At 41.2% G+C, this 51,153-nt stretch overlaps 1 protein-coding gene and 1 long non-coding RNA gene across 2 annotated transcripts; both read right to left on the bottom strand.

Annotated features, from left to right (window-relative positions):
- Positions 1–4,333: 4,333 nt before the first annotated feature.
- Positions 4,334–8,336, bottom strand: LOC127535182 (uncharacterized). Its single transcript, XR_007943846.1, has 2 exons — positions 8,235–8,336; positions 4,334–6,105 (listed from the first exon to the last, which is right to left on the bottom strand). It is a non-coding gene; the product is annotated as an uncharacterized LOC127535182 (long non-coding RNA).
- Positions 8,337–9,467: 1,131 nt separating this feature from the next.
- On the bottom strand, positions 9,468–44,977 carry kcng4a (potassium voltage-gated channel, subfamily G, member 4a). Its single transcript, XM_022210305.2, has 4 exons — positions 44,332–44,977; positions 41,313–42,019; positions 40,581–41,222; positions 9,468–11,212 (listed from the first exon to the last, which is right to left on the bottom strand). The coding sequence occupies exons 2-4, from the start codon at positions 41,418–41,420 to the stop codon at positions 10,334–10,336; spliced, it is 1,629 nt and encodes a 542-aa protein (XP_022065997.2). The 5' UTR covers positions 41,421–42,019; positions 44,332–44,977; the 3' UTR covers positions 9,468–10,333.
- Between the last annotated feature and the right edge of the window lie 6,176 nt (positions 44,978–51,153).

Genomic DNA, 51,153 nt, shown 5'->3' with positions numbered 1-51,153 from the left:
TCATTTCCACAACCAGGTAATTAACCCTCCTTTTGTCATCATTTACGGGCACTGGAAAATATTGTTCCCTCATCTTAAAAAAAAAAAAAAAATTCAGCAAAAAAAGCATTCCTCAAATTTCTAAAATAAAATTAAATAATCTTCAGGAAGAAAATTCCAAAAATTTGTGTGTTGTTACGACTGTTATGAAACTGCTGTGGCACTGAAATCTATCCATCCATCTATCCATCCGTCCATTAGTCCATCCATCCATCCATCTATCCATCCATCCATCTATCCATCCATCCACCCATCAGTCTGTCTGTCTATCTATCCATCCGTCCATCCATCTATCTATCCATCCATCCATCCATCCATCCGTCTATCCATCTATCCATCCATCCATCCATCCATCCACCCATCCACCCATCAGTCTGTCTGTCTATCTATCCATCCGTCCATCCATCCATCTATCTATCCATCCATCCATCCATCCATCCATCCGTCTATCCATCTATCCATCCATCCATCCATCCATCCATCTATCCATCCATCCATCCATCCATCTATCCATCTATCCATCTATCCATCTATCCATCCATCCATCCATCTCATACTGGTATGGTGCTTTAGAATAAAATAATCAAAAAATGATCACAAAGAACACATCAGACCCAAACTGAACAAAATAGCAATGACATAATAAATAATTCACTGAAAATCGTTCCTAAAAAGACGGTCAATGCATTCATTTAACTGGAAACCCCTGAGGCAGTTCATTCCATATTCTGTTCCTCTCTCTATCATCTTTATGTCTCAGAGTAAAACCTTCAGTTAGGAACAGGAATATGAGCTGAATGTTAAGGTAAGTAAAAGCTAGAAGAACAACTGGAGTCAGGACCTTATGGGCAGCAGGACTCAGCAGGTAGCCTCGATGTGTGAAAAGTAACAACATTTCTTCATTCCAATTAAAAATCTCAGCAGTTGAGCTTCAGATGAACTGAGATTTTTCCAGAGAGCAGAGAGAGAAGAACCACGGAGCAGTAATGGAAGGTGTGAAGAACGGTTTCCAGTTTGTTTGCTTTTTGGCAGAGCAGAAATCTTTGAAAAGCCTCAGAGATGCAGAAAAGCAGAAAATGAGAGTGAAACGTTGATTTGATGTGTTTTTCTAAGACGAAGCTGCAGATAAAAATAACAGCAAGATTCCTGCAGTTTTGAGCTACAGGCGTCGATGATGAGACGAGGCTGATGCACTGGTTTGACCTCCAGGATGGTTCAGTTTTTCGGGCTTTTGTTAGTGCAATGAGATTCAGTCACATCTGCTTTAGATGGGAGTTTTTGAGTCGTCTGTATTCTTATTGTGGCTGCAAGGGCCAAAGTTTAGCATAGAAACGGGTATTAAGCATGATGTAAACTGATTTCACTGATCTGTCCGACAGAACTACAACCTCTACAGGCACTGACAAAGATAAGTTTCATATCATTGAATGCATCACAGGACATTAGGCAGACTAACTGCTTTGTGATGATGCTTATTTTATCATTTTGAGTGGCTAAGAGAAAACATCTCCTTGAAAATTGGAAGAAAAATCAGCATTTTGACAGCAAAGGACGCATTTAAATCAAAAAGAGAACACAATGGAGGGAAAGCTCAAAGCTGTGGTCATGTTGTTTTTACAGTTTTTATGCCTCATCCACTCCTCCTGATGTACAGGCATTTTTTTTAACAGCAGTGATTGAATTGAATAGACTTTGTGATCTTTGTCAGACAACAGCTGAAGGCTACTGTTTATGTTGCAGGAGACAAATGAATGAGCTGCAAACATCAGCCTTCAGATTGAGTTAGAAGGTTTTTAACGTTGATCACACTGTGGCCTGCAGGCGACCAGCTGCACGTTTGGTGGAAAGTCGTTTTGCCACACAGTTGTTCAGTCGGAGCACATCAGGTGAAACTATGGAACTTTTTCCTCTTTGAACTGCTTTCTGTCACTATTTTTCTTCCTCGGGATGACGGGAGAGTTTTCTTTCTCCAGAAAAAACGAAGGCACACACTTTTAAACCGCTCATTATTTCCAAATCACAACAACTGGCACAAGGTCTGCACAAAAAAATGACTCTTCACTCGTCCTTAGAAAAACACAAAGACACAGCGGCTCTCTCCTCTTAATCCTTGATCAGTTCGTCTTTGAAGAACACTGAAAGTCAAGTGCTGGCTTCACTATGAAAATTACAGTACTTCTTCCAGCTCAGACAGCCAGTGCCACTTAGCCGTATCTGCAGAGCTGCCATTAGTATATAAATATAGGATGAAAGCAGAGCTGGCTATGAATATTAAATAGTTTCCTCCCTCTCCTGCTTCCAGTGGCTTCTTCTTGTCTTTCGGGGCTTTGGGTTGTTGCAGACTGATGGGATTCCACAGCGTGAAACAACATAAAATCAGACCGGCCTGCAAAAGATCACTCAGCTCACTAACTGAGTTTGAACTGTGTGTGGAAGCAGCTGCAGGCTGCAGCAAGGTATGCAGCACGCATCAGGAATTCTAAAAGAAGAGCTCCCATTGTGTTGGAAATACGCTTATTATTTGCCTTCCTGCATAAAATAAAACACTGACTCCAGATAGTGACCAAACGGTGGAGAAAGGGAATCAAACGTTTGACAGAACATTTCTGTATACGGAGTTGTATACGTATATCAGAGTTGTTCACATCCATCCTTGGCCCCATCGCCTGGACCTGAGTTACAGCAGGATTAGTCAGCCGTGCCCATATGAACCTCAGATGAAAGCTGTTTTGTTCTCCAGCACAGGCAAGCTGTCCAAGAGCACATTCTTATTTATTGACAGCATTGAGCTAGATGTAGTGCATGCAACATGAATTACTTATATTAAACACAAACACACAGAATTTCCCACTTTGACCACAATCCATCCATCCTCTATACACCGCTTTATCCTCACTAGGGTCATGGGGGGTGCTGGAGTCTATCACAGCTGACTCGGGTGAAGGCAGGGGACACCCTGGACAGGTCACCAGTCTGTCACAGGGCCACGCTGACCACAATGTTACACTTAAATAAATGGATGCTGGTAGGTTTGCTTACTGTCCCAGCACCAGACAAACCAGGTTTCAGTCTACATGAAGATGTAGCTACCATGCTGATGTGTGTCTTACACAACTTGACACTATAAAGCTGAGCTTTCCAGAGATGCTACTGACTAACTGGCCATGCTCTCCTGTTATAAAAAAGGCTGTCACACAAGCAGCCAACATAGAGTATCAGATTTTTTTAAGTGCACTGCTCAAAAGCTCCTCAATTGGAACAAATGAAAACTCTGGTTATGTTTTCTGACCAGTACTACTGTGGTAGGGGTCTTATTCTTATAAACATTTTTGGCCATTAGTGTGACTGCTTGGACCTCAGTAAACCAGCAGCACTATCTACTGCTGCATTTATGTTACTATTTTTGTGGCAGAAACAGCCGTAAACAAGCCTGCCCCATTGTCTTCTTCTTCACCTGCTTAGTTTGTTGAAACAACGTTAGACCAGGCGTAAACTAACCGTGACGTCAGCCGTTGGTTTCAACGCTAAGAAAATGAAGCCCGGATTTTGCTACTTCCTGGTCGCCGTTTTGGATTTTTTGGAGCCAGTGATGTAAAAAGCGTCATCAAACAGGCTGGACCAGAGAGCAACGAGGGGCAGGATTGGCTGAGGACTCTCTTATCCCGCCCACATTTTACCGCAGAGGCTTCTGTTGCTGTCCATCAAGTATAGCCACGCCCCCTGGCTCCGCCAACTTTAACGATTTATTTAAAATTCAGTATTGATTTATTTTAAGATCGGCCACCTGATCTCTCATTTTGACCATGAAAACTAACGGGGAAAAAATCCTGAGCTGTAGAACATCAGTCTATAAAATTTTATTTTTTCCAAAAATGAATTGGGGTCTATGGAGAAAAAGCTTTTTGGAGCCAACCCTAGCGGACGGCGTGATATTGCAAGTTTTTGACACTTCTGGGTGGGCTTCAATTCTGGAGCCAGATGCTACGTCCATCTTTATTTACAGTCTATGCGTTAGCCAATCTTTTTGACTTGTGACTCTGCACATTTGAGCTGGTGGAAAATCGCCTCTAATGAAGGGCACAAAGTGTAGCACAATCCAAGGTGGCGTACAACCGGAGAATGGAAACAAAACCGTGTTCTCGCACCACATGAGGACGTATTCATCCACCAGCTAGTTCCACGTAACGATGAAACACCGTAGGCCGTAAACCGACTTAACTTTTATTCTAATTCATTGACGTGCATTTTTAAGCTGCTTTGTTCCTTCTGAGGCCGCAGGAAACAAGGAGTTCCATTCACAACAAAATGATTTTTAATAAAAATGTAAAAACATGGGGCTGAGTCATTCAGTCACAACTCTCCCTCCGGCCGATGAGTTGCTGCAGTCGTGAGTGGAGAGAGGGAACATTCATCTGAGAGAAACTTTCTTTTTCTTGTCGTTTTTACTCATTTCTCTCGTACTGTTAGAAGTATTTGCCATGTTGTTTTTCTGTTTAGCGTCACGGCGGTAAGAGGGAGGATGATGATCCACACGACAGACGATCCATCTGGTGTTTCTGCTGAGTCTCCATCATCACCTTACTCCATCAAAACACCTCACACTCCACCACGTCAGTCTCCACGCTCCTCCGTCTTCGCCTCACCAGCAGCAAGCGAAGTTTATCTGCACAGCCTCCAAATCACAGTTGGAATCTCAAAGGGCTTCCTGACGCCCACGGTACGGAACAATGAATGCATGCGGCGACCTCTTTGACCTTTACACTCGAGATGAGCAAGAAATACTCCCACTAAGAACCTCAATTTCAAATCTGAGTAGGTGTGTTAGAGAGCGTTTAGCGTGTGCATGTGGAAGCAGGAAAAAAAGCCGGCGAGGGAGGAAGACATGGATTTACAAACTTTTGATTGATCTGTTTAGATGCTTCAACTTTCAGAATAAATTAGAGGGGGAATTTATTATGCGGTTATGTGGTGGTGTTCAGAAAAACAGTTTGAGCCGAGCAGGCATGTAAATGAGACAGAAAGAAAACAAAGAGGAGCAGCGGAGGAATTTGAGGAGAAAATAAGCACAAAGAAAGGCAGCAAAGGGGGAAAAAATAAAGACGCAGACTCTGTCCTCGTTCTGGTCGTGCAGAGAAAACTGTACGAGTCGTGCAATTTGTGTTCAGCAGGGGAGTGCAGATGTGTTTGGAAGCAGCAACGTATGTGATGAGCCTGCTGACAAGATCCAAAGCGAAGGCTGAAAGAAGGACCAGACAGGAGATCCATCCCAATGAAACCCACAGAAACACCCTCTGCTGTACCTGCCTGCCTGCACTCAAGCAATAAACGAGATTTTACGAGCAGCAGAGTGAAAACAACAAGCCTGTTTGTGTGCAAAAACCTAATCTGGTGTTTTAGGATCATGACTCTTCACAACAGTAAACATTAATTATCTCACTTACATTCTTCCTGGTGATATTTAAGCTTTTTTTTCTGTAATTTGGGAAACAGTTGCATCATTTTTCTTTCTTTTTTTGCTGCCAGGCTTAATAGAAAGGCTTAGTAAAAGAGGCTTAATAGCCTCATAATATCACCCTCATTTGTTTAGAGAGAGCGTTCAGACGAGGGCCTTAAAAACACTCAGCTCCATTTATTTCCAGCGGCTGCGGTTCGAGGACAGTCAATTAACAGCAGCAGGGCGAATCATTTATAAATTGTAAACGTAATGAGAGGTTTGTGTGGAAACGGTGACGTCCAGCCCTTTGACTGAATGAGCAGGATGGGTGTAGAACTTCTGAAGCAGGTATGATGTCTGCTGAAGATATGAGGAACCTGATATGTACTTATCTGATCCACAAAACCCCTGAAGTGTGAGAACAGAAGCATTGGGAACATATCGGCTGACAGGAGCTGTCATTCTTATTTGTTTTCCTGCCGTGTTGCTGACACACACAGTTTGAGTTTTTCTGTATGTTTGAAAGTCAGGATGCTGTCTTCAGTTTAAATCAGCCTCGTTGGTCTGGAGCAGGGGTGTCCAACATGAGGCCCGTGGTCCAAAAGTGGTCCTCCAGAGGGTCCAATCCGGCCCTCAAAGTGTAAAAATTACAGAGAAGACATTAACTGCAGATTGTAAATTAGTCAAACTATAAATTTAAAATTATTTGTTTTGATCAGGAAGTAAAATTCTAGATTGTTGTTCTTTTGTCATGATGTGTCTCATTTTTGTAATATTTTGTCTTGTTTTTGTTGTTTTTTTTGTCTGATTTTTTAAAATTTGTCTCATGTTTTTGTCATTTTGTTTCTCATTTTTTCATTGTCCCTAATTTTGTAATATTCTGTTTTGCTTTTGTTGTTTATTTCTTTTTTGTCTGACTTTTGTCCAATGTTTTTGTCATTTTGTTTCTCGTTTTTGTCGTTTTGTGTTTCCTTTTTGTTTCGCTTGTGTTTTTTGTCTGATTTTTGTCACTTCTTCTTTTTTGTTGTCTATTTTTGGATCATTTTGTTTCTGTTTTGTCATTGTTTGTCTCGTTTGTGTCATTTGTGTAATTTTTTAGTCCATTTTTTGTCACTTTGTAATTTTTTTGGCAAGTTTTTGTCTCTTTTTTATTGTTAGCTTCGTGTTGTTTGTCTTGTTTTTGTCATTTTGTGGCACGTTTGTGATATCTTGTCTTGTTTTTGTTGTTTTTTTGGACCTTTATGTAGACACTCGGATCTGGAAGTTGTAATGTGGAAATGATTAACTGAGACTGAACGTTGCTGAAACTGAATTTATTTTTCTTCGGAAATTTCAGGTTGTTCAATTTTTTTTTTTTTTTGCAAAAAGTTCCCTAAATGTGAACATTTTCAGAATGTGTTTTTTATTTTTTTTGCACTAAACCAAAGGAAACATTCGGACTTGTATTTTCCTGGTCTGGTTCACTGGAGATCACATTGGGCTGAATGTGGAACCTGATCTAAAATGAGTTTGACTCTCCTGGTCTGGAGGCTTCTTCTATTCTTGCTTTTCTTTTGTTACAGAGGAGATTTCTATCTTCTTCACATTTTACTGAGCATTTAGCATGTTTCCCTGTCTGTCATTTGTCAGAATGTGTTTTATTTAGCTCCTAAAAGTGTCCACTCTTGGTTTCTTTTTATTGCCCTGCTGTTTCATATTGACCTCCAGCCTGCTTTCTCTTTTTTCATTATAGTTCCATCTTCACATGTGCTCAGCTTTGCCATTTCTTCCATTTATTTGTGCACATTATTAACGTTGTGTCTTGTCTTTGCAGTAGTTTGTGCTTCGTCCTTCGTATTTCTGGATCTGGACCTACCAATCTTCTCTGTTGTCTCTTTATATCTGCTATCCTTTTCTCTTTCCCCTTTCTTCTAACCCTAGCTGACTCAATATAAATGGTTATTCCTCCACACTGGTGCAAATGTGCAAACTCATAAGAAATCTTTGGATTTGTAGGGTTTTCCATGCATATATTTGCAAGATTTAATTTGAATTAGAATCTGTAATTACTAAAACCGTGGTCTTATTTTAGTGTGGTAAATCTGTATTTTATATCACTTTCCAGGACTTTATAATATTTATTATGCTCAGGTAAATTAACACCATAAATCACACTGTAACATCTGAATTTAAAAACTTGATATTAAAACTGCAGTTTCTTTTCTGGAAAGCACTTTGGCTCAACAACTGTTTTAAATGAGATATATAAATTGTCTTGACTAAAACTTAAGTTTCACTTCATGACTGTCAGAATATTTTGAAAATTGAAAAATAAAATTTAAAAACAAAAACAAAAACATTTCCCAATTGATCGTTTGTGTTTTTGCCCCAATCCAACTCATTTAACACTTAGCATCTGCTGATACCATTTTTCGAGATGTTACACACATGAGGTGTTGTACCTTGTTGTACTTTCAGTTTAATATTACAGTAACCAGAGGAGGTGGGCAGTTCTGGGCAGAGAGCATTATGGGTTGTTATTCAGCACAGGGGCACCATGACAGAGTCTTCTGTGAGGCTTAATGACCTTCACTTTGTCAGACATCATCATGTATTTATGACTTTTCCAGCAATATCAGCACATAAAAAATAGCCACGTGTATATTCTCAGTTCATAAATGACTGACATTACAGCAGACAGTATATAAATTATTCAGTTTACAACAGTGGGGTTAAACTTCGGCTCGCTTGCTGGTACTGATTAGTTAAAAACTGCTGTTACCTCTGTGAGCTGCTCCCGGCTCTTCATAGAATACAAACATGAGAGAGGCATTAAATCCTGCAAGAAAGCACATAAGGATATTTTCACACAAAAAAAAAAAAAAAAAAATCAGAAGACTCCTTTAATAATAAAAAAGACGTCACAACAAAGCAAATATCTTTAAAATGTTATTCTCCTTTGATATTTCTGAGAATGTGAAGTAAAAACTGACTTGGGGTTCAGCTAGCTATTAGATATATAATGACCTGTAGCCTTTTTTTAAGTAGCAAAACATCAACAAAGCTACTGAGCCTGACTAATCCAAGCATCAGAACTGCTATAAGCTGACTTAATACCTGATGTGCATCTGTGCTGCTAATATGAGGATTCATTATCCTCATATTAGAGCTATGATCATTACTGTGGAATAAAATGCATATTTTTTTACTTAAGAGATCAGCATCTCTTTACGGTTTGAGTACACAGATGGATAATGAACTTAGCCGGTGTAATCCAGCACATCTAACCGTGCAACGCTGGATTGCGTCATTGGGACTGACACATTCAGGGCCATATGTTCCTCCATCGTGTTTATAAATCCTACTGCATCTATAGGCAGTGAAATTAGATGCCATGTGGGCAACACACAGGACAACTTTATTCCCAAAATATTTGCTCTGGACTTACTGGGATTCTGGGAAGAAAAAATAAATAAAAATCCAATTCAAAGCTCCTTCATGAAGTTGAGTTTTAGGCAGTGCCCAGCGGGGGGGTTTTAATCCCAACTTTAATCTAGATTACATCCACATCTGGCATGTCCCTGCACGCCTCACCATCCTTCTTGGACCCCATGCTGAGGCGGACTACTTTTCTCAGAAAAACTATGACTCAACCGGCATGGAGGCGATCCCAGGACTTAGAGGAATCGGTTTATCCCACACCTGAACATGAAACATTATGCAGAGCCTGTTTAGTTGCGCTGCATTACCGAACATCTCCGTCTTAAAACGTGGATTTGTGCAGAAACGTGGCTCCCGTCCAGTGTGCTGTAATTGTGTACATGAAAACAAGGAGGTGATGTAAGAAGGGGGATTGTGACAGAATTTACTGAATACTTATCTGTGAGGCTGGGACAGCTGCTTCTGCTCCTTCTCCTCTCAGAAACGTTCAGGACTCTGATTGAGCATCCCGGACAAGCCGAGGAGATTAGACCGTCATACCCGGAACAAACCAAAAACGCTGCAGCCCAGAGAATGGATTTCTCTCAGATTACGAGGAGAGCTTTTATTTGGAGCGTTGCAAAGTACATTTCATGGTTGTTAGCGTTCACTCTCTTTCACTCAGACTTCCTCCTTCGCTAAAACAAACACTAATGTTTTCTCTCCATCCTTTCATTTCCTCATTGGTTTAAAAAACAATTTGGATGACTCTGCAACATTTGAACACAGTTCACCTGGAGTTTATAGTAGAGATTAGAGAAAACATCGCTTCTGTAAGTTCGAGCATATAAATATACATGAGAGGGAGGTCGATATACGTTATATATAGGTCAAACTATGAGTTTGTTTCTATTTCTTCATGGCTTTAAGCTTCTCAAAAATAAAATAAGAGGAGCACTTCTTTGAATTCATGGCAGAAAAGTAGAGTATACCGTATGACACACATCTGAGATCATACAGGAGGCAACGTATTAAAAAGTAATGAGAACGAAACTAAAAGTTGCAGTCAGGCTTAGAAGTATTTTCACAGTGGAAGGAAGAGCAACTTTGGATTGAATATTGCATGTTTATGGAAGCAGCCTGTTACTAATATTGCTGCAGAGGCTTTCTGGTCCGGCAAAGTGGACCGTCCAATTTAAAGGGTTTAATGTCTTTCAGTTTCCGTGCAGTCTGCGATGTGCACACTTGTGCTCCTTATCAACACACTGAGGAGACACAGACATGCTTTTCATCCGATCTCTTTCTATCCAACACGGCACAGGTTCCTTCAGAACGTCATGGATCGTGAAGCCTTTGTTGCAATCGTCACTTTGCAGTACGTTTAACTGTATTTAACACAGAGATAAGTGGACTCACATCTTCTTGGAAGTTTAGGATTGAGTCAGTCAGTGAGAAAACTGTTCAAAAAGCTGCAGCTGGAAGGCTGTGGGTGTTGTTTCCTGCAGCCTCACCGCCTTTCCCCAGCAGAGCCAGAGACTCCAGAGAATGCACACTATCCTTATCCAGACGTAATCCCAGTCCAGGTGGAGCCGAGTCCTCCCTCCCTGCTTCACCTCCCGCCTCCTGCAGCTCCCCTGTAGCTGCAGCGGCCGCAGCAGCCGCGCATTCCTCTTTGAACAAGCGGTCGTGCTCCATCTTGAGCTCCTGGTAGGAGCGGGAGAACATGTGGAAGATGGAGGTAGCGGGGAAGGCCATGATGAGGATGCCGCTGAGGATGCTGCTCAGCGCCACTACCTGTCCCGGTATGGACCTCGGCACCATGTCGCCGTAGCCCACCGTTGTCATGGAGATAATGGCCCACCAGTAGGAGGCGGGGATGCTGCTGAAGTCATGGGCGCCCGTCAGCTCGCTCTCAGCCAAGTGGACCAGCGGGGAGAACAGAGTGACGGCCACACAGAGGAAAAGCAACAGAAGGCCGAACTCCCTGGTGCTGCGTCGCACCGTCAGCCCCAGCGTCTGCAGGCCCAGAGAGTGACGAGCCAGACGCATCACGTAGAGAATCCTCAACGCCCGCAGGATCCTCAGCACCAGGCCCAGCTTGTCTAAGTAGCCCTTACCTCCTCCTGGCCTCTCATGCGCCAAGTCCGGGTCCTCCTCTTTCACCACGAGGGAGACGTAGTAGGGCAGAATGGCCATGGCGTCGATGATGTTGAGCGGCCCGCGGAGAAACTCCAACTTGCTGCGGGCCTGAATGAAACGCAGGATGAACTCCAGGGAGAACCAGGCCACGCAAACCGTCTCTATGATGAACATGTTGTAGCATTTGGTGGAACACTCGCCCTGAGGGGGGGTGAGGAGGCAAAGGGGTTGGGGAGACGGGAGGAGGAAAGAAGATTGAGGATGAAACGAGCAGGGATGGACGGGGAGCAAGATGGATGGGAGGACGGGCACGGGGAGATGGAGAGAAGACAGAAATCCTGAGGTCAGATAATCGTCCTCAATCATTAATAAGTCATGAGTTACAGTCACTCAGCATGCTAAAACCACTGCAGCTGCACTCATAGATAACACAGAGACACAATCAATCAATTATTTCATTTGGGAAGACTTCAAAGATTAATTTAACACTCTGGGGTGTGGTGACAAAATGCAATCAGGCTTCCATGCCCTCTAACCACAGCATGAAGGAAAAGCGATGAAATGACAGAAACCTCTGTGGAAGAACGCTGAACACGGCTGGTAACTGTTTTTTTTAACGAACCACTAAATATATTCCACCTCCTCATATTTCCAGACACTGCATCTGCAATCATTTCATTTAATATTGAGTATGACACTGAAAACTGTACTGTAGCCAAAGAAAACTCAGTGTTGAAGCCGGGGGGGGACTACCTGATGAATCTATAATTAAGTTTGCAATGCTGTAACCAGAGACCACAGAATGCCAGCGACGTTCGGGGGCACGTAGTGATGACAGACGAAATAATATCTGGCATCGAGAAGGGAGCGGATATCGAGTTAATAGTAATTTCAACTTTAAGACGATGTGATTGAGGCGTCCACCAATGGGAGCGAGGGACGCTATGAGTTGACAAATGATGCCGTCGCTGAGGAAAAAACAGACAGCTTTGGTTTCCACCACAGTAAAATAAAAAAGCCGCTCATCTCTGCAGTTTATAACAAACCTAAAGTGCACTAAGAACTCATACATCACATCTGATGTTTGGAAAAGTTACTGTTTTGATCTATAAACTGTATAATGTGTCAAGCAGACAAAAGTAAATGTGGATTAACTGTCACTGTTGAAGCGTAGGCAGGACAGTTTTATTCTTAAATAACTGGGGTGGAAAATATACAGAAGGGTTACTGAGGCAAACAGAACGTTTTATACGAGCACAGCAGTGCAGTGGATCACTAACTGTTCTAATGTGAACCTCTGACATTTATCTTCTGATCTTGCTGGCTAGATTTAGGGAAAAACACAACTTTTCTTGTGGTTGAGATGAAATTACTCATCCGTTAAGGTTAGGGAACCGTTTGTAATCATGAAACAACTAGCTTGGAAAATCCAAACTGAATCTCCATGTAATCTCCTATCTCCATGTTAGGAGATACAGAAGAATCAGTTTGGCATTGGGCGAATTGAATCGCGTTTCCCTCCCGGTACAGTTTGGTACGACCAATCATAGCACGGGAGGCGGGAGTTAATGCTGCGTCATCTTCAGCGCCTGGATTACCCATAAAACACCTGCGCACCTCCCGTAACCAAACACAAACATTAACAAAGTTATTCCTAACACCGCTAATCATTCGGAAGGAGTCTTTTGTTGCGTAGCCTTTTCAAATATAAGCGTTGTACTTGAGAGTACCCCATGTATTCGCAGATTTTTGTGACAAAAACGGCAGTAATCATTCACCGCGACGCTTTCTCGGCTGCATGCCATTGTTGTTTGGACTACATGGACTTCAAGGTTGATTTGTTTGTGCGTCACGTCCGTGTTACGCTGATTGGTTCTTTCTCGTTCAAGCTGCATTCGTTAGCCCCTCCTTTTTGAAATCGTCTCCTATCATCACAATGCCAGACTGCCTTTATTTGTATTTATATTAATACATAAATAAAGTCAGTCTGGATTTTCCAGGCAATGAAACAACAACAAACACTTGGTAAAGGTTAGAGAACATTTGGGGACATGGTTAAAAAAACAACCAGAGTGGAGTCAGAAAATCAGAGACAGACAGAAATGACGGTCTCAGAGTCGAATCCAATAAGTGGTTGACCCTTCTACCAAAGCTGACCATCTTCATGATTCACCAGCATACAGGTTCTTATCAAGGTGTTGATCCACCTTGTTTCACCAGCTATTGATTGGAATTGATTCTCCAAGTGTCAGGAACTCTACTGAATGGACATAACACCATTTTTACAAAACATATTCCCACATTTGGTGTTTTAATGATGATGATGGACATGTCCATCATAGGGAGGGGGTCCAACAGCCGGCCCTCCACAGGGTCCAATCCGGCCCGCAGGACAACTTTGTAAAGTGTCGTTTGTCTCATTTTTGTCACTTTTTTTTTCGTTTTGATCATAAAGTAAAATACTCCATCATTCAGCTCCAGGTGACTAAATGTTGTGTTCCTTTGTAGACACTCTGTGATCTGGAAGTTTTAATGAGGAAATGATAAACTGAGGCTGAATGTTGATGAAACTGAGCTTATTTTTCTTCAGAAATTTCAGGTTGTTCATGATGTTTTAGAAAAAGATAATTCCTTAAATGTAAACATTTTCAGAATGTATCTTTTTTTTTGCACTAAAACAAAGGAAACATTTAGAGTTGTGGTTATTTTTTGTAGGTTATTATGCTGTGATCAAACTGGGCTGAATGTGGAACCTGGACTAAAATGAGTTTGACACTTCTGGTTGTAGGTGTTCATCCGGGTTGAGAAGGTGATAACAACCGACATGCATCGTTTTTGTACTGATCAAACCAAGAGCAGTGTTCTTATGGAACAGACCAGCATCACCAACACCGTGAAGGGGATCACTGAAAGCAACTTTGGATTGATTCTGAGGCATGAAGTGGGATGGACACACAGCAGAACAAAGTCACCAGATCCCTCAGTGAAGGTTCAGTTATTCATGTTTTTCCTGCACTTCCTGAAGCCAGCAGAGATCTTTGAATGCACACACGTGTTGCTATGAGCTGAAAGAACGAAAGCTGGTGTTTTTCTGGAGATGTCAGTTTCCTCAGGCGCCCTGGTCTCCACATTTGGATTTTCTGCCTGCAGGAACTGAGAAAAATGGAAGCAAGTAGTTAATTCCAGGCTCCAGAGTCCCCAAACAGACGCCACATGCACATCCTTAGACATTAAAAGTATTTCTCATCCTAAAGGATGTTCTTACATCAGAGTTTCTAACTTGCAACAGACAACACGCTGAATATTAGACCACATGACATTATGCTCATTATTAAGACGGACACAGTTTCTGTCGTCTTTCTGTCTCTTCTTTCATCAACCTCTCGCCGTTCCCTCCACTTTTTCTCGCTATTGGCGCTCTGCATTTGTCTCCCTGCACTGCGTCTCATCTGTTTCCCTTCCGTCTCATCCTTCTTTTCTGCTGCTGCCACCCTCTTCTTTCTCCTCCTGCCTCCATCTCCACCTTCTCATCACTCATTCCGTTTCCTCCTCCATCACCCTCTCCGGACTCCCTCCCCTCTCATCCTTCATCCTCCGCTTGGCCCTCACGCTGCCCTCTTTCCGCATTAAATTCCTCATTCGTTCACCGTTCCTCCGAGTGAAACCAACTCCCTCCACGGTCCCTCTTTGCGTGATGCATCCTTCACATACGTGTCCCATTTGTCCCGCCCTCATTCATCACTCGTGTCCTCTCTGCCTTTTCCACTGATTCTCATCCCCACTGTGACTCTTAGCCTCTCACTCCACTGCTGCTGACTGATGTGGATCTGCATAATGTGCAGTGTTGCTGTGCAGCGATGTGACGTTCTGCCTTTAAAATACATCCCACTCTGCAGCCGCTGCATCCACCGCTCACTGATACTGTACTGGCAGAAATTAAAATCTGCATCTGATCTATGAACAAAGACAGCCTTTCAGGGAAGCAGGAAGGAGAGTTTTAGTTCTTCCAAACTGCAGGACAAAAAGTTTTGACGCTCATGAAATCATCTGTCCAAGGATCTGAGAGAAGCAGATGGAAAAAGCACCTTTTTTCTGTTTTATGAACGTTATTTATTTAATCTTAGATTCTACAGCAGGGGAGTCAAACTCATTTTAGTCCAGGTTCCACATTCAGTCCAGTCTGATCTCCAGTAAAACCAGTAAAACCACAGCATAATAACCTATAAATAACCACAACTCCTCATGGTTCCTTTGTTTTAGTGCAAAAATGTTTACATTTATCTTTTTACGAAACATTATGAACAACATTTTCATCAACATTCAGCCTCAGTTTATCATTTCCACATCACAAGTGTCTACAAAGGAACACAACATTTAGTCACAGCTATCTGGAACTGAATGATGTAGGATTTTACTCTATGATAAAAACCACAAAAAAAGACAGAAAGAAACAAAAACAAGACAAAATATGGCAAAAAATGAGACGCAAAATAATAAAAAATGAGAAAAATGATACAAAACTAAAGAAAAACGAGACAAAAATTACAAAAGTGAGAAACAAAATTACAAAAAAGTCCACAGACAACACAAGCAAGACAAAAACACAAAACGGGGGCCGGATTGGACCCTCTGGAGGACCGCTTTTGGCCCGCGGGCCGCATGTTTGGCCCCCCTGCTGTACAGTATTCATGCTTCACATTCATTTTATGTAGCAGTGAGGTAGTAATCCTTTAATGAAGTTGTCTACAGCAGCATTCTGAGGCTTTAACTTTGGAAAAACATCCTGCTGCTCATTGAAGCTTTAGTGATTTTTTACAGAAAGAAAACCTCAAATCCAAAACTCCATGTTCTTCACGGCTACAACAATCCATTCTAGGCGTTTTACATCCTTTTAAACCCAATTTAAACACGCATTTGATCTTTGGAAACTATAGCATCTCCAGCAGTATTTAAATTCCAGCTCTGTGTGTGAATAATGTCTTAGTTTGACGCTCTTAAGTTCAGCAACAAAACTTTCTCAGTAAATCTTATACCGGTATCACAAAACTGAATGTGCAAAGTGCCAAAGTGTTTACTAAGAGGTTGAAAGTACCAAAATGACTACATCAAAATGTAAAGCCTTGCAAATAAAGCAGATGTCTGTCAGTGTGTAATTGCACCAAATGGACTTTAAATTGAAGGAAAGCTATTTATGTCCTTTGACAATAAAAGACCAGAAAATGCTCCATGAATGAGCAACAGTTTAAAGTACCTCTCCAGGCGCTCGTTAGACCGCTAAAAGCTCATGTCTGTGTATCAAAATTACACATTTAGAAGTTTATATTGCATTGAAAATAAACTCTTCCTGCCTTTAAACGGCTCAGATGTAACTCTCCATCGCTGCCTCTTTGAGAATCTGTGGATCTATGAAACCTTTAACTCTATCCAACACTCTGACACTCACAGCGGCTCTCTGATGATTCACATCAAAGTGTGTACAGCTGCTCTGAACACTGGAGGAATTAAGCCATGCATGTTCAAACCAGGAGCTGATTCTAAAGAACAACAATGGGACAGAAAGCCTCACCCTGCAGGTAGACAGGATTGGTTCCTTTAATTTATTACAGAAGACGGTGAGGTAGGAATGCTGAACCACGACACTGACGGCTTATTTCATTCAATAACTGTCCTCTAGCACACGAACGCACCATACAGAAATGTCAATAAAGGAAAAAACTTTCACTAAATGAACAATTGTGGAACTAGATTTGTTGTTTTGGTCGATACTTGACGGTTACATTGAAGAAGACGTCATGAAGCCAAACGTTCTCTTCTGCTTCAAGGAAAACATTTTTGTAGCCTCCTATGGTTTGAAGCTTGAGCCTCATGTCAAGAGTTTGTATTTTTACCATTTGGGAAGATGCTAATATTTACTTCTGTGAAACCATTTCTAGTTTAAGTGACTCCTGACTTCATGTTTGGGATAATGAATGTTGAAAACAAACTTTCCCCCTAAAATGGATCTTTGTTACAGGCTACAACTCTTCACTTGTGAGGTTAATTCTGTCCATCTTTGCACTCATGTGACACTCTGACATTTAACATTTCCTGTCTTGTGTATAAGGCTATGTCAGTTGATTTTTTTTTAGCCACTTGAGGGAAGTGCAAGAACACAAAACCACAACATTTAACATGTCGTTACCTTAGGAAGTTATGGTGAAAGTGTTATCAAAACTGATGCCTGCATGTGTTTCTGATAAACCTGACAAAAGACAGTAAGCTCAACATACTCATAGTTCAACTCTGTAGTGTCCGTTGTCTGTTCGTATAGCTACCTCGTTAGTGCTTTGCCGTGCTTTATGTGCTCGTTAGGCTGTGTGGTGGAACCAAGCAGCAACCATTGGGACCGACAAATTAAGCAGAAAAGCTGCAGCTTCTTCACTGGTCACTTGAGGCTTGGATTAAAAGGAAGTCAATCCCTACAGACCCCCATGTTCAAATGGAAGAAGTTTGCAGCAGAAGTAAACATGATTATAGGGCAACACATTAAAGGGTTTAGGTCTCCATAGATTATTTCACAAAAACTGTACAGGGGGTGACTTTTTACATAACTCACCCATTATAACGGCATTAACCCTGCAAGACCCAAATACAGAAAAAATAAATAAAACCAAAAAATAGATGATAATATTAATAATAAAAATAAAAACAATAATGGATGGTTGGATGGATGGATGGATGGATAGATAGATGGATAGACAGATGGATGGATAGATGGATGGATGGATGGATAGATAGATAGACTCAAATATAGAAAACAATATATTGATGCTATGAAACAGAAGCTTTATAGAGCTGAAGGATGGAAACTAAAGAAGATAACTGTCTGTGGTTCATGACATCTGTACCATTACAAATCCAGTAACATGCTTTTTATGAGCATAAAACATATCAGATATAACAGCTCTAAAAACTCATTCATCCATGCTTCTTTCAGATATCCTTAATATTGATTTCATGATTGTGTTTGGCGTTTTAGACCTGATAGATGTGAGTCCACAGCAGCAGCAGCAGCAACGTCCCACACAGTAAAAAAGGGGAACTATAATGGTTTCATCCCATGATTTCTCCAGAGGTCTGAAGCACGGACTGGGGGATGTTTGTTCCTCAAGCAGAGGACATTTACAAAAGGAAAAGACACGTTTGATAGTTTAAAGATGCTTTACCGCTTCGATAAATCTCTAACTAAATATCAACCTTTACGGCGCTCTTCTTTCTCCTCAATCTCACCTGCATTCCTCATGTTTTTTTCCTCTCTGATGTCCTCCTCTCTGTCTGTCCTGCATTCATCTCTTCCTCCACTGTGGATATGTTCTGTCTCACATACACTTTCTACCTGTCATTCCCACCTCTTCTCTCTCCTGCTGCTTTTAGGCCCATCAGAGCTTTGCAACTCTGTTCTCACCCTCTGCAGGAAAGGCCATTTGTTACTGCGAGAAGCTTTCCCCTTCTGTCTCTCTCTCCCTTTTTAAACACACACACACACTAATCTCCCACAACACCAGCCATCTCCCTGACCTTTTCTCCTCCGTACGACTCTCCGTGGAACTAATGTCAGTGACAGCACATTTCTACTCACCCTGCAGCTGTCTCACATGGGGCTGCACATTATCGTCTGTATTAACACATCTCAATGTCAAATTAAGACAAAGACCGCAGTGAGGGAGAGGAAGAAGCACAGCAGAAAGTACCGCATTATTATCAGGGTCTCTTGTCCAAGCACTGCTTGTTAGCTTAAATTTCTACATCAGGGGAGTCAAACTCATCTTAGTCCAGGTTCCACATTCAGCCCAGTTTGACCTCCAGTGGACCAAACCAGTAAAACCACAGCATAATAACCTATAAATGACCACAACTCCTAATGGTTCCTTTGTTTTAGTGCCAAAAAAGTACATTCTAAAGTACCTTTTTGCAAAAAAAATATGAACAACCTAAAATTTCTTCAGAAAAACAAGTTCAGTTTCAGCCTCAGTTTATCAATTACGACTTCCAGATCACAGAGTGTCTACAAAAAGGTCCACAAAAAGTCAAAATGCTACGAAAATGAGACACAAAATGACAAAAATGAAGCAAACAATATGAAACAAAACAAAAAACAGACAAAAAAATTGCTGAAAAAAAATTACAAAATGATAAAAAAATGGACAAAAAGATGACATAAAAATTACACATGACACAAACGAGACAAAAAACACAAAACAACAAAATTATCCACAAATCAACAAATAAAGCAAAAGATAAACAACAAAATCAGACAAAAAAACCACGAGCAAGACAAAAAGGAAACAAAATGACAAAAATGAGAAAAGAAACGACAAAAGCATGAGGCGAACGACAAAAATCAGACAAAAAACAACAACATAAACAAGGCAAAGTATCACAAAAATGAGACAAACAACGACAAAAGAACAATAAACAATCTGGTTCATTACTTTATGATCAAAACACTTTGAGGGCCGGATTGGACCCTCTGGAGGACCGCGTTTGGCCCGGGGGCCGCATGTTTGACACCCCTGATCTACAACAAAAATATGCAATATCGTGCAAAATGTTTGTGTAGATGAAACTTCAAGCCCCACAACTGAACATAAACTAAAGTATATGAAGACAAATGTGACAAACATACAAGTAGAACAGAAATCTGCAGATCTGTCACACATGAGGCGTCCTGACTCCACAGGACCTGAAAACTTCCCAACAGACGACTTATAGCGGTGTCCAGTTATAATTCTAATAAAATGAACTACTCTGCAGTGGATTCCGCCTTTTCCTAACAGAAATATTACACACACGCTGCAATACAATCTTCCATAATGGGACTGAAATGCCCCAAAAGGATTTTTCTACTCAGCAAAATGCAATTACGCTTAATTCAACTCACACCCTTCAATTTATGAAACAATTAGAAACTAATTATGTGTAATGAGGCTGGATCGAGATCTTTAGAAGAATGACTGCTTTGACAAAGGCGGCTGCAGATGGATAGTTTTTGAGAATTTGACATTAATAATAGTGTGGAGCTTAATATTTCTAAAGCAGGCTGACCTGAAATCCCAAACCTTTGCTGTGACCTTGACATTAGCGCTGATGTGAAGACGGTTTGCCATACTGCAGCCGATAGCGAATGATCCTCTCATTGACGAGCTAATGTTTGCTTTGGACTCTGCAGCACAGTTGAATGGTTTTCTGTCATCTCCCTGATTAAACATCTGGCTTTCGCTGCATAATTACGATAACGTGTTACGTGATGTTTGTGCTCCCGGTGAGGCAGATGGTCAGAAGAATTCATTTAGAGCGTTACGGTATCTTTGGCTGCCTCCCTCTGACAGCTTCACTACAGTATATGTGCTAAATAAATCACTCATTTTATAAATCTCTATTGCCATTGTGAAGAACTGCAGGCAGCGCTGTGCCAACACGGATGGATGTTTTGTTCTCGTTGAAGGTTTCCATCCAGCTGCTGGATGTGTCTCCTGCAGGCCACGCTGTGCTCCGTGGGTTTGAAGTGTAAATGTGTCTCTTTATTGTTGGACAAGAGAAAGCTTCTACAGCTGTGAATTATGAAGGTGGGTTTTTCTACACGGAGCTCCGGGTTACACTGCCTTCAGCTGCTAATTAGGACAACTTCTCCTGTGTGCAGATGCTACACGTATGCATGAATGATACGAAGACGTGTGCATTTCCAACCACAGTGTGATTATTCACTCTACTGCACCTTCCTTCCATTCTTAGGAACGCTCCCTGATCTGATGTTCTTCACATTTCATTCTATACCTCATCTATAGCTGACTCGTCATCTCTTTCTCTTTGGCTCGTCTCCCGCGATGATTCTGAATCCCAGCGGGATCAAGAGCACAAGAAAAGAAAATATTCTGCCCATCCATCAGCTTTATAACACAGCAGACCTTGAACAAACTTTAGACTGCAGAACACTTTCTCTGCACTGACCTCGGCCTCTATTTTCAAGCTAAAGCTCTGAAGAAGACGGATTGAGAGGAGGAGAGAAGGGGTGGATGAAGAACGACAGAGAGAGGAAGATACGGGGAAAGAATGAGGGGGTGTGGTTGAACAGCGCTGAACCTTAACCTGAAATACTGCACATGAAGCACCGTGTGCACCGGTCATGCCTTATTAAAGACCTTGTGTTATATGACACCTCCATCCGTCATGAGGCTGCTCTCCGGTTACCTCATAGCTGCATTTGCGGGCAAAATGCTCACAGGGGGGAAGAAATGCAGCGTGCTTCATGTGCTCTCATTAGTTTGCAAGAATCCTTGATACAGTATGATGATAAAAGAGCTGCAAACGGCCACCCGGTCTCCAGAGAAACACTGTCCAGAGACACTTCGCCGCTCACGCTGAGCACAATAACACGGACAGGGGTGTGAAAGCAGAGCTGCCACGGTTTATCTCCATATGAGGCGAGGCAGAGAGGCCCGCCGCCGAGAAAAAGCAACAGCTTGTTCACCCAAATGGAGAGAAATGAAAGAGGGAAGGTGGGCAGGATGGATAGAAGAGAGGACGGAGGAGAATAGATGAAAGGAGAGTGGGTGGATGAGTGGTGTAGAGGGACGGAGGAGAGGGGGAAGAGATGAGGTGACATCTGAAGCACGGGGATCCCTGAACGCCCCATACGTCTCCATTCTCCATCTGTCACACACACACACACACACACACACACACACACACACACACACACACACACACACACACACACACACACACACACACACGATTAACAAATTTGGTTTTCCAGCTTGTTAGGCTCCTCTGTTCCCAGGAGTGCTTTGTGCAAACGGTGTGCAGTGTTTAAGCCAGGGGTGTCCAACATGAGGCCCGTGGTCCAAAAGTGGTCCTCCAGAGGGTCCAATCCGGCCCTCAAAGTGGAAAAATTACAGAGAAGACATTAACTACAGATTGTAAATTAGTAAAACTATAAATTTAAAATCATTTCTAGACCATGACAAGTTGTTTGGATAATAAAGTAAAATACTAGATTGTTCTTTTGTCATTTTGCATCGCATTTGATAATATTTTGCCTCATTTATGTTGTTTGTTGTCTGACATTGTCTCGTATTTTGTCGTTTTGCGTCTCATTTTTGTTGTTTTGTGTTTGCTTTTTTGTCTCACTTGTGTTTTCGTTTTACTTTTCATTTTGTGATTTGCTTTATTCATTGTTTTGTGTATCATTTGTGTCATTTAGTTTTTTGTCACTTTTTTGTCATTCTGTTTCTCACGTTTGTCATTTTTGGTCTAATTTGTGCAAGTTTTTGTCTCTTTTTTGTTTTGTTTCGGGTCATTTGTCTCATTTTTTTGTCACTTTGTGTCTCATTTTTGTAATATTTTGTCCTGTATTTGTTGTTTTTTTTGTCTTTTTTAAAGTAGAATTCTGTATGGTTCAGGTCCAGGTGACTAAATGTTGTGTTCCTTTGTAGACACTCTGTGATCTGGAAGTTATAATGAGGGAATGATAAACTGAGGCTGAATGTTGATGAATTTTAATTCATTTTTCTTAAGAAATTTCGGGTTGTTTATGATGTTTTGTAATATCTTGTAATATATTTGGTCCCTCAAAATTTGAACATTTTCAGAATGTATTATTTTGCACTAAAACAAAGGAACCATTAGGAGTTGTGGTTATTTATAGGTTATTATGCTGTGGTTTTACTGGTCCGGTCCACTAGAGATGAAACCGGGCTGAATGTGGAAAACTGGACTAAGATGAGTTTGACTCTTCTGGTTTAAAACCTCAGAAGTGGCAGCACAAAAAAGAACCCGACTGCACAGACACACAAACCACACACACATGCACACGCTTACTATACAATCTGAGCAAAACTTCCATTTTCTCTCCAGAACACTACAAAAGTAATTCAGTGATTCTCACTCAGTATTTCAAAGTGTTTAGTGTCTCATCAGGCTGCAGGTACATCAGCAACCTGCTCACAAAACAGACACGCCAACGCACACACCAACACACTCCATCTACTGTTATTATCACAACCCTGTGTAAGCATATCTATCCTCGATCTGTTTGCAAGATACTGAATACATCCCATCAGGAAATTAGATTGAGAAGGAGATACCAAACACTCATTTACTGCCGTGTGCAGGCGTGCTGCTGACTGTGTGGGTTTGACTGCAGTTATGACGGCGTTTAGTGAAGCTGGTCTTTGATTTTTCACCAGCTGTGGGCAGATATGTGGGGAAACAGTGGTGGACACCTGCTGCTGTGTAAATAACCTCAGGGAATGCAGCATCTCTTGTGTTTGGATTAAATTAAGTGCGTGTTTTGTTTCTGCTTTCTTCGCCCGTGTCATTCCCCACCTGTCCAGCAGGTGTCCTCTGGGTGCCCTCTCGTTCCGCGTACCTGAGGTTCACCGTTAATCGGCTCTAATCTGCTTCTTGTCTCTCCAGCTGCTCCACATCACAAATGACTGTCTGAGAGTAAAAATAGAGCTGCTTGTTGGTTGCCAGACAGTCTGATTTAAAAACAGCTGCTTCACATCAGCATTTCAAATGGCACTGTTGCAGATAAATGAGCTCAAAATCTCCAAAATGGTGAACTCCCACCATGCTAATTAGCACTACTGACTTTATGATCAAATGACAAAAATCAGAAAAAAAGACAAAAAACCAACCGAAACCAGACAAAATATTACAAAAAGGAGACACAAAATGAAAAAGTGAGACACAAAACATCAAAAAAATGAGACAAAGGACACAAAACAAAAAAGAGGCAAAAAATTAGACAAAAAAGTTACAAGCGACAAAATAATGGACAAATAACAACAGCGAGACAAAAAATGACACAAATGACACAAACGAGACAAAAAATGAGAAAAGTGAGAAACAAAACAACAAAAAAATAGACAAACAACACAAATGAGACAAAAAAAACACAAAATGACACAAACGATACACAAAACAATGAATAAAGCAAAACACAGGACAAGGAAAAAACAAAACAACAAAAATGAGACACAAAAATATGAGAAATGACAAAAGTCAGACAACAAACAACAAAAATGAGGCAAAATATTATAAAATGAGATGCAAAATGACAAATGAACAATCCAGTATTTTACTTTATGATCAAAACAAGTTGTCATAATGTAGAAATGACTTTAAAGTTATAGTTTTACTAGTTTACAATCTGCAGTGAATGTCTTCTCTGTAATTTTTACACTTTGAGGGCCGGATTGGACCCTCTGGAGGACCACTTTTGGACCACGGGCCTCATGTTTGACACCACTGCGCTAAAGCGTCCAGACCAGTGAAATCTGTCACATTTAGCATCTCCACATAGGAGGAATGATAAGCAGACAGTAGCTGACGGAAAATGATTATTCCTGAATGAATTGCTGGTGACCTTGCGAGCTTCCTACTTCACATTACTGTTACTGACTGACTGAGCAGAATACACATCCTATAGTAAAAGCAGGCGGTCACAGAAAAGCATGCAGGGTTCCAGTAAATGTTTGTGAAGCTCTGACTTTGTTCCTTTCCCAGGATAAAGCAGCTGGTTGCAGATTGAGCTGCTACACAAAGTCCATGTGATTATTCCTGTGGGGCGCCGAGCACAGCGGGCGGACATGACACAGGATTTTTGAAGAATTATAACTTCCTGCTGTGTTTGGGTACTGTTGATGAAAAAGCAAATCAAATCACCTTCAAAGGCTGGCAGTGGCTGCTTCAATGACAGCTTGTTTCATGATGAAGCGTAAAGGCATTTTTTTTTCCAGCACATGTACATGACACGTGATCGCACAAACTTTGGGCTGCACATGTATGTTTGCAAAGCAGTCCACTTGTAACTTCTGAGGACTCATCGGATGAAATGTAAATTATTCATTCATCTGCAAACATGGATAAGATGAACTGGCCTGAACACTAGCATGTTGTAGTCCTGTAAGCTGTTAGCATTTAGCAGTTAGCATGGCATCTTCATTGGCTCCCGAAGCAACCCTGCGAGTGGCTACCAGACAAAGTGGTACTTTTTAATGTGAAAAGCAGGTTTTAATTTAAAGTCTGACTACAGCTGCTGAATTTGTCCACATTTTTACCCTGGAACTCTGAATCGTGGAAACATGTCAAGAAAGGCCCTCATTATACACTAAAACTGAGCTGGATGCTACATGTGAAGCATGATAAAATTGGGCAAAATTAGCTTTAATAATGAGATTTAAAGTCAGATTCTGTAAATCCAAACATTGACTCGCTGAATACATTCCAGCTTTCTACATGAAAATGATTGAATATCATTCAGCTTCAGTCTAATTTGTTTATCCTTTGGCACTGGCACGGTGACCCTGAGAACTCAATACACCGCGACTGAAGAAAACACACGTAAATGGAAAAAACACGACAAACAAACAGGAACATCTTTACCAATCTGACAGCACATGCTGCACGGAGACAAAAGGTGGCAAAGTGAGAAGAAAACAAAACCTAGAACAGAAATGGTGCAGAGTTAACGGTTAGGCTTTTGTTGTGTTTTCTGATGTTGCAGCTTTCTCTTTTTCAACTTCTGCTGTCAAATTAGTGAAGCTCTATTCTTAGTTTGCTTGTTTTGTCTCTTTTCCTGTGTTTTCTTAACTTGTAATGCACTCAGCTTTCAGGGCCGCCGTACATCTGCTCTGAACAAGCATGAAGTCTCCAGATACTCGGTGAGGATCACTCTCCAATCAGACAATGCAGTTCTTCAGCGTCTGCATTTCAAGAGCAAACACATGATAATGCCTCAAAGATGGATCAGTTTCTCCCAGTTCATCACTGAACAGCTCAATGCTACATAAATCCACATAAATATAACCAAACCTGGTTGTATTTATGAGGATATCATCAAACTTTCCATTGAGATTCACCATTTTGTGAGCATCTTGGTGGTAAACCTTGAAATACAGACGGTCCTCGACTTTTGTTAGAGTTGTGTTCCTACGGATCGATGTAAGCTGATTTACGTCGTAAGTCAGAACTCCGCTGAAAAAGTAAACAAAGCCATTACATGCATCACGATATCAATCAGTTCTTTGGAAAAGTCATGAATACCAACGACTTCCATACATTTATGAATCATTTTGCAAGAAGATAACAGAATATGTTGACCTGTTTTTACAACTTGAGCGTTTTATTCTGTCTAATTTCACGTCCATGGAGACGGCTTTCCTTTTCTTCCAAGCATCAGAAGAGTCAGACTTACGCTGGGAGCCATAATGAAGGTAAAAAGTTAGTGAATGCAGCACAATCCAAGGTGGAGTACAACCAGAGAATGGAAACAAAGCCGTCTGATAGAGCCACAGGACGATGTATTCATCCGCTTCGCTCGTCAACTAGTTCCAAGTCACTGGTTCTGACGTAACGACGAAACGCTGTAGGTTGAGGACGTCGTAAACCGAGGACCCCCTGTATATGACTTTTCTTGTAGACTTGTGTGACATTAGTTTGGGTCTGGTTTGTCTGATTTGTGGATAAACTTCAAGTTCAACCTGCTGGTCTTTGAACCATGAAGGATGCTCCTCTCTGGAAATCCAAAACATCAAAGAAAGAAGTATTCTCTTGTTCTTACAGAAGAACCATGAAGGATGCTTGACATTTCTGCCACTGTGGGCCACGTATCTCACATAATTATATAAAACATCAATACAAGAGCATCAAATGATGGAGAAACATCACAGATTCCAAATGTCTAGACAAGCAGAGTTTGAATATAACTTCCAAACTCCTCAGGGTCTAGCACATGGCACCACTCCACTGCACTGTGAAACCCTATCCTGGCTCTGGACGGGACACACACCTCGTACTCTAAACGGCACACACACCTCGTACTCTGGACGGCACACACACCTCGTACTCTGGATGGCACACACACCTCGTACTTAGCTGGTCTCTCAATAATCCCACTTGGCACCCATCCGACAAAGGGAATCCAGCTCACAGCCAGATGGGCCGTAATAGGCATGGAATCTGCTCTGCACTGATATGGTCCGAGAATGTACCCGAGGACAGGAGCAAACAGAGGACGCACGTGCACGCTCATCATTAGCGTATGTGCATCTAGTCTTATGTATTGTAATGCATGGAGCCTGGTGGTTAGCATTCAGTCACACATTTACAGATCCTCTTCTGGTTCGAGGGTGTTAAAGACGGCTATAGAGTTTAAAGTGTGAACTTGTCTTGGCAAGAACTGAGCATACATGTTGCTTTTTCATAGTTTTTTTTTATCACCTCCTCTGTTTTTATTTTATCTCGGTTCTAAAGATGTAATCTGAAGCTGCTCCAATCACGTCCATGTAACTGAGCAGAAGTGTAGATGAACTTAAAGAACCCCCTGGGGTTAATGTATAATTAACTTTTTGTATCATAATTGACATTTTTGCTTTTTTCAGGCCTAAAATCAACATGACCGCCTATAACCAAACACCACATGGCACTTTAGAGAAAGATTATCCTAAATATTATATATACAACTGAGGAAAATTGAAATTGAAAGTTATTTCTAAAGATACTTTGGCAGACCTGTTGACTACTTTATATTAAATAAGTCAGAAAGCCTTGGAGTCTGGCCAGTTTTGTTTTTTTTTCAGAGGAAATGACATCATGTGGAGCAGGTCATGTGATCTGAAATTGACACACTTCCTGGAGAGGTGTTTTTGGAATGGGGAACTTAGTGGAAAGGGATTTAATGTTATTTTTGATATAAAATTTGATATATTTCCAAAAAAAGAAACATCTGTCATGATTATTTCAACCTAATAAAGAGAACACGGTCAAAACTACTTCTGAATCAGCTCATTTTATTATTGTTTATGTCAGGACCCCCCACCCCCCCCACCCCCACCTCTCTCTCTGGTGCAGCTGTTCTACACAGCTGCCGGCCATTACTAATTACTGTCGGTAGAGCACACCTGACAATCATCCACACAATAAAAGCCGGACTCAGACTCCACACCTTGCCAGATCGTTAACTCTGCATCTTGCATTAATCCTGTCTTCCCTGTTTAGGTCACCGACCCAGCTGCCCTGTTTCCTCAGCCCAGCTTGCCCTCTGTAGTCCTGGATTCCCCTCCTGACCAGATCCTTTCTTCCCCCCCAGACTCAATCCCCCCTCCTGCTTCTGGATCCCTGGCCAGACCCTGGAAGTCCCTGTCCTCCGAGACCCAGCCTTGGTAACATCCCGCCTGCTGGAACCAAGCTTCCCTGCCTGCTCTCCGTCGCACCTACCCACTACCAAAGACGCCAGCTGGACCGCAGCCCCCCGCCTCCCCTCCGTCACTCTGCCCAGTTAACGTAGATTCCTTAGTCAGTCTTAGATCACCTCCCCATTCACTCCTTGTTTAATTTACTGTATAATAAATCCACTTTCATTCCCAGCCTGTGTGTTCTCTGCTCAGTTTAGCTCATTAGAAGGTGGTTGGTATTAAATTCAGACGATTATTTAGTTGACATTTTAGTGATATCCACTTATTTTTATTTAGTGATTGTTTCCATAATAAATAATTATGGAATCGGCAATGATGTGATCACAATTAACATAAAAACATTAGTTTTTACTTTTAAGAAAAATGTATGCAGATATATCCCATGGACTTCAAAAATCCCTCAGCTATATATTAACTGCCCTCATGTTTTTGTTTTTATTTTCATTTTTTAAATTTTGTTAGCATGTCCATTTTTTGTGTGTGTGTGTTTGCAGCAATGATTGACCATTTTCACCTTAAAACCTCTGAGGTTTTAGACTAAACAAACTGAAATCCTGTGAAGTTGGTGGGTCTTTCTGCATCATTATTCTTCTTCAGAGTCACATTCTGGTTCAAACATATGTCTGAATCACTAAAATATTACAACTGTGCAGTGAAAAGCTGGTTTACAGTGTTCCAGCTAAATCCTTTTAAAGCAGGAGCTGATGATTTTCAGGGGAAAGAAACTTCTAAATGTGCAACTTTGACACACAGAGATGAGTTTTGAGGAGTTAAATCGAGAGGACTTTAAGAAATACCCCAGTATTATCATCTTTTTCCATCCTCCTCCTCTCCATCCAGAGGCTCTTGGGAAGTCTTATTTATTTTCCTTGACTTATAGTCTCTCCGACTGACTGCCAACCTCAGCGTCACCCCGCCGAGGCTCCAGAGTTTACAGACACTGACACCTATTTATGCTCCCTTCTCGTTCATTTAATGGAGGCTGAAATTATGAAGAGGGGGGCAGATAAAAACATTTTGCAGAAAGAATGCATTCAGTGCCCCTGCTGTTAAACAGTCAAACAGACTTATGATGGATGACGGTGCTTTGTCTGCAGGATTTCAGAGAACACAGAAACTGAATCATTTTAAGCCTCGCCATCTCCTGTTACAGAACGTGACTCATATCTCAGGTGTGGAAGCAAATTATGTAAAATAAAATGACATGCTGGGGAGGACCTCAGTTTTATTATGCTAACACAAAATAAAAGTCATATCAGACTGTGCTGCTCGGAGCTGCAGAGGAAATTCATTCCAGGCAGTCAAAAAATGTTAGATACCAAAATCCAACTCCCCCTCACAGACACAGAAAAAAAATACTTTTGTTGATTCACATAATGGAATTCTGCACAGTTCAGAAGCAGGAGATGTTCATGCGTAATCGGAAATTCTTGTGAGATTTTATCGCAGCCAAAACTCCTCGTCCTGTCCAAACGCTTCTCAGTGGAGCTGGACTTCAGTGTAAAACGCCAGATAAGGACACAAACTCACACAACAGCCTGTTTTTAGTTCCTGGCAGTTGGAGAGCAAACCTATCAAAGCAAAAGCTGAAATCTTCTGGGGTTACTTCTTTTCTGAGTTCTACTGTTTCATTTGCTGCATGTAGAAAAGCCTGAATTTTGACCCTAGTCGTCCTACAGCTGTATATTCTGTTAGATGAGTGGTAGTTCTCTGTGATATTATACCAAAATATGAGCTCATCAGCTGTCAGAAAGGAGGCATGTTTCTTGAAAGAAGCCGTGTGATTGCATTAATAATGAATAACTCAAAAGCCCTGTCTGTGAAACTACTTTTTAACTCTTCTAATGTCTATTGTCTCAGGTACCTGGAACTCATATAGTATTTTACTTTATGATTAAAAAAACAAGAAAAGTCAGACAAAAAAACAGAACAAAATAACAACGACAACAAACTATTACAAAAACAAGACACAAAACGACAAATAATGAGAAAAACGTCACGAAACAAAAGCGAAAAAATAAGACAAAAATCGAGAAACAAAATGACGAAAAATAGACTGACAACTCAAGTGAGACAAAAAACAAGAAACAAAACAATGAATAAAGTAAAAGACAATGACAAAAATAAGACATAAAACACAAGCGAGACAAAAAGGAGACACCAAACGACAAAAATGAGAAACAAAACAACAAAAACGTGAGACAAATGACAAAAGTCAGACAAAAAACAACAAAACCAAGACAAAACATTACAAAAATGACACAAAATGACAAAAGCAAGAAACAAAATGACAAAAAATGAGATAACCGACATGAGAGAAAACAAAAAAGAGACAAGTTACAAAGCAACAAAAAATGGATACAAATGAGACAAAAATGACAAAAGCAAGAAACAAAACAACAAAAACAACACACAAAACAATGAATAAAGCAAAACACAAAATGACAAAAATGAAACAAAAACACAAGCTGGAAAGAAAGGAATACAAAACAACAAAAACGTGAAACAAACCATAAAAGTCAGACAGAAAGAAACAAAAAACAACAAGAACATGAGACGCAAAATGAAAAAAGAGCAATACAGAATTTTACTTTATGATCCAAACAACTTGTCATGGTCTAGAAATTACATTAAATTTATAGTTTTATTAATTTACAATCTGCAGTTAATGTCTTCTCTGTAATTTTTACACTTTTTACACCAGATTAGACCCTCTAGTTTTGGTTCCTGTGCTCAAACATAGAAACAACGGCATAAACGAGATAAAATATGACGATGAAGAAGGTATACTGACAGTACATGTGTATTCCTCACACTCTCCTTCTTACATCATCTCTCCTAAGACAAACTTTTGAAGAGCTCCTCCAGGAGGGCAAAGACAGAGTGAGGCAGGAAGACAAAGACCTTCACCACTGGTTCAGTCTTCCTCCTCTCTTTCTCGTATCTTCTCCTCTTCCTTCTCATCCAGACTCCTCCGTTTCCTCCCCTCCTCTCTAAAACGCCTTATCGTCCTTCAGATGTCACGAGCCACATTATCAGCGTCTCTGTTTATTGTCTCCTCATAGAAAAAGAAATCATACGCTGCCTCCCCTCTCTATAATCAAAGCCCACGGCAGGTTCTGTGGTTCAGTAAGATTATTGACAAGCCTCTGCTCAAAAACAAGCAGATAGTCAATCAAAAAAAAACTCTCAGCCTGATGCTAAAGTCTCACAGTCTGCCGTCTTCCTCCCTCGTTCTGTTCCCATCTCTCCAGATACTCGTGATTGATGCCTCGGGACGTCATTATTGAACAGCAAATCCCACTTCAATTTATGGCATTAAAGACATAAAACGGCCACTTCAATTACTCCCCGGGCCAGAATATGACTGAATTAGGAAAAGGAGAGCAAATCTGATGAGGCTGTCTGAAAATACTCCCGTCACCCGGCGAGGATATTAAAGACATGAATCCAAGAGACACTCGCTGGGAGTAAAACACTTTGATGTATACGCCAGGAAATGAATGAAAATGAATGCAGAGGAAAAAGTCTGCTAAGGAAAGTTTGAGTGAGAAAGTCTTTGGTGGATGTTTGACATTTGAAGAACAACAAGATGTAAACTCAGGCGGTTATCAGCGTGTGCTCAGATCTGCTGCTTTCCAGAGAGAGTTAAATTAAAAACACTGCACACACCCTGTTCCCTCCAATTTGAACACTGTGGCCAGAGATTTGACTAAAGGAGATTAGCGGGGTCAGTGAAAGGTGAGGACAGCCGTCTGGGTAGAAAATGATCTTCTGAACTCAGCAATCCCCCCCCAAATAACTGGGAATGTTCTGGAATGGTCGACTCAAAGCGTGGTATAGATGGGGAAAAATACAGAGAAAATACGTGATTCCAGTACAGGAGGATGTTAATTATTTAGGACCAAAGGCCAGAATAATAAAGGTTTCTGCTCTTGACTTACTGATGTCAGACTAAGACACAGATGAGATTGGAGTTTTTGTTATTGAAAAAAGATCAATTGAGAACCAATCTTGCTTCCTCAGTCTCCACAGAATATTGGTGTCAGACTCATCCTAAATCATCTATCCATTATCTATACACCGTTTAATCCACATCAGGGTCATGGGGGGGCTGCAGTCTATCCCAGCTGACTGATATATGTATGTATATCCAAAATCTTGTAAAATCTTACACCATATGTAGATGAAATAAGAATATAATTAGATCATTAGATCACAACTGATTTTGGACTCTTCAGGTCCATAACAGTCTTGGTATTTGGTGGTATATTTTCAATAATAATATTTAGATTTAGATTCAGTATGTTTAAGAAGTCATCTTTCTGGAGACACCTAGCTTAATGGCATTATGGAGGATGTTTTTTTGTTTAATTTGTCTGATTCACATAAAATGAATATACTGACCTTTAGTGGACTTGTATGTATGGTCTCTAAAAGAATAAAATAAAATAAAATAAAATAACTGTGGACATGGCAGGACCTGAAAAACATCAGCCAATCAAAGCGCTCAGACCGAGGCGTTTGGTTTGCTCCCTTTCCTGTCAATCAAAAATCTTCCGGCTCAGGCCTAGTTACGTAGATTACGTACGCCTTGGACTTACGTGTTTTCTGTATGTGTTGCTTTGGTATAGCTTCGTAGTTAGCTGGAGACTTGTTTTGCTCATCTTTTTTTACATAATGGCAGATAAAGATCCAGGGGGACCCAGCCGTAAAAGAAAGGAATTTTTTGAGGTCAGAGAAAATAAAAGACGACTGGATCGCGAGAATGCAAAAACAAAAGTGATTATTGGCGAGTCATTTGGGCGATGGCGTCAGCTCAAGCAACAAACGGACCTAAAGACAGATGCCTTGGTTGCTAAATTCCTTCTGGACAGGTAAAATGTATTATTGATTATTGATTATACTGTGGCTGTAGGCAACTTCACGAGTGCTACGCAAGTTTCTGGAGGGGGGCGTTTCTTTGTAAATGTTCAGAGGGGGGAGGTTAGAGGGGGGTGAGGGAGAGGTTGTATGTGCGCATGCTACGTTCAAAGTCGTAAGAAATTAAATCTCCTCTAATGCCTTTAATGTTTTGTTTTTTACTGAGACTTGTTTTTACTCATTGGCCAACATATAAATGATGCTAGTAAAAGTGTGATAAACTCATATTATCTAAAAAATGACTGTTTTATCCATTCAGCTGTAGTACACATCTTGCTGTTCACTTAATGTTCCCATGACAGAAAGCAAATTGGTCTATTTTGTTCATAAGACACTAAAATTTCCCCGTAGTCCAGTTTCTTACTTTAAGGCAATCGTTGTTGAAGTATGTCCACAGGGATGAAGAACTGAATATTTCATGCATCGACCTGCGTTGTTGAAACACATCAGTGTTCTGCATTCTGTCAAAATGTCGCAACTGTACGTGGCCTGAAGGAACAATAGTGGCTCCACATTTACATGAAGTTTCTCTGCATAAAGAGCCGGGCAGACACACATCTTCAGCGTGAGACGGAGGGATGAAAGAGCGCTTATTATCAGCGGGTTTGACACTGAGCCTGAAGATAAAGGCCCCTCCCAAAGCATTTAGCTCATGGAGATATCCAGCCGGATAGACGGGATCAGCTGAGGACGAGCAGCAGTGAGTTACGTAGACAGAGGGAGAACGAAGCTGTGTTTGTCGCTTGCTTTCCTTCTCCTTCCTCTCATCCATTCACCCTTTTTAATTCTACCTCCCTCTGTTTACCCACCTATTCCTCCGTCTTTCGCTGACTTTACCTCTCCTTTTCTGCACTCCTTACCCAAACAGAGGCAGGCAGGGCAGCAGGATGAATGATGAGTGGACGAGGGAATTTTGGCCGGCTCCAGCACAAAGCAGAACAGAGAGACAAACTGCAGGGAAGTGTGAATTAAAGATGACAGGAGTCCTGCTGCTGCTGCCTGGGCTCACTAGCCGGCCACTGAGGATGAAACTTAGCCGCTGAAAGACGAAGGGTAGTTTGGATCTCAAGAGAATGCAGAGAGGAAAAACATGGAAAGTAGCAGATGGATGTGTTTACATGTGGATGCAGTTAACATTGTCTTTCCAAGAATGAAGGATGAACGCTGGGTGACTATTGTGGCCGATGTTTGGCATTTTTCTGGTGATCTGTATTTTTATCGAATGATTATTAATAATTGAAATGCACTACTCCAGCTCTGACGCAGCTCATCTCTCTGTCTGTCGCCACTCTGGGCTCTCAGAAATGTCTCTCAAGCAGAAAAACTGAACAAGAAACACAAGTTGCTTCCAAAAACCAGGAAACTAGCTTCTCTCATAGTGGCTAAAGCTACGCTAACAGCTAGCAGCTAAGTTAGGATGAAACCACAGATTAATCTGAAACCGAGTCTGGTCAAAAATAATTAATTAAGCTTTAAGATATGGAACAGTGAAATATTAAGGAAAATAGAGAAGAACATCAGACATAACTGGAGGAGACAAAATGATGAATCTCAGTGGATCACTGAGAGGAGAGCGTGCTAATTTAATCACTCCTTTTTCTATTTTACATATTGAGTTACAGAAACCATTATTAATGAAGAATAGTAGTTGGAAATGACACGTTCTCTCCTATCACATGCTGTTAAAACATAACAATTACAGGACTGAAGGAACAGCCCACGACAGAGGGCGACAAGTCCTTAGCTCTGCAGGAGCAACCAACTGCTGATAGACAGGATTACTATTGCAACAACACATCATCAGATCTGAGAGTGAGATTTGGTTTGTGCGGGATGCTGAAGTTCTGGGGCTTGATGAGCACAACACATTTCAGTATTTTCCATAAATACCTGCATAATTGAAAAAACTCCAGCAACCACTTTGTAACATTTGTCTTGGAGGATTTTAATGCACTCAACAGCTTCAAGTTGACCACATCAGCAACTAAACAATAAAAAGTGCTGAAGCAAAAACAAAACATATCTTCATAACTTAAATTATCCATTCTCTGAACAGAATTACAATCAGACACTAAACTCTCTATTAAATGTCAAAACAATCCATGTGACTCTAAAAACTCAACAGCTTTACAAACTCTAAGACTAAACTCTCCACAAGGATCCAAAATAAGTTGGACTTCTACTTGAGAGCTTTAGTTATTCTTCATCTACTTCCAGAAAAGTTTGGTCAATAAAAAAGACAAAAACTAATATTTTCAGCTGAACTAAAGACAGACTTTGTGATTTTTCTGCTCACATGTTGTGTTGTTCTAAACTTACTCTTTCAAATAAATACCCTCCTAACCCCCTGGAAACCAGTGTTTTTCTTGTTTTTGTGTCGCTCTTCTGTGACCCTAGACAGCCTGTTGCAATGTTTTTTGAGCAACACACCATACTATGACGTTTTTACAGTGAAGGTTCTACTATGGAACCAGTTTGACATGTTCAGGTGTTCTTTGTGTGAAAACTCAGAGATTTCAGGGATCAGAAGGCGGTTTTCTACTTTCTCTGTTAACTTTCTGCTTCAACTTTAAACTAAATTTCCTTCACTAAGCCAGCCCTCTGGACTTCCAGTAAGCTGTGTTCCTATTGGCTGTCCAGGTGGCTGCTTGGTGTAATCAGGAACACCTGAGCAGCTCAGTGTCTTCCTGCTTTATGTCTGCAGTCAAACATTTCCTCTGCTTCTCTTCGCTGAACCTGGTTTTCCTCCGTTGCTTTAGTTTGTTTTTTAGGCGTTGGCTTGCAGCTTCCAGCAGTAAAATCCTCTTTAATGTGTTTCTTGGTGTGTTTTAGGGCTTTGTACTGGATAGTTGTCTTGGTAAATGTGGTTCTTTAGCCACAGTTAGCACATGGTGCTAATGTGTGCAGTGATTAGTGGATTTGGTGCAGCTGAGTTGTGTCTTTATCTTGGCTGCAGTGAGTCTTTAGAGGTTTTTGGCAGAGATGGGACCAAGTCACACATGTGCAAGTCTCAAATAAGTCTCAAGTCTTAACCTTCAAGTCTCAAGTAAGTCCCAAGTATTTTTTCTTGGGCAAGTCAAGTCAAGTCAAGTCACAGGTTATGTCAAGTCAAGTCCTGTAATAGGTCAAGTCAAGTCCAAGTCAAGTCACATGATTGTAATTTTACCGGCAGAATATGATCTTAATAAAGTGAAAAGACAAGAAAAGTAACTATCAGTAAACATCACTGGCTAATGTGCCCAACATGTTAAAACGATAATTTGGATTTGCTTTGTAAATACTCATGTTCAGTAAAATACCGCATAGAATCAAACTAAACAGTAATAACATCATAAAATTACTTATTGTAAATTACTGATAACACACACACGCAAAATGAAATGATTTTTGAACACTGCATTGAAACAAACAGTTTGAGCAGGTTGTGAAGAGTCTGTTGTTCTTTGGTCTGAAAGCACCAGAAGAGTCGACTCATTAAAGGAGAAAACAGGAGATATTGTTGGTTCTTCTGTTGCTCTGCAGTTTCCTTAGACTGAATATCAAGTTTCTATTTTAAATGATTTACCGTGTGAGCCCAAGAAGACTTCAATAAACTCCCTCCATCCCCTGAACACAACACATTTTATTAACATGTTAAATCTTTTATTAAATATGTTTTTGAGTTTAAATCATAGTTTTAGCATCGTTTTCTCTCTTTGCTTCAGTTTTGTCATCTGTGTGAAAGGTTCTAAACAAATAAAGTTGCATTGATAAACTGAATAACTGACTAACTCATGATTGTGACAACAGAAGTATTTTTATTGTGATTCAAGAAACTGGTAAAGCTTTGGAGCACTAAACTGTCAAAAGTGTGGGTATCTCCTATTAAAACAACAACCAAAATGAGAGTATTCAAGGTGTCAGTGGAATCCATCTGAGTCTATAGATCCGACTCCTGGTCACTATCAAAGACTTTCTCAAAAAGAACTGATGGGATTTCTTCAAGAATGTTACAGATGGAACAAAACATCTGGAAATCACACCTCACCAACATCATCCATCATTAAGCAGCGTAGACCAGCCCTGGATGGATGCGGTGAGACAAAACGAAGCAGCTGGTTGTTGCTATGGAAACCTAATACTATCAGAAGGGCTGGCAGGCCGAACATAACTTTAAGGAAGGTTCTAGAAGAAGACGCTGGTCTGGAAGGCAACAAACTTTTGACTGCAATGCTGGACAGAAGGAGCTGGAGGAAGAACTTTATTTATGTCACTGATTCCGTCGGATCCAATGGACTGATTGACTGAGACCAGTTTTTCCTTTCACAGATTAGTGAGGTTATTGTCTGTTATTGTGGTTTTGCTCACTCTGAATTTAAGTTGGAACACCACCACTCCTTTGTTCAACCACATCCTTTGTTCAGCACTTCTCATTTCAGTTCTTTGGGAAAACGCGTTTTGTGGCTGCTTTGATCAGTGGAAAATGACCCTTCATGTAACGTTTGAGAACCCCTAGGCTGGACGTAACACGGCAATCAATAATCAGCACCGGTATTGGCCCCTAAAAACCCACACTGGTCAATCCTTATGTTGGACACAAATAATAGACCTAAGATGACCTGTTGGCACATGGTATTGTCATGAGGGTTTCACATATGTCTGCTTTTTCCTAAAACAATACTAGCCAGAGTTGCATGTTTGAGGGTTGGATGTGTGCAGAGTTTGCAGAAATGTGAATCCCTTCCTGTTTGATTTCTCCCATGGAACTTCTCTGTGTCGTCCAAAACCCAATTTCCTATTTACATCAGAAATGCAGCCATGATGCTCTACATCCAGAAACACGATCTCTTTCTGTGCATTCTCTGCTTCTTGAATATCTGCTTTCTTGTGTATCCCACTGTATTTATCACATTCTTTTGTTGTAAAAGAACATTGCTACTGCACAGAAAATCAATCTACAACAGCATCCGACACCACTATGGGAGGTTTCTTTCTTCCTCTAGGCTAATGCTGACAGACTCGGCCTATCATATACTGTAGAATACCCACATCAGAACCATCACTCAATCCTACAGGTTTGCAGGCGGCCAGTGAGTCAGAGAGCTCCTCCATCTGTGTTCCTGTGACTGCCACCAGCCACCGGACTCCGCCTGGCAGGACTCTCACAATCCTCTCCTTTACAGCTCATCAAGTATTCTGCAACTGGCGCTCTCCGCCTCACTAAATTCTCCAGTATAACACCCTCCTGCACTCGATCCTTTGGCTGCCTGTGACTGCTCATATCAAAAATCGATACGAGGACGCTGCTCTTCACGACTTCTCAGGGAGCCTCTGCTGCACAGGTGTGCAGAGTTTTCCTGCAGCAACCAGCCTCTGTGTGCACATATACGGCCTATATCTATCTATTAATCCTCATCTAAGGGCAAAAGGTGGCTGGAAGACGCCTGAGGAAGCTTTTTCTATTCTTATGCAAGAACAATGTTCTTTGATGCAGCAAATACAGAAAAAAGAATAAAATCATCATCCAAAGGTAAAAAATGTAGAATTTTTTTTTTGTGATTGTTCCTAAAAAAGTAGAAGTTTTACTGATATATATATGTAATCACTTTAGATATTTTTAGGATTTTTTTTGGAAGATTTTTACTAATTTTTTGAAAATATTTACAAGAATTTTCTTGCCAAATTTGGGGGACTTTTACATTTTTTCAAAAATGAAACTTAAAGAATTATTGGAATTTTCCTCCTGAAGGTTTTGCAAATTTTCAGAATTTTGGTTAATTTTTTGTTGAATTTTTGGATTTTTTTCAGACAAAGAAACAATATTTTTTTGTGTCCGTAAATAAAGACAACAGGAGGGCTACAGAGTGAATACGCTGCAGTCAGGAGGACAGCAGAGTAGAGAGTAAATGTGTGCATAATTCAGAGGGAACCATATCGGTTACAGTGGATGACTTCATTACTGTCGTATATACAAATGCCCACATGTGCACGTGCAAGGATGTGAGTGGCGGTGCACGTATGTGTGTGTTTTTTATGTGTCTACTGATGCACATTTGTGTGTCTTCTTTGCAGCATTGTGTTCAGATAGTGGACGGGCTTCAGTGAGCAGCTCGGCTTCGTTATCTCACCCCGCTATCAGTAGACACAGATCACAGAACACACACACGTGCACAGCAGCATCCCACTGGGATGTTTAAGATGGTGTGACCAAGTTTTACATTTTAGAATTTAGTGTCTTTTGGAGAACAGTGTCTGCCCTGAAAATCTGAAATGAATAAACAGGACTCTTTCAGGTTTGATTTAATGCTTGACGACAGCTGCAGTATATTTTCAGGTTGACCGTCCGTGTACGTATGCCCGTCCAGCTGGCTGAATACCTCGATGGAATTTCCTCCAATTTGGCACCAACACTCACTGGAACTCAACGAGGAAATGATTGGATTTTGTTATCGAAGGTCACTGTGCCCTCAGAGGACATGTTCCTGGTTCTGACTCAAAGTTTCACTCCCTCATTATGACAACAAACGTCTAAGAGAACAAAATGATCTCCTGAAGACATTTAATATCCCAAACATGACATCATGGTGTTCTGCAACACTTCCCTGGTCGTTATTCAAGCCATAAATCAAAAGCAGAATGGAAGATTGTGATGCTAATCTCTTAATCTTTCAAGAGTCTTCACTACATTCACATATTTTATGAGTCTTCACCCATCTCCACAGTGCTGGAGAACCTTCTTCTTGCCTTCATACCTTCATTCTTAACATCATTCCCTGACTTGTTTGCAGGATGTAGCCATGGTGTCCCTTCACAACAATGACTGGGAACTGTTTCTGTGGAACATTTGCATCTTTAAAATGACTAGTTCACAGGAAAAAAGCAGGGTTGCCTTACTGCACAATCCAAAAATTCAGGAAACTGCCATTTGTAGCAGGTAGTTTGCTGCTTGTTGCATCTCATAACGAAAAAGATTTTGAAAATGGGAACATGCAGATAGCGGAAAGGGAGAAGAAAGCTGTGTGGAATATGTGGTGGAAACAGCAGGCCAAGATCTGAGCTTTACATCTGGTTAGTCAGACTATAGACATCTGGACAAACTTGTGTACAAACTGCAAGGTTTCAATTTCAAGTTTCTAACTAAAACTCAACCTTTAAAGGCAGTTTTCAGGAAACAAAGTTAGCGTTGGAGGTAATGTCTAAATGAGCATCCAGCTGGTCCTGACAAGTAATGAGCAGCTCTGTGACTTGTTCATCACCTTTAGTCACAGAGGAGCTATAATCACTCACACCACTTGTGATATATCTCCCAGACAGACAAACTCTGATTTATGGCCCCTATTTTAACTATTTTAATTTTAGGAATTGCAATTGATAGTTTCGTGTAAATTCGACTGTGGTTCAGAGGCTTCATTCACACAGACACTCACCCTGTCCTCTTCTTCTCTGAGGTCCGGCATGGTGCTGATACACAAGCTGATGACCGTCACTGCCACCATGATCACCGACATGCAGGCGAAGATCTTCCCCGGTAAACCCGACTGCGGATTCTCCACCATATCCCTCAGCCAGTTCATCACTTTCCGCCACTGTGTTTCTTCCACCGGTACTCGCTGCATGGCGTTCCTCTGCCGGCGCTCCTCCTCCCGCCTCTCCCGCTCGTGCACTTCCTCGATGCGGGTGTACATCTTCCTCTTGCAGCAGCGCTCCATGTAGGCCATCTCCACGCCCCAGTAGGTCAGCTCGTCGTGCAGGGAGAGGATGCACATCTCCCGCAGCAGCCGGAGTTTCCCCGCAGCCAGGAAGTTGAGGATGACCCTGAAGGCGGATGGGGAGCGGTCAAAGAAGAACTCCTTGCGGGCTTCATCGTAGTCATCGCAGACGCTGGCGATGTCCTCGGGCGATCGACAGTCGCAGAGTCGGCCGAGACGCGTGAGGGGGAACTGTTCGAGGGTGCTCCAGGGGAAGGTGTAGCGGTTTCCCCCGACGTTGATCACCGCCAACAAGGCATGGTCGATGGAAACCAGGTCCTCTGGCCGGCGGATGAACTGAGCCCTCTGGTAGTAAACACCCTGTAGTGAAAACGAAAAATTCAATACATGAGCAGATGGAGAAGAAACAGTTCTCAAAGAGTTTTCAACAACTGGTGGTCTCATCCTTACCTTGATGGTCTCGGTCTCGGGGATCTCGGTGAAGATGCGGTCCAGACTGCTGTCATCGCTGACGGACAGGTTGCTGAAGTCATGGTTGGCGTTGCTGATGATGGGCATGGCAGCATTTGGAAAACACGCTGCTCCTGAAAGGGCAGCTCAGAGCAAGTAATGAAGACAAAAGAGTCTACAGACGGTGCCCTGCTGACCTTTTCAGTCTGAACAAGTCCAGAATGCAACAACGTACGTTAAAAGTTTTACGTGAGAAAAGTTTTCCTGCTGTGGCCCACATCGACTGTAGACGAGCTGAATAAATAATGTCTGTGGCTGCTTTCGGTCTTTTTTGGTATCAAAGTTGTTTTTTCTTTCAGTGACAGGCCAGCTATGGCTTTGGCTCCATAAAGCAGAGGAGTAATGAGTGTCAGGAAACCCGTTGTCAAATCTGAATGTGCATTTCCTCGTCAAAGGTCCACAATATACTGGGTTGGTGTTTCAGGATTTAGCATGAGATCAGTAGGTAATTCCAGACAGTAGAAAAGGAAAGCCTGCTGCAGAGCGGGGGTTAGGATTGATCAGCGCTTTATGGCTGCAGAGGATGAACTGGATGAGTCAAGGAGCCAAACGTGCAGCAGCGAGGCGTTCAGGGACTGAAGGGGATCCTCTGTGTCGCCGCTACAGGATTAGGGAGGGACCAGACACACGGTGGCATCATGCAGGCACTGTCAGGGAAGAAAAGAGGAAGATGTCAGAACGGGAGTAAGGATGGAATGAGATTAAGGCAGGTGTCACAACACAGAGCAAGAATGAGAGAAGAATGGTGAGAAAACAGGAGTGATAAACAGCACACCTAAACGGGACTGCAGTGCTGTAAGCTCCTCCTCTTTCTCTGCTTTTAGCTAGAAACGAGACGAACACTTTAACTCTGCAGCTATGAATGACCGGTCAGTGGTCAGGAAAGGAATCTACACCCAAATCAGGATTCAATGAGGACGGTCGGGCTGGTTCAGTTAGAATGAGTGTCAGAAATAACTGCAGAAAAGAACATTCAGGCTGCGCGGCGCTATTCACACTTGGAGTAAGTTATTGGCTGTCATAAATGGGCATCAGTCCCAGTAAGAGACACTGAAACACAGGGTCCAAAATGTTTTTCTTGGCAACACGACTGGCCTGAAACTTACTGGCACTGCCTGTTGTTGGAGCTGCCTAGGATGGTTTGGATATCAAAGCATTTAATAGTAATGTTTCTGAACTGTGGGTTCAGTTATCACTTCATCTGACATCTATTGGCTGCTGCAGTTCAATGCATTAAAATCAGCAGCTAGAAGGCTCTGACAAAGACTAAATGTGGACTTTTGACATTTTCTAACAACACAAATAGCACAGATGTGTTAATAATGACTGTTCTAGTTAACCACTCGCTCCTTATGCATTGGGAAGTCAGCAGTTAACATACAGCTCTTTATTTACTACTAACTTGCTGTTAAAATCACATAATTCCACACTTTTGAAGGTGTTTCTTCAGTGCACACATTTTCCTGTACAGATCTGCAGGTGAAAATGTTTTTAGTATCGAATGCTGAGCAAAAGATGAAAGAATGGATCTCAGATTAAACATCTGGACTCGTCCTCTGAGACACTGTTTGCTTGTTTTTTCCAGTTACTGACAATAAAGCTGACTTACATTTGGACACTTGCCCTCCACTCTCCTCCTGCCAGATTTTAGCTGTGAATACAACGCTGGAATAGATTTTCTACACATGCCACAGGAATTTAAGCACAACTCCACAACCACCTCTAAAATGTTTCAAAGGTTTCCCCGCATAATTACAACCCTCATTTGTCAGTGTGACTAGTCCTGACTCACAGCTCTGATGCTTGGCACAGCATGATGTCCTGTACGACTAACACCGCCCCACGGTCGTACAGGAGCTGAGGGCTTGTCAGAGTTACGCTAACACAGCTCACTCATACATGAACATCCCCAGCAGACAGCAGGTATCTGTCCACAGGCTGACTGAATGTGTGTCTGAACAGAGCTGCCGGTTTGAAGCGTGGATCGCACCGACATGCGTCACTAATTCAGATCCAGGAGGATAAGATCCTGTACTGAAGGAACCAATAAATCACTTCTGTCACGATGCTGGTGTTTCATTTCCACCTCACAGGGAGGAGAGAAAGTGATAAACTATTTATTAATCGATTCGTATTCCCCCGTGGAAGTGGCTGCTTTATCCAGCTGGAAGGTTTATTTGAAAGAGATGTTTTTTCCACTGGTGTTATCAGACCATCCTCAGCCCTGGACCACTAATAAGTTCTGACACAGATAGTGGAGGACAGTAAATCCAGATTGTTGTCTCTTTTTTGGTCTTTTGGAGTTTAACTCCATGAGAAGGTTGGAATTTATGAAAGGTTCTACTTTATGAATGAATCATAAATGTCTTAAAGTACATGCAAATTACTACTTCTCATAATATATTTGTTTTATTACGTTGAGATCAGATGTTTTCTATGACTTTCTGTGTTCAGGGTATTCAGTCAACAGTGGCTGCATTTGTCTGGAGCTGGAGCTGCTTTAATGTACCATAAAAAAACTCTCCCTCTGTGTCTTTTTATCTCTTACCAACTTGCAGAAGCGCGCACACACACACACTAGATAAAGCACAATGTTGCACCCTCGTAATTAAACTGGGTTAAATTGGGCGATTAATTAAGATCATAGAACCAAATCGCGGTTAGATAATCTTGTGGGAAGGAAAACAAATAATGGGACGCCTGAAGTCAAAGTCAAATGTGTCTTAAAGGGCGTTTACAGCCTTTATCTTCCAATGAATTCAAACCTGGCAACTGTTTTACTTCCAAATAAGATGCTCAGGCAGTAACAGTTTGTCTCTTTCTGCAGTAGACTGCACTACTGGTGAGAGGAGAAGGCACCAGTATTCCTCCTTTTTAAGTATTCCAACATCATATTCCAACTTCAGACAAACGCCAGACACCTTGCAGACATCATTAGAACTTATGGAGTGCTGCTTACCATCCTGAGCTCCTCACTCGTCTCCAGACCAGCGCTCAGAAAAACAAGAAAATGAAATAAAAATCCCTCTCTATCGCCTCGCAGTCCCTCCGATGTTCATTCAGCAGCACATCAGGCTGTCAGCGACCATCCTCAGCAGCCTCATGTCCAAAAAAGAGGTTAAAAAAGCCCACACCACAGGGACACTTCTGCGGCTTCATCCGAGCCGGTGGAAGGCGCGCAGACTGGTGGGAACGAACCGGGGATGAGGGGGAACCGGTGAAGGTCTGCTGCGCTGGAAAAGTGTCCCGTTACAGCTCGACTAGTGGTGCTGCAGGAGGAGGAGGAGGAGGAAGAGCAGGGGAGGAGGGAGGGAGTGGGAACCGCGGTGCGCAACAGAGGAGACTCCGGGCGGCTAAGTTGAAGTTTGCGCAAAGGTGACGCGAGGCGCAGTGGAGGCAGGAAACGGTGTGTTTAAGTAGAACAAAGCGGACATTTTAAGAGAACTGCAGGCAGGCTTGAAGCTCTGAGTCTCCGCTAGACTCTTCCCCCTTTTTGCTTTCAGAATGTGTGAAATTCAAGGACACCGAGGAGAAGAGACCTTCCATGCTTCCCACCCTGATGCTCGACGCGCAACAGGGGGCGCGGTTCCTCCCAGACAGCCTGCTCTGGTCCATCTGCAGCCAAGGCAGAGGAAAATGTTTGCGAGCAGTTTGTCTCTTATGATTAACATAAGAAAATGGTGAAGCCGTGCCATTAAATAAAACACAGTCAAACATAAAAACATAATCACAAACTGCATGAAAAGCGAGGATCGATATAAAACCCGCTGAGACTCACTCATTTAGTCGAACTGAAATTGAATTGTGTTTTGTGTCTTTTCAATAGAAACTGCTCCACCTTTTGTTTGGAGGCAGAAAAACAGAAGAACATTTTGTGAAAAGTGCATGGAATGCTGTAAAACTGTTCAAAAATGAAACACTATTATTATCCACTTGCTTCATTTATCAGGATCAGCAGATGTTTTCAGTTTGATCAGTCAGGATTGTTCCACTTAATTATGTTAGACTGAAGCATATTAAGTCTTTGTTTTTCAGTTTTTAATGCTTTTCTTTCTTCTTCTGAGTCATTTTGTAAAATACAAGCTGTGTTAAATAACAGTCTGGTAATCCTCTTGGGATGAGCTCAGAGTTTTTCATCTATGGGACGTTCCTGCAGCACTGACTGACAGTACAGCAAGTTTTTAAAGAAAAGTTTTTTATTTTCAGAGAATGTTTTTTGAATATTTTCATTTCCAGTAATGATCTCATATAAAAATAAAGGAAAACATTTCAATGTTCTCTAAATGTTACCGAGGCCTCAGGTGATTTTTAAATGATTTTTATTGAAACATTCTTCTCTACAATGTTTTAAAGATGTTTTGAGAATGTTGTTGAGGGAACACATTATATAGAACGTTCTACGATAAAACGTTTGTTAATGATAAAAAAAAAGGAAGCATGTTCTTAATGCAACGTTTGGAAAATGCTGTCTGACCCTCAGACGAAACAACGTTCTTTTATTAGACGCTCCTGTAAAATCATTTCTTCACAAAGGTGGAATATTCTTCCTGTAATATGCTGACAACGTTTTGGAACACAATCATTAAAAAGAATGGGGTCACTTAGAAATGTCCTTATTATTGAAATACAAGCATTTTTTCCAATGAAGATAGCATTAAATGAGTGATAAATCCAGTCTCGACATTGTTAATGTGGTAAATGATGATTCGAGCTGTAAACAGCTGATTTTTAATGGAATATCTCCATAGGGGTACAGAGGAACATTTCCAGCAACCATCACTCCTGTGTTCTAATGCTACATTGTGTTAGCTAATGGTGCTGAAAGGCTCATTGATGGTTAGAAAACCCTTGTTCTGTTATGTTAGCACATGGATAAAAGTGGGAGTTTTCATGGAAAACATGAAACTGTGTGGATAACCCCAAGCTTTTGAGAGTAGTGTATGTTTTTACTGTATTTTTACTATGGTTTATGAGACTTACTGTATTTTTAACTACAGTATATTTTACAAGGTTTTTATTGTATTTTTACTGTATTTTTATATTTTAGAACTGTATTAGCTATATTTATTCTATTTTTTACTGCATCTTTACTATTTTTTGCTATATTCTTACTGTATTTTTGCAATATTTTCCCCTTAATTTTTACTGTTTTTGCTCTTTCTTTTCTATATTTTTACTGCATCTTTTCTATATTTCTTGCTATATTTTTCCTTCATTTTTACTGTATTTTTGCTATATATTTACTGCATCTTTACTATATTTTTATTGTATTTGCACTATATTTTACAATACTTTTTCCCTTAAATTTAGTGTATTTTGGATCTATTTTTTCTATATTTTTACCATATTTTATTACACTGGGAGTGGGAGTTTTCAAGGAATGAATGAGACTGTCTGGCTGACCCCAAACTTTTGAACAGTCGTGTACATGTTCCCACAATGTTACATTCTAACCAAGAAAGAACGTTCTCAGCACAGCATTGAGTTTTGGGAACTTTAGGGAGAACATTGTTCATCCTCATACCTTGAAGAAAACTATCTCAGTGAAAATAATCGCAGAGCTTTGTCACTTTTGGAACAAAAACATCCCAGCTGGGTCGACACAGAACTAAGAACCAGCTGACAGCAGAAGAGAGGAACTCTGTCCCACAGGAAGGACACAGATAAATCTAAGTGACACTGAACAGCTGACCAAACTTTTGTCTGCATCACGAGCAAACAGAGCTCAGTGTTCGCTCTGACTTGTTTAACTCCACTCATGCAGCATCGAGCTAACCGCTGCAACCACAGAACCCGATTTTGCAGGAGGTGAAAGTTCAGCAGGTAGAACGTCGTCATGTTTGCCGATTTGTCCGGATCGCCGGTCAAACGCACGCCCACTTTGTCCTTGAGTAGCAGCTCATTAGGCAGCGTGTGCCTGAGGGAGCCGCTAAAACAAGCAAACACTTTGTCCACGGCCTTTATGGCGGCTAACGGAGCAGACAGAACATTAGTGAGGTAGAGATGGAAACCCAGGAGCGAGAACATCCCTCCATCACTATTCATTAACCCACAGAGCAGGAGGGCTGGGTAGTGCATGCAACATGAGACTGATCACACATGCTGGGCTATTAGCTCTCAATCAGCTGCTTTTCCTGGTGGAGGGAAACATGTTGGAGTCAGAGCTGAATGGATGGTGCCTCAGTGTGACAGTAGTATGCCTTTTTAATTCTCTCTCATTTTTTTAGACACACAGAGAGGGAGACACTCTTCACATGGAGTTTTTCAGTCTGAATTTGGCACAGGTGCTAGCCCTCTAACACAGGGGTGTCCAACATGAGGCCCGTGGGCCAAAAGTGGTCCTCCAGAGGGTCCAATCCGGCCCTCAAAGTGGAAAAATTACAGAGAAGACATTAACTGCAGATTGTAAATTAGTAAAACTATAAATTTAAAATAATTTCTAGACTGTGATAAGTTGTTTGGATTAGAAAGTAAAATACTAGATAGTTCTTTTGTCATTTTGTGTCTCACTTTATAATATTTTGTCTCGCGTTTTTGTTGTTTCTTTGTCTGACTTTTGTTGTTTGTTGTCATTTGTCCTTTTGTTTCTCGTTTTTGTCGTTTTGTGTCTCCTTTTTTGTCTCACTTGTGGTTTTTGTCTTATTTTTGTCCTTTTTTGTTTTGCTTTATTCGATGTTTTGTATCACTTTTGTCGTTTTGTGGGGGGCTTTTTGTCTCTCTTGTGTTAGACGATTTTTTGTTGTTTTATTTCTCGCTTTTGACACTTTTGGTCTTGTTTGGGACATTTGTGTGACTTTTTTGTCTCTTTTTTGTTTTGTTTTGTGTCGTTTGTCCTATTTTTGTGATTTTGTGTGTAGTTTTTGTAATATTTAGTCTTGTTTTTGTTGTTTTTTTGTCAGACTGTTGTCATTTTGATCATAAAGTAAAATCCTCTATCGATAAGTTCCAGATATCTGTGACTAAATGTGTTCCTTTGTAGACACTCTGTGATCTGGAAGTTGTAATGTGGAAATGATAAACTGAGGCTGAATGTTGATGAAATTGAACTTGTTTTTCTTGACAAATTTCAGTTTGTGCATAATATTTTGTAAAAAAAAAAAAAAAAGGATGGTGCCTTAAAATGTGAACATTTTCAGAATTTACTTTTTTGCACTAAACCAAAGCAAACATTAGGGGTTGTGGTTATTTGTAGGTCTTTATGCTGTGGTTTTGCTGGTCCTATCTAATGGAGATCAGACTGGGCTGAATGTTTCCGTGTTGCATCACCTCCTTTTTCACTGCCTCATTGTTTCGTGTTTTTTTGTTTTTATTATTAATGTCATACCTGCAGCTGCCCACCCCTCCATCGCTTCCAAACACCACAATGCAGCACACACATGCATCAGAAAACACAACGATAGCTGCAGCCTGTCGCTACTAATAGCAAGCCTCAGCCCGGCGGATTAACAGTTTAATCCCTCACAGGCAAGAGGGGCTGAGATGAGATCGCAGCAGCCGGCGTGCTGAGGCCTGATGAGGAAGGAGGTGATGAATCAATCTGCTATTTAAAAACCATCTGAAAGCACACTTTCACACCGATGGCCACCTGAAGGCCTCACCTGATGACAAAAAAAAAAAAAAACGCCTCTCTGTGACTGTCTGTCCTCTGATTTCCCAGCTTCTCCTCTCTTATCTCTCTGTGGATTCCCTCACCTGCTGAAGCTTGTTTGATCTCGGTGCTGGCGAGTTTTGATCAGGTTAATTGCCCTCTCAGCGGACGGTGTGAATGGACAGATTAACTCACAGCACCCAGGATGGAATAAAAGGCGAGAGAGAGGCGGCTGAGGGAATGAAAAGTGCCAGAAAAGGACAGAATGGAATGGAAAGCCATGTTAATAGATAAACTGACCAGTTAATAATGTGACTGCTGCTCTTAAAAACAAACCTGGATTGGGTGAAGTCTGGTACAAAACAATACTATATTCTAATACAACATCGATTCCGTCCCCAAACATTTGACATTTCACAGCAGTGATAACATAATGCTTCAGGGAACCGACCTCTACGTTATCAGGGATTCTTATAAAGGAAAATGTAGCTGCCAGACTGTGTTATTGTGTCCTATTGTAACCCACACAACAAAAGAAGCTCCTGAATGAGATGTGAAACGCCTTCAAGAACCCACAAAAGAAGTCCAGCTGAAGCTCCTACAGTTATTATGACCTGAATGAATGAGAATCTACAGACATGCTGACTTTCTATACGAAGCATCATGAACAGTAAAGTTACATATGACTCTGTGTGTTTCCATGCTTACAGCTCTTAAGTAACCTGTGGTGATGTACGAATAAATGACACATCGTTTGCCTCATGAAAAACAAGCAGAGCTTCCATCGCTGGAGTAGAACCAGCTGTGCGTTCTTTAGTGCTGAAAATTTAATTATGAAGCCCGGTGTTTGTTATTGTTGCGTTTAAGCCGAATAAAGTCGCAGCACTCCAACGCCAATCATAAATCCAGCAATCATTACTGAGCTCTGTCTTCATAACGATGACTGATGGCTGATTTACAGAATCTAATGGAAAAATATTCAAACCTGCTCTCCCTCCAGTGGGCCGAATCAGTCAGAAATGAGCCAGCGCTGGGTAGTCTGCTCAGGGTGAAATCATTTACATTCAAAGCAGGTTCCCAGCTTATCAACAAGGCTCCCTGCTGACTTCAAAATCCCTTTCAGCATAAAAGGGAATCCTATACAGCAGCTACCAGGTGGGCAAAGCCGGCCGCTGCCTCTCAGTGTGTCCACGTCTGTCATTAATTTCACTTTTCTTTTCATCCTGATTCGACCCCAGTCTTTTTAAGATTCCAGTTGTGTCAGTTTTCTTCTTAATACAGCACATATCACTTACTACCCAAACAGATTCCTTAAGATTGAATCAGACTTGAAGCGGAGCAGCTACTTAATGAAATAAATGGAAATAAAATAAGCAAGCCATCCACTCTGCTGTCTTTCCCACTCAGAGGCCAGGTATCTTTAAGGAGACTCTTCCCGGACTATCAGGCAACCGCTGGAAAAACACTCAACACTCAATTTGTGTCTTCAGCTGTTGGCTGAAAGCTTTGCTGCATTTTGTAAGAGCCTGAAGATGTGAGGGGCTCTTTACTGAGGCAGGAATAAAGAGCAGATAGAAAAGATGTTTCTGGCCGACTGAGATGAATGACCTCATTCTGGAGAGATTCTTAGCCAAAGAAGGCAAAGCTTAGAAAATACTTCAGCGCTACGTGGAATATTACTGCTGCGTTCCAGATCGCTTAGATCAGAGGGGTCCAACATGAGGCCCGTGGTCCAAAAGTGGTCCTCCAGAGGGTCCAACATGAGGCCCGTGGTCCAACAGTGGTCCTCCAGAGGGTCCAATCCGGCCCTCAAAGTGGAAAAATTACAGAGAAGACATTAACTGTAGATTGTAAATTAGTCAAACTATAAATTTAAAATCATTTCTAGACTATGACAAGTTGTTTTGATCAGAAAGTAAAATACTAGATTGCTCATTTTGTGTCTCATTTTTGTGATGTTTAGTCTTGTTTTTTGTCTCTTTTTGACTGACTTTTGTGGTTTGTCTCACATTTTTGTCGTTTTGTGTTTCCTTTATGTCTTGCTTGTGTTTTTGTCTTACTTTTGTCATTTTGTGTTTTGTTTTATTCTTTGTTTTGTGTATTGTTTGTTGTTTTGTTTCATGCTTTTGGTATTTTTTGTCTCATTTGTGTCATTTGTCCATTTTTTGTCACTTTGTAACTTTTTTGTCTAAT

This window comes from Acanthochromis polyacanthus, chromosome 8 (assembly GCF_021347895.1).
Source record: "Acanthochromis polyacanthus isolate Apoly-LR-REF ecotype Palm Island chromosome 8, KAUST_Apoly_ChrSc, whole genome shotgun sequence".
NCBI lineage: Eukaryota > Metazoa > Chordata > Actinopteri > Pomacentridae > Acanthochromis > Acanthochromis polyacanthus.
The sequence above is the reverse complement of the archived record's forward strand: the minus strand, read 5'-3'. Positions and strand labels throughout refer to the sequence as shown.

Excerpts from the sequence above, each read along its gene's own strand:
- kcng4a (XM_022210305.2), bottom strand. The coding sequence starts at position 41,420 with ATGCCCATCATCAGCAACGCCAACCATGACTTCAGCAACCTGTCCGTC. Across the intron at positions 41,223-41,312 it reads CCGAGACCGAGACCATCAAG|GGTGTTTACTACCAGAGGGC; the intron begins GTAAGGATGAGA and ends TTTTCACTACAG. Across the intron at positions 11,213-40,580 it reads TCAGAGAAGAAGAGGACAGG|GGCGAGTGTTCCACCAAATG; the intron begins GTGAGTGTCTGT and ends ACCCCCCCTCAG.